Raw genomic sequence first — 69,393 nt, 5'->3', positions numbered from 1 at the left:
TTGACATGTGAGTGTATACATGTCATTCTTGGTTTCATATATCCAAGCTGGCTTTTTCTGTTGCCTGAATTCACAAGCAAGTACCTATTAATTTTCTACTTGTAATGCATGTATAACTCCATTTGAGCACAACGGAATCACTCTGGTGCTGATTTTTCATCATTAAACATGCACTATGAAGATATTAATTTAGATTCAAACTCAAAGCATTGTCTGAAAAACCCTCACCACGTTTTTCAGTTTCTGTCCTTCAGGGCATGTCAGTGGGTTTGCACAAGTTGAACTGACTCTGAGGCTGGCATTTATCAAGCACTTGTGGGAGCAGAGTGAGCTTAGCTGTCTGCTGCTTGCCTCCTGCCTGCACTGCTTAGTTCAAAAACTCAGGTGAGTAGCCCCATGACTTCAGGAAGACTACTCATCTGTATCAAATTAAGCAAGCCAGGAGCTGGATGAGACACAAGTGCCAGCTCCTGTGATTCTCCAGTCTCTCTCAGGCTGCTGGTAGCCCTGAGGAGGTGTCTGCTCAGAGCCCGTGCTCCCAGGACATGTGCACCTTGAGTTTGTTGCTCTCTCCCCAATTCAGTGTGAACACCCGACAGGCTTAAATGCAAGAGCGTGTGCATTATTCCAGCAAAGGAGGTGGTTGCATTCTTGGTGCTGAGTCACAAAAGAGGAAATTAAAATACAGTTTAGGGTGTGCCTGACGCCTGGTTAATACCTAGTTGTCATATGGGGCTTTTGAAGCCTATCTCAGTCACATAAATTAAAGAATGACTCAACTAATAGCAGCCTACTGCTGAACACTGCCTCTCAAGAGGGACCTCCCAGCCCACTGCCACGCTCTGGGAGCCCACCCGTACCCCTCGTCCCCGTCTCCCAGCCTAGTAGGAGCAAGTGTGCCCAACCCAGCCCTCTCTCCCTCTCCTTTGTTCAGGATGGGACTTTCTTCCTGCTCTCCCACCTGGTTTTATTCTTGCCATTCAATGCAAATGTGAAAAGCGGAGCTCTTGCCCCTCCAGGGAATTTCTCCGAGTATAAAATCCTATTGTGTCCTTTCATTAGCACATTCCTTGTGGGTGAAGTGGCCTCCCTTTGGCCACCACACATTCAGGACTGCTATCAATATTTTATGAATCACTGGAAGTATTAACAGTACAAAAGTTTTGTTCATTATGCTGTCTCTAGCATCTTGTCAGCTTCCCATGGTGCTTACATGTGACTTTAATAATGCAGATGGCAGACCTTCCCACTAGGCCTTTGTCTGTTATATGGAACCTCACCCCCCCAATTACCCAGTTTTTAAAGGAAAAATATGCGAAAAAAAACAACTGAGAAAATGTCATTGCAACACTCACGGCTGTTTTAGTAACACAAACTTCTTGTTAGTGATGGAGCACTTAGCAGTTTTTATTCACTTCTTACCCAGAGGATGCTTGTCTTGACCGCAGGCAGAGTTTTGATTTAACAAAAATGAAGTGAGAAAACTAAAGGCTGGGCTCATGCAGCACAGGACATTTACTGCCTTTGCCAGTACAATGTGAAGTGTGTGTGCCAAGTTGAGAAGCTGCTTGTTGAAGTTCTTTAGCCATCTGCAGTGACTACATAGGCTTACACTGTGTTATCTCATGGTAGTGAGAGCTCGAGATTGCTTCATGCAAACATGGGATGTACTATTTTTTTTTCCCCTTAGCTTTTCTTTCTTCCGCCTCCCCACAGTTCTTTTGTTTATGCCTTTCTCTAACATCTTTTTCTCTTCCTGCTACTTAATATGTGGCAGAGATCCCCCCAATTCTCCAGGACCCCACTCAGCATACTTTGACTGCCTGTGCTTTGACAGTTTTGCTAACCACCCCACCCCGTGTAGGGCAGGTCCATGGGTGCTGGCACCCTTACAGACCCCTGGGCAACTGGCACAGGCTGAGCTGGCAGGAGGTAGGAAGGAAGGGGCCTCCTTTCTGCTAGCTGCACCTGAGTAGCCACCAACCAGCACTCTTGATATCACACTGATTTAGATAATAAAACTCCACATAAAAAAAAAAAAAATCCCTTTTATTTCTGTAAGATAAAGTTACACTGGCCTAAGCACATCTGACCATGCAAGCCCACTCCTGGGCCTTCCCCATATCTGTGTGGGAGAGCACCTGGAAATCCTAAGAACTAGGGACACAACAACAAGCACCATGGCTATCTGCTTGGCTAAACCACAGAAACTGAACAGGTTAAAACCCTCCATTTAGACTGACTATAACTGTGGTGTTTACACCTGGAAAAAGCAGAGGAACCCCAGGAGTCCAGAAGTAACCCCAGATGTGGGTTTGTGGGGTGAGGGAGGCAGGGTGTTGCTGGGAGGAAAGCGCAGGAGGCACAGTTACATTATCTTTATCCATCTTCCGCTTCTGCCACAGCTTTCTCCTTGTTGATCCCCAAAACCTCACGTGCCTGCTGTGCCTCCCTTCCCATGCCGAGCCCAGCAGACTCGCTATCCCCACTCGATGCTTCACAGCCTCTCTGCCCCACGCAGGCACTCGGTGGGTTAAACTGCCACCTCTGCCCCACCAAGACAGACCCAGCTACCAGGAACAAGCGCAAAATATCTGGAGTGTAGGAAGAGCTATTTTTGCTACTCCCATTTCCCAGTCCAATGCTTCCTCCCAGGTGAGGAGCTGCACCTCTGCCCAAGCAGACAGTGTTACAAATCATAACTCTCACCTAAGAAGACCTAATGATGGGGTCTGTTTCCACTTTATAGGATGACACAAAACCCGTGAGCCTGGAATCCCAAGATTCCAGTTTTGGACAACAATTAAGGTGGTAAATAAGGAGACTAATTATCTTAATTTATTCTATAATTGTTTTAATTATTAATCACTTCCTTCTTTCTTGCCTATTATCAGGTCTAGAGGTGGGGGTGCTCCCAAGTCCCAAAGGCAGGCTCTGCCGCCGGCATGCTCCTACGACTCACCAGGTTCATCTTTATCTCTTCCCACACCTTTCAGAACAAGACTTCCTTGAAGCTGCATCATTGCTTCTGGGGATACAGTAAGTAGGCTACTACGCACACCTAAGTTGACTCACTTGGGAGAAGATGTCTTGTTCCTTCTGCATCAGTCCCTCTGCAGATGGTTTCGGAGAATGAGAGAGACGGAGCTGCTAAAACTGGTGGAAGGTATAGGGCATGGCTGCTGGGTTAGCAAATGAGTTTGTCTTTTCAGGTGAAGAGTTTTTCAGAGGTCTTATATGCATTTAATAAAGGCGACATAAGGCTTTTCATGTATTAGCTCTTTGCTGCTTCGGCCAAAGGTGACCATGTAAAACTGGGGCCTGGTTAAGGCAGCCCCTGCACAGGTGGCAGCGCTTGCCTTTACCCTGGCTCGGGCTGCGCCACAGGGCACGCACTGCACAGCGCTGTCAAGCTGCACCACGGCAAATGCTACAGCCCCACTGGCCACCCGTGGCAGCTCCTTGGCTGGGGCCAGTCCCGGCAATGCCGAGAGTCCCCGCCACAGTTTCTGTATGCGGCTAAGATGCATTCGCTAACAATTTTCCAGGGGAGGTGCGGCTGCCAAACTGTGTGACAGGTGGAGGGAAGGGAAATCAGTCAGGAGGAGAGGAGCAGGGCTGAATGCACAGAGGCAATGGGAGCCACATGGAAGCATCACAGGCACATGGGAAAGGGGGGCCGGAGAGGGAAGCGCTGGCTGAGGCACGAGCAGAGGAAAGGTGTGGCAAGAAGTAAAACAGGGCAGAAGACAGGCAAGGAAGCCGGTGCTCTTTCAGCAAGAATTTGCAGCAGTGACGCCTGTTTATGCATATTACTGGATAATATTGTGATGAGAAGCTCGGGGAGACTGTGACCTCCATTTTACGTCACACAGCCCTTGTCTGCCTCCTCCTGTCACCCGCAGGCAGGCAGGCAGGTATATCTCCCCAGTGCTGGTTTCAGCATCAATAACAGTCACCATTTTCTAAGACCAAAAGTATGTAGCAAATAATAATAATAATAATAAAGCCCCAAATCTCATGGAGGAAGGAGTTCAGGACTAGAGATTGTGTAAGTTAAGTGCTGACTGTGACAAAGGTAAGTGAGGAAGAAGCACGCTCTGGGTGGAGACAGGAATGACATGTGTCAGAGGGAGATGACTGCATATGGGACTCCTGTTTGGATACAAATCAGATCCTGGATCCCCAAAGCTCAGTTAGTGACATCTTCGCTAATTAAAAAATGAGACTGCAGTGCCAAACTGCAGAAACGGAAAATCATCTCACCTTGCTCTACGAACAGCAAGCAACTCTAAGTGCCGCAGCTAGAGCGGGCTGCTAGAAATACGAGGTTTACGGAGGTGATGGTATCCTCTGCCATGCGAGCCCCTGGCCTGCAGTCTCATGTTCTGCCCCTCTCACAGACAGGGCAGCGTACAGCAGAGAGGTGAAGCAGCCTCCCTTTCCTAGTAGCAAGACTAAGCACTGACCAAGAGGCTCTTCGCTGTGCCAAACAATAAATAGGACTTTTGCCCTTGAAAATGCATACAATCTCAAACTGTGATTCCCTCCCCATTCTACATCATCTAATTTTTTTTTTTTTTATCTGCTTCTATTTTCAGCTCAGAACATTAAACAGTGCTGGGTTTGGCTCCCTAAATAGGCACAGGGAAACTGCAGTGAGCTAGAAAGCTGAGTTTTATCTTTTGCTCTCCGAGGCTGAGCGCGCTTTAGCTTTGTGTATTGTGCTGTCACAGTACCTCACTGTTATCCTTTAACCTGACAACAAAAAACTTGCAAGCCTGTATCTGTTCCTGATGAAGGAAATGCAAGGAGAGAAGGAAATACAGAGTGATCTTTTTACTTCATAAGAGATCAACAAAGAAAATGTTTCCTTTTTTACTTCATTTTTACAAGGTTTTTAGCTATGCACATAAGCAGTGTATGCATATTATAAAAAAAAAAAATTACTAAAAGGGCAGCCCTGATGTTAATTATGAGCAAAATGATTGCAACTGAAGAGCTGTAGCATATCTTGTTGTTCTACATGAATTATTATGTATATTAACCTGGTTATTTACACACTGTAATAAAGTGGGACTGTTTTGGTGCTCTGAAATTGTGATTTGTTAGCACCTACACCCACTTACTGAGATATAAACATCTATAAAGTATGTTTATTAAGTAGTAAGTTTACTGAGGTCAAACTAATGTTTTGTTGAAAGTTCTCAATTTCCTGTCTCTAATGCAAGGGGCTTTTATATACACTAAATGTAAAATGGATTCAATTTAAAAGGCTGACAAAAAGCAGCTTACCAGATTTTTCTGTATATATTAGTCCTAATTTTTCTCATGCCTGAATGCATCATCATGATGACAGCAGTGAAGAGGCTTGTGCGATCTCCCAGTCTCAAATTCAAACTATGCAGAATAAAGGAAAAGGGATCTGCACAAACATATCTTTCACTGCTATTTTAATCACAGTACCTCCTTAACTTGCCCCACTAAAGTGGTCCTACTGGTCCTACAGCAGATTGAGAGCTGTAGCCACCTGCAAGCTCGCCTCTGCAAGGACAAGGTATATTACAGCATCATAAGCGTTTTTCAAGTGGCTTTGCTAATCCTTTAGTTGGTGTCACTTTCTACAGAAGATATTTTCTTTTAAAAAATTTATAATTGATCTACCTCAGCTGATCAGAGGCATTTGATTCTTTAAGATGTATTAATTGGAGCTGGAGGAGGTTGGGGCTTTGTCTTTTACTGCTCCAGTAATTTTCAAACAGTTGAAGAAATTTTGTCAAACAACTGTCACCACAGGAGAAAAGTGCATGCCTTGAAAAACAAATAATGGAAATGCTTATAACCCAGAGGTGATGAACAGAAATAGTGAGAGAGGAAAATGTACTCCCCAGCTGAAATCCTGGAAGAGACAACATTTGCAAAATGGTTACTTTAAGGTGTGGCTGTATCAAGTTTAAAGAGAGAGCCCCAGAAAATGGATGAGGTTGAAGCAGGATGAAATTACCAAAGGCTACTCTTGTAGTGTGGCTGTGGGATGTTACCGCTGCTAAACCACTGCTGTTTGCCCTGGTGGTGGATTAACAGCAGTAACAGTTTTAAACTGAAAGAGGGTACATTTAGAATCACAGAATCATAGAATTGTTTAGGTTGGAAAAGACCTTTAAGATCATCCAGTCCAACCATTAACCTAACGTTACCAAGTCCACCCCTAAACCAATTAAGGGTTGAGTGATAATTAATTTCATGCTCCTGGCTTGGTGGCTGGATCATTTTTTAATGAAAGTAAAACTAGGAATCATTAAGGTTGGAAAGAACCTCTAAGATCACCAGTCCAATCATCAACCCAACACCATCATGCCTACTAGACTATGTCCCAAAGTGCCACATCTACACGTTTTTTGAACTCTTCCAGGGATGGTGACTCTACCACCTCTCTGGACAGCCTGTTCCAGTGCTTGACCACTCCTTCTGTGAAGAAATTTTTCTTAATATCCAATCTAAACCTCCCCTGACACAGCCTGAGCCCATTTCCTCTTGTCCTATCACTTGTTACCTTGGAAAAGAGACTGATACCCACCTTGCTACAATCTCCTTTCAGGTAGTTATAGAGAATGATAAGGTCTCCCCTCAGCCCCCTCTTCTCCAGGCTAAACAACCCCAGTTCCCTCAGCCGCTCCTCATAAGACTTGTTCTCTAGACCCTTCACCAGCTTCATTGCCCTTCCCTGACACACTCCAGCACCTCAATGTCTTTCTTGTACTGAGGGGCCCAAAACTCCCTTGGCCTTGTTCAACCGCATATAATTGGCCTCGGCCCATCAGTCCAGCCTGTCCAGGTCCCTCTGCAGGGCCATCCTACCCTCCAGCAGATCGACACTCCCACCCAGTTTGGTGTCATCTGCAAACTTCCTGAGGGCACACTAAATCCCCTCATCCAGATCATTGATAAAGATGTTAAACAAGACTGGCCCCAAAATGGAGCCCTGGGGAACACCGCTTGTGGCTGGCCATCAACTGGATTTGACTCCATTCACCACAACTCTCTGGGCTTGGCCAGCCAGCCAGTTTTTTACCCAGTGAAGAGTACGCCTGTCTAGGCCATGTGCAGCCAGCTTCCTAAGAAGAACGCCGTGGGAGACTCTGTCAAAGGTTTTACTAAAGTCCAGGCAGATGACATCCACAGCCCTTCTCTCATCCACCAGGCGGGTCACCAGGTCATAGAAGGAGGTCAGGTTGGTCAAGCAGGACCTGCCTTTCATGAACCCATGCTGGCTGGGCCTGATCCCCTGGCTGAGCTGCACATGCCTGTTGAGTGTACTCAAGATGAACTGCTCCATAATCTTCCCTGGCACCAAGGTCAAGCTGACAGGCCTGTAGTTCCCCAGATCCTCCTTCCAGCCCTTCTTGTAGATTAGGTTAGATACTAGGAAGAAATTCCTTACTGTGAGGGTGGTGAGACACTGGAACAGGTTGCCCAGAGAAGTTGTGGATGCCCCATCCCTGGAAGTGTTCAAAGCCAGGTTCGATTGGGCTTTGAGCAACCTGATCTAGCAGAAGGTGTCCCTGCCCATGGCAGGGGGGCTGGAACTATATGAAGTTTAACATCCCTTCCAACCCAAATCATTCTGTGATTCTAACAAAGGTTAACTGAAAGTCAGATATCTCAGGAGAGAGAATATAAAATCTATAAACAAACGCATTTTTTCTCTGATGTCTCATCCATACACACATAAATACTAAACAAACCAAACACAACTAACTTAACAAATGTAAACACTATGTTTTCCTACTTAGTAGAGAGATGGTGTAGGGTGGTAAGGTGAGCTTCTCACGTGGTGTCAGGATTTTGTATGTTATTATGGTGTCTGTACATGCATGTTATATGCTGATCTAGGCGGAGGGGATGTTATGCAAACAGCTTTAAGACTTAGCTGCACATCACTTTACAGGACAGTAGCCATTTGATTAATTTCATCTATTGACTAAGCAACATCGATACTTACATAGTTTCTTACTAATTTCAAATTATATAAGATAATTACATAAATGTAATTTATCTTCTGTGTGCCTAAATACAATGGTATAAAATAATTTTTTTCCAGTTGACTCTTGAAGTCCTCACAACTAAAACTGATGGTAATGAGAGTGAGATTTGATTAAAGAGATACAGCAATGTTTCTAGCCCTGTTTCATATTTCCCATGCAAGATTGGTAGATTTTTTTTTTTTTTTTAATCTTAATCTTGAATATACCCTTCCCACCCCCACCCCCCCAAGTAGGAATTACAGTCCATTACCATGCCTGGAAAGTGATTAATAGATACAGAAAAGCTGATGAGGAACTACATCATATTTACAGTTCTAACAGTGTGAAGGCACAGGGCTATGCATTGAATCACAGGGAAGAAGCAACTGACTGAAACCTCACTAGGTACAAGAATAATATAAATTGTGTCTTGAACTCTGCATTTCCTAACTTTTCACTTCTTGAATTTGCTGTAATAGTGATTCTTAACATAGTTATTAGTTATTATTAATTTTTATATAATCTCACATGGGTTCCCAATTTTTTTGACCACGTATGCATTAGTACACAATGATGCAATTCAGACTTTATAAGAGAGTGAGAACAAAGTTTAGGTAAGTGTAGTGTTACCTAATATTAAAATATTAAATTATGAAAATACGAAAACTCTTTAACGTATTACACTCCTTTATAGAATGACATGGGAGGAAAAATCTCAGGACAAAACAAACCCACCTGATTTTGGACTTTCCAGAGATGAGGAAGATCACCTGGAGAAGGTCACAATTGCACCCGAGAACAATGATTCCAAGCACATTTCAATTTTTTGCTCTGCATGTCAACAAACAGTATACCCACACCACCTTCTTTATCATAAAAAAACCCACAAAGCCCTAACTTTGCTGGGCTTTGATAGCCCACAAACAAAGACTAACAACAAAACACTTTTGGCTCAGAGACAGAAACTAATTTCAAAATTGACTAAGATTCCTAAATATTCTGAGACACATAGGCAGAAGATTGATTATTCATTTGAATTCCTAATGTATAATCACACTCCTACATCACATAATTATCTTGCTAATATTAATCCTAGTACATTTAAGAAAGTAAATAATTCTTTAATAAAAGCATTATCAATTTGCCAAGATAAAAATTCCACATGGCAGGGAGACATGGAAGACAGGTTTATTGTGCTTGACAACTATGGAAATAGGTCAGATACATGTTTTCTGGGATTAGTGGATGGCTCTCACGGTGTGACAGCTGCAGAAACAGTTGCAGCAGAGCTTCCACTTTTATTTCTTGACCAGCTTGCTCAAATGGATTCTTCCTACAAAAAGAGTAAGGACGAACAGCAAATTCTAGATTCTTTTGCCACAGTAATCAAGGCAGATTACAGGGAAAAAGAGAAGATTTTCTCTGATAAACCAGACAATGATGAGACCAACAAAACCAATACTTACGAATGGATTCACAAAGCGTACACCAAATCCTTTTGGAGAATGGATAGACTTTTACGACTGGGAAGGAATGAGGTTTCCAAAGTTCGCTGGAGTGGCTGTTCAGCGGTTACCTGTTTGGTGGAAAGAATCCCCAGCGAAGAGACAGATGGCACTGAGGAAGAAGAAAGAAAACATTCTGAAAACACACACAGTCCATTAGCCAGGACAGCCAAAGGTGTTGCTGGGTTACTGCACGTTGCTAATATAGGTATGTACATTCCACACCACGATTTTTTTTTTTTTTCCTCAGCCCAATAAAAAGAGGAAAAAAAAAAAAGCTAATCTAGAGATTTGTTGGCAGTAGGGATCTGGAGATAAAAAACAGCAATTGCCTTAACTTGACAATGTGGAGACATGATAAATTCCCTTGCAGCTGATACTGGTATCAGACAATAAGCATTAAGCTTATTAGATAAGTAGCTTCAATATGGTATTTGAGTTAAAGCAGTAAAGTCAATTCACTAATTCACAGTTAGGAAGCATTCCATAAACACAAGTGACCTCTCTAAGAGTAGTAAGGACTTTTTTTTTTTTTTTTTTTTTTAAAATCAAGAGGAAGTTTATGGTGTCATCATTTTAGGGCAGGCAATCATAAATCTTCTGATCTTAGATGTCATAAATCCTTTGTGCCAATGAAACATGCTTAAGATATTCTTTTTATTTGTTTCATTGCGACTAAGTGCCACTACATTTTGCTACCAGCAAACTGAAAACATCATCTGCGGGTACAATCTGAACTATTAATTTCTAAAATAGGAACTGGTTGTTATTTACTGTTGTTACGGAAGATCTATTCAGACCTGTTTCTTTATGAAGTAAAACCCTGCTTTGCCTTTCTATAGTGTAGAAAATCAGTTATTAATTACAGTCAGAAACAGTGATACATTCCTAATGCTTCTCCACCCAGCCTTGCTGCAGGAAACACTAGACAAAGCTCTTGCAGTTCTTAGCAACACATTGTATCTTCCCACTCGGTGATTTTTGTTACCAGTTAAGTTCTTCTGTACATAAGACAGCTGTAAGATTACAAGCAAGATGCTTGCTTTCCTATAAAGGAGTACACAAGCAGAATTATATATAAAAAAAAAGCTATTGGGTGAATAGTTTCAAATGGATTTGTGTCTACAGTTACATTCTCTAGTGTCTTCCAGCCTCTGCTTGAAGCACATGCCCAGCACTATAATACTTTTCTAACACTCCCCCTAGCATTAGTAAGCAGTGTGCTAACACTGCAACTTCCCATCAGTGGGGGCACTCTTTCCTCCTCAGATGAGTGTATTCACAAAACTTGTGAGAATTATTCTTATTTCTTCATATGACATTTGATTGAAATTAATCAAGAGGGTGAAAGATCAGTAGGGAAAGGGAAAACCATTTGAGAGGCTTCATTTCTGCAGGAGGCCAAAAAAGAAAAACCCAACCCCAAACAAAAAACATATTCCACATTTGGAAAAACTGATCCCAGATCTAAAAAAAAAAAAAGAAATTGCTTAACAATATTATGCAATCCTCTGCTAGTCTGTGGAACACTATAAACCCACCTGAAAATGCACGGACAGTGAAATAAGCAACTGAGGTGTATCCCCTCCCTTTCCTCCGTTCTCTGTTGCTATAGCCATACTTTCTCTACCTCCAACAAGCATTTTTACAGCTACCAGAACTTCACTGTTACTGGTATCAAAATTGGTAGTTTAGCACTAGCTCAGATATTCTTGCAGGAGATGCAGTCACACCTTTAATGGAATACAGGAGTAACTCACATAAAGGTTGTAAAGTTTTCATGACACTAACAAATGCATTTGTCTTCACCTTACTGGGGAAGAAACCCAACTTTTTAAAAATTGTTTTTATTACAATGAGCTTGAGAGGTAAGATGAAGGTGAGAAAATTTGGTAGAGAATTCGCTCAACCTAAGTTTTCTGGTTCTAGTTACCTGCCTCCATCCTTCCCTCCCAGATGAGTTTTTATGCTGGCTGCAATTGAAGATACTGTAAACTCAAGCTCTGCTAATGAGTTAAGGCTTGAAGTTGATCAGAGATACTTTAAGCCTTCTATGATTAAAGTCCACATTTTTGAACCACTGCTAAATACATATTTATTTAATCTAATACACTTAATTTTCCACCAAATATATCACATCAAAGAAAAAGATCTGCACAACATCAAGCTTCATTTTCCCCCCAGGAATGTGTTCTTACAGAAGCATAGACATGTTCCTTCAGCACCAGGTAAGCAACTGAAGATGATGGTCAGATATGCGGAGCAGGAGATGGTGGCGCTGGCCAGCTTTGTCTTCTTCATTTAGTCCCAGGTTGATAAGTCAGCTAGTTCTTGACAAATCTTGTGCCCTGTCTCTAGTTTGCAGACAAGTGACTTGCATCCACAAGCGACTAGATTTTACTCTTTCTTGCAGTCAAATTGTTCCACACAGGTTATATCATACCCTTTGTTAGGCTTACAGCTGGTGGTCTTACTCCGAAGGTTCAAAGGAAGTTTTAGACAATCTTCTAGCTCTCCGCAGACAGCAGAGGAAGGAGGAAGGAGCAAGCACAAGGCAACACTCACACAGCATAACTTAAGGCATCTACATTATATAATCAATAAAAAAAGGTGCGTCCTTCAGTTTGATATTCAGAATCACCTTCTAAAGAAATCTGCCTTCACACAGACTACACTTAGCTGTCTCCTATACTAGACAATGCCAATACTGCCCAAGAAATACAACTACTGTATAAGCAGTGCCTACTTATAAACACTTTCAGAGATCTGTGCCCTAGTCTAGCCAGATTATATTAAAAATACAATAAATGAATACACTGCAGCCAGTTTAGTGTCTGGAAGCTACCATCCCACTCAAGTTCCTTCTGTGAGACATCACTTTTGCCCTTATGCCAACACATGGAAGCAGACCAATAACCTCCTCTAACACAAAAAATGGTCTTCTCCCAGCATAGCCATAGAGGATCTCAAACAATACATCACTTTGTTTCAGAGCTGCTTTCCTTTACGCTCTCCATTCAAGTCTGACAAGACTAGTCACCTGCAATGTTGCAACTTTAACACTTTTCATTCTCACTTCAAAAATGTTGAGGGAAAGGCAAAGTACGTATTCCTACTAAAGGAAAGGAGTTAGTCCTTGACTCTCATGATGACTGTGAGAACTCTTGGTCCCTTGGGTCCCTTAACCAAGGAAGAGATTTAAGGCATCATGTTAGTAAACTGTAAATTCTATACAATGTCCAAATTATTTTCAAGTACTAGAAATTTTATACTGCTAAAAATACTCTGAACCTGAAACTTCTTGATGAGTTCATTCAGCCATAATATTTTGAAAGCACATACTCTCCAGGGGGGCAGGGGGAGGAAGAGTATTTAAGAAAAATACGCACTCTTGCTTAAAAACCAGTCAAGGTGCAACATCTCTATCAAACTGCACTTCAAGCTGAATGAAATGTCACTTAAGACTCCTCATAAGAGTTTAGTTGCAGTCAGAAGAATAAGGTCCTGGAATAGTCTTCTGAATAATGGGAGGGAAAAACACACACAGAAAACTTTGCTGTAAAATAGAACCAGATTCACTGATGGACATATTGTTGCCTGTGGCAGTAGATAATTGAACTATGACCTCAGTTTTTTTTCCCCAGTCCTTAGCAGAAGGCTAACTGTTAATCTAACAGCAGTATCTTAAAAAAAAATCAGTATGCTATAATTCAAAATATTATTTCAATTTTAGGTAATGCACATGCAGTCTTATGCAAAAATGGAAAGAGTCACTGCCTCTCAAAAGAGCACAGCACTTCTAACGTAAGCGAGAGAAAACGCATACTTCAGAATGGTGGAAACATCAGCACTAATGAACCAGATGGATTAGTAGAGGGGTACCTGAGAACTACAAGGGGTCTTGGACATCATGGAGATCCAGTACTGAAAAGATCTGTTATACCTGTACCTCACACTATATCTGTCCCTATTGATGACACTTGTCAGTTTCTTATTTTAGCTTCTAATGGGCTTTGGGAGGTTTTGGATTACAATGAAGTACTTGCATTAACTCTAACAACATTCACTCATTATTTGAGAATGTACGAATGTGTTCAACCAAACGGGACTTCTCCGTATACGTGTCAGTATTTGATGCCCCTCACTGAAGACAACTTAAATGACTCAAAGGGTATTAATGATCTGCAAGATGGAATAGAGATACTGTATTCCAATATAGAAATTTCTCTCACTGAATCAAAAGGCAACCTGAAACAAAATAAGCCAGAATGTTCTAGGAGGAACTATTTGCAAAGTGAAGATGGAGTTCCTAAGGAAACTGATGACCACAAAAATCAAGCTGATCCAGAACTGTCTCTTTTTAGTAACAATGAAGCAAATTCACAGAACAGAGCGATAAAACAGTCCAATTCTAGCACACAAGGTGGCTCTGAAGAACTGAAACAGTTTGAGGACAGAAAAGTTTATCTATGTAACAGTTTTCAGCCACAGTCACAGACTGCAGAGCAAGAAGAAACGGACACTGACACTTTCTGTGCGGCAGCTCCAAGTTGCACTCCTGAACAGCTGCGAGAGAATGTACTGGCAACAGGATCTAGGGACATGAAACAACCCCCAGAGGATACAAAAGCATACCTATCTAATTACGACTCAGGTCCACAACTGGCAGAAAAAATGGACTCTAACATATTTTGTGACAGACCTGCAAGTTACACTGGTCAAGAACTGCTAAAGACTGTGTCACCAGTGGGTTCTAAACCACCACCACAGTTTGAAGAGGACACAAAAACACACCCATCCAATTGTGATTCACAAACTGCAGGAAGAGGCAGAGTCACCTCTGAGACACTCTATGACAACGCAGCAAGCTACATTAGTGAACAACTGGTAAAGACTGCATTAGCTGCAGGTTCAAGAGATAATATTACTGTTTTGATTGTACTTCTAAATGGGTGCAATAAGATACCCGATTACCTCAACATCTAATAATTTACCACAGGATAACTGGAGTGCCACAGTACATAGAGTAGAAGCTTACATTTAGCTGTGTCATGAATTTACTTGTAATCATCTTAAATGCTGACCCATATAGTAAATCAGACATCTTGTCTGGAACTGTGCAAATGCAATAAAACCTTCTGAAACTCTCAATAAGAAACAGTAATCAAAAAAACCCTTTTTTTAAACCACTTTATTCAAACCTGAGCACCTCAATATAAAACTAAGCACTGGTGAACTGTAATTTTCCTTGCTAAATCCAGAATATTGCAAATTTAAAATCTGCACAAGTTTCTGCTATCAGTTCAACACTTAAATAGACTAATTCATCACCTCTGACACACTTGGTAGATTTCATATAATGAAAATAACTAAAAGAATTAGTGCAATATACTGGACAGATCAAAATAAAATGTACTTTGGAAAACAAAGTTGCAAAGTTCATTACTGACAGACAGCAGTACTTATGTTACAGATACTGGAGCATCATTTATTACTGTTCTAGCCATAAAGGAAGAACTTAGAACCCCCTTTGATTAGAGAGGAAAAAAGTTAGCCTTAAGTAACTGTACATTCTGTATAGCTTTAAGCAATTCTTAAATATTACAGAAAGTATTAAACAAATGTAGACTACAATGCAGAGTACCTATTTACAGTACATTAATATCCAAATTTAAAATCAAGTTGGATGTACATAATTGTTAGTGCACTATTTTTTCCTTAGGGGAAAAACAAACTGTAATGGCCAGCAATGATCAAAACCAAGAAAGAAATCACAGACACCGAGTTTGTTGTGGTTTTACTTGAAGAGCTCTTACAGTTTGTAGAGGAAAAAAAAAAACAAACCTAAGTTGTAAAGTTGAATTTACTGGTCTGTACCCTCTGAACAGATTAGAAATGAAGTTAAACTTGATTTATCTTTAATTCCTTTACATAACTAACTGGGTTGATAGAATTTACATACAGTGTACCAACTAGAACTCCACTTTCCTGCAAGCATACGGTTCTTAAAATTGTTAATACAAGTATTATTTGTAATTAAATTATTAAACTATGGAATGTATAACTAAACAGTAGATACCTGCAGAAACAACTGGTTGCATCAATACTGTGAATAAGTTTAATTTTTAGACCCTGTTTCTAAAAAGGTTTTAAAGCACAATTGAGAATTATGGAAAGTTCCAATTCTATTTATTATAACAGTAATCAGTATTGAGGCTACAGGAACTGGCCAATTAGGTCCACGGAAGGTAGTTCTTCTACACCCCTAATGGTAAGTGATTTTTAAAACCTTTCAGCTGAAGGAAGTTTACTCCACTTCTGTCTCTCCTCTATTGCTGAAACATTACAGCCAGTGGTGGATACATGCATGTTAAAATTTTAGGTCAAAAAAACCCCTCTGTAACATGAACTTGACTATTATCATAAGTCTCTTCGCTGTTTGGAAGCTGTACTGAGCCAGGTTAAGCACTCCAATTCCATGGTTATTAACAGTTAGGAAGCAGAAGAATATTCAGAACAGTTTAAAGCAATTGATGTTTTAGTTACTACAACATTGACTCTTGGGTGGTTGTGTGGGTTCAGTAAGGTCTACTCCTCTTCCTCTGGCAGAGTTAGCTCCTGCATTCTGTGGTTCACTCTTGGGCAACTTTTTTGCTATAAAATCAACAAGAAATAAGAGTTAAAACTGAGATTGTACTAAGATTGTACTAAACCACCCAAGTACACAAACAGTCAACACTTTATTACTCTATAAGCATATCAATATAATCAGTATAAAATCTGATTTGATTCAGTGCATTGGTAATAAAAGAAATTAAGACACTTAACTTCTTAATCATTAACTGCCTTATTTATGATTTTCAAGAGTGAAATGCAGTAATAACTTGAGCAGTAAGACGTATCTGCACAGGTATGCTATGCCAGTAAATGATGGCTCTTGTGGGAAGCCACCTACACAGAACAGGCTTTAAGATTAGGATATTGGTGCTAAAAGATAAAGAAAGATTGAAAAGGCACAAAACAGACAGAAATGGGTCAAACTCCTACCAGCTACCTAGCCAGAATAAGTATTTGCATACAACATATAAAATGGCCCTTAGCATTAGATCAAGTCTCTCCTCTTTTTTTCAAGCTGTCTCTTCTCTCCAGCTCTTAGGAGTTAACAGACTGTGATAATTTCTTTGTTGTCCTTGTAGCTCCAGGGTACCTCCTTGGTCCTGACATGAAAAATAAGAGTGACAAATGCTACTCTTCTGAGCAGTAGCTCCTCCCAGCAATTTTCTGATGGAGAGAAAGCTTAATTTCTGCAAAAACGGTGCTGTCTTGCCCATGTTACCAGGACCCAACAGCCATCCCTGTTCTACAGTTTGGCTGCATGTTTTGACTTCATGGAAAGAAAGGGTAGTCAAGCATTGGAACAGGCTGCCCAGAGAGGTGGTGGAGTCACCGTCCCTGGAAGAGTTCAAAAAATGGGTAGACGTGGCACTTCGGGACATGATTTAGTGGGCTTGGTGTGTTGGGTTGATGATTGGAATGATGATCTTAGAGGTCCTTTCCAATCTTAATGATTCCCAGTTTTTACTTTCATTATAAGTGATCCAACCACCAAGCCAGGAGGCATGGGGTTGCTACTCTACCCTTAATTGGTTTATTGGTGGACTTGTTAGTGTTAGGTTAATGGTTGGACTGGATGATCTTGAAGGTCTTTTCCAACCTAAACGATTCTATGATTCTATGACTCCAAAGTAATTACTTTGGCCAGCTTTTTAAAGAACAACTTTTCCTAAAAGGAATGAAATACAAGTGTAACAGCCAGAAAACCAGCAGAGTACACATCAACAAGATGTGATGTGGTGCTAGGTAATCTTATCTATGCTCCCTTTCCCACAAAAGGTTCGACCAGATGATCTTTTGAGGTCCCTTCCAACTTGGGCTGTTCTACAGTTCTGTGATAGAATCCAAGAGTTCACATGGTACTAAGCTGCTGAGACAGAACAAAGGGACAAAACACCAGTGGAAAAATGCCTTCAGAGCACTGTCATTTTAGATTCTACATACATTCTAGAACTGTAAATTAACATGATTTTTTTTAACTGGAAGTTCTAAACGAACTCTAAAGCAATCAGTTTACAAGCAGCTGTAGCTTGCATCCCTCAATTCTGTCCACGTTCTCATTTTTCATTTTCTCCCATTTTTGAAGATAATATTTACACATGGTCCTGAAAACTGCATCCATGTTGTGCAAAAGACCACTCCAAGTTTCATGCGATACTTATATACTTGTCAAGATTTCCTTTAAGGGTCCACTGCTGCCAAGATCTTATTATGATGCACTGACAAAGCTGAATTTCACCCATTGATGTGAAAGAATACTCACATGGACAATAAACCTTGCAGACGAAATACCTAAAATACTAATTGGGCATTGTTTTCTCAAATTTACTTTGTACACATCATTAAAATACGGAGAGGCAAGAATTATTGTTGATACAACAAATTACCAAAAAATTATCTGATTTTGGGGATTAATTTTTCTTTTTTTTTTTTTAAAAAAAACAAGATGCAAACTGCACCTTCAAACAAAATAATTTTAAAATTTCACCAGAACAGCATAGTTGAGCATTTCTGTATCAGTAAATGCAGGCCTATCTTGACCATTTATGAGAAAAACATGCCTTCCACTCATACAGTTATGAGGTTTTTTTCCCCTCTAAGTATTTATAGTTAATATGAAGCAAGTACTTGTTATAAAGTGTTGCTATAGTGATAATTTAATTTGCATCTGCTGGAAGTTTGAACCACATCACAAATTACCTTCTGCTTTACTGACTTGGAAAGCAGAAGATAAGAGCTCTTTAGAAACATTTAATTTTGATAGCAATGCTGTTTTTCACAAAAAGTGGGATAGAGAGGTCACTGTAGTACAAAATATGAAACAGATTTAATAAGGTTATTTGATGCTATACATTACGACTCCCCAGTAGCAGAGCCACTACTGTGATTATGGTGATTACCAAATAGGTTGATGCCCAACCTAAAAATGCATGCTTTCTTTTTTCTCCACTTTCAAAATCTTATTAACAATGAAATACAATTCTGTGTCTATCAATGGAATTCACAAAATTTCTCAGTAATTTATACTTACTATTACATGTTAGCATCTTTACAGAAATCCCTAAGACTATGTCAGGGCTAAAAAATATTTGTATATCTACTTTTCACATGAAGCATCCTTTACTTATACTTGGACATTGAATTTATGCACACATTGCCATCTTTGGCACAACTTTTGGATTTCAGCAGCATTTGGAATTCAAAATGTTAACACAAAAGCATATTTAGCAAACATTTTGTTTAGACTAAAATGAATACTTGACTTTTTTTTCTTTTAAGCGAGTCCATTATCATTCTCCGATTTTGAAATGTTTCCAGCTTCAATTACCACTGTCTCATAAAAGGTACATTATTCCAGGTTCTGCACCTATCCAAGGCAGCAAGGAATCTGCTGCAAACAACATACCATCAAAAGGCACACATTTATACACTTTCACTTACATTCTTACACTAATTTGATTAACAAATGCCAAGTACATCTTACAATTCAGAAAAGACGTGTAAAGATTTTTATGTTACCTATACTATGGGAAAGGTGTTTTTTGTATATAACAACTAAAGCTTAGTTTTGCTTGAACATTAAGCAGTAGAAGTTTTCGTCATAGAATCAAAACAGGTACACAGAACTTGCTGACAGAATTCAAACGTAACCTAGCTTAGCTATTCCAAGTTAATCCAAGTGTTTTGATGCTTGACAGAAGACCTGTGCAACTGTGCTTCAAGTAAGTTTATCTGACTTCTGAAAATCAAAAAGGATCTGAAAGGGCCTAAGGAAACTTCAGTGCCAGAAATAATTTAGGTGAAAACCAAAGATCTTGGGTTAGGAAGATTATGATGGTATGGATCTCATGAAAACAATTCCCTTAAATTCTCAGTTTGTTCATAAACTCACCAATTGCCATGAATATTTCATTTACGTTCATAGATGTTTTGGCAGACGTCTCCATGAACAATAAGCTGTTGTCATCTGCATAAGCCTGTGCTTCCTGAAAGTTGAAATAAGAATGCATTACTTAATTAAAAAAAAATAAAAATCACACAATCATTACACATTGTACATTTATTGCTACTAAGGAACAATTTCTATACCTTTTTGAAAGAAAGTTTGTTGAAACACTCATGTGACATGTGACAATGTGTTATTCATCAGCTATGAAGAAGTTACAATTCCATCAAGCAGTTAAATATTTAGAAATGCAATCTTAAAAATCCTTACTCATCTTAAAAATATCCAGATGGAAAAATCTCAGGCAAAACAAATAAATCAAAATATTTATTAAAAAGACAACCCTGATCCAGAACACTAATTGTAATAGCAAGAACGAATAAGCTCCAGAAAGTGCCATCAAATGTCATAAAGTCTATTATTACCCTGGAAAAACGGCAGTTTGTGAACTATCTTTAATCTTTCAACTATTGAGGCAGATAGATCATAACAGTTTCACTATCCTGACAGAAATTCACAATTATAACACAAATAAGCAGTATTAAATATCTTGCCACATTATCTCCCTTTTCAGACTGCATTTTGATCTGAAATACACTGTTTATAAAAGTTTCCTATTTTTGCCAGTTCCTGTTAGCCAATTCAGCTGAGAATCCCCAGCTTCTTATGATTATGTAATTGCCTTTGCATTCAATAGCAAATCCGCAAAAAGCCAAACTACGGAATGCCTATGATGAAAATAATAATCTACAGCATTCTATAGTAATTTAAATGACATCTGCTCAGATTTATATAACTATATCTGAAAACACATTAACAAATACCTAGAAATCTAAAATGTGCTTTGCAATGAGAAAGGATTGTCAAGCCTGCAAGGAGCCCATAAATCCACATTAGCAGAACCCCAAACATTTGAAAAATATTAAGATTGTAATTGCACCAAAAAAAATAGTAAAGGTAGTTCTACTTTGGTAATTAAGTTTGATTAAGTTTTTGACTACACACATGTATGAAATTTTTGTTAAATACCACAATTTTTCACGAAACACAAAGGTCTTCTGTCACACAGCTTTATGTTACAACTGACATGGAAGTATAAAATTAGAAAAGAGAGTTGTTGAATTCTGGCAGAAAAATACTTAAAACACTGCTAACCTTCATAGTCTGACTCATATTTTCAAAAGGATCCATTACTACACACAGCACTGTCACACAGTGAACCAAATACAGGTTAAAAACATAGGAGAGTTAATGACTAATAAACATGATCTTAATTCAAATTCAATCAATCATGAATGGACCAGAACCATCTGCAGTAAGTTTTATTTGCTTTGGAAGCTATTTTCTGATGACTTCGTTAAACTTTCTGGAAGATAAAATATAGCAGCGAGAGCACAGATATATCCACTAAACCAAAAAGAATGCCATAAAAAGCACAATTAAAACTTGAACACTGCTTCAACAGCCTAAGCAAGTTAAGCACATCAATCAGCTTTGTATCATACATACAATAATCAAAGCTCTCCTGCTGACAAGTCAGAGAGAATGGTCTGCACTGAGTTACTGCTGTCTCATCCATTGAAACTCTAGTTACTGGTAATTTCGGGTAGAAGACAGGAAGAGGTCACAAAGAACAGAAATTCAATTAGCCTTAAAGATATGCAAGTAAATTAGTTACTCCTCAAAGTCAATCTTAATTATTAAAAAAAGTCTATTGTTACATATCACTTGTATAGAAATAGATTTTTCAGTAGCATGTATAATTTAATTAGTCTCAGCTGACACTTATATTTAATGGCATGACCTCTGTAACAACTAGCTAGGCTATGCATATAAACTCCTCATAGGTTTTATTTACTTTCTATTCCAACAAAATACTATTTCTATAAAGAGAAGTTATGTACATACCTGGAAATCCACAGCTCTCTTGTTAGCTAGATCAGCTTTGTTTCCTGCTAAAGCTATAACAATGTTAGGACTTGCTTGTCGCTGAAGTTCTTTGACCCAATTTTTCGCTCTGGCAAAGGACTCCTGTTAATGATTGCAAAATGATGCAACTGAGTTTTATCATCCTTTTGTACTCGCCTATTATCCCAATCTGTTATCTATACTTCAAGCAAAAGGCCAATGCAAGGCTGCTACCTTTGTCCAAAGGCACGCTCCAATTTGCCAACTGAGCTTTTAAAATGAAATATTCCTACTTTAGTTCTCAAATGTGCTTAGTAGGGATAATGCTGAAAAAGTAAGTAAAGATAGGAAGATCTTTATGTAGACAAAATAAAGAGAGGTGGTTAAGAGAGAAAATGGGAATTTTAATTTGAAAGGGTCTCAAAACACTTTCTAATTACTGAGCACTGTTCATTATGGTAGAGAGTTTCTGGGTTTTTTGAGGGTTTTGGTTTTTAAGTCTCATTTACCAAAATCCAGTGAAGCTTACCTGATCTAAGTTCAAATAAAAAGAAATCCAATAACCTTAGGTTTTGGTCTCAATGGCTTGTGGTACCTTTCCAATCCTTACCTATAACTTGCAATAATACAATTATTAAAATAATGTCTTTCACTATCAGAAATAAACTGCCACCAGCAATGTGGTGAGAGTAACAGCTCAATCCTGGTGACCTGATTTAAAGGTGGGTTTGAAACACTTCTACAATGGAATTTGCTTTCTTTCTCTCTCTTTTTTTTAATAAAATAAAAAACCCTAGAAATGGCCTTTTGGCAAGAGAAGTTTACAGACATAATTTAACATTACATAGTCCAATATGAAATGAGCAACCTGATCTGTGAAAGATGTCCCTGCCCAGGGCAAGGGGGGGAGGCGCTGGACTAGATGACCTTTAAAGGTCCCTTCCAAACAAAACCATTATATGATTCTATGAAATGATTAATTGATTCATACAAGTCAGAAAAATTAAGGAAAGATCAATGCAAGACTGCTAACTTCCAAATTCCCCCTTGTGCCTCCCTAATATAGTACTTACCTCATTTGTAATGTCATATACCACTATAGCTGCTTGCGCTCCTCTGTAGTACATGGGTGCTAAACTGTGGTACCGCTCTTGCCCAGCTGTATCCCAAATTTCAAACTTTACCGTTGTATCGTCGAGACATACAGTCTGGGTTAGAAAAGCAGCTACAAAAAAGACAGAGGTGCTGAAAACAGAAGTCTGAGTATATCTCTATATTCACACAAAATTATGTTCAGAGATGCAAATATGATTTCCTTAAACAATTCAAGCCTATTATTAAAATATAGCAGGTTTGAAGCAAGCATTAGCTGATAGACCATAACTCTGATCAACATAGAACAGTTATTTAAACAACTAGTCTTTCCTCAAGTTAAAGACATAAGAAAGCAATAATTGGAAAGAATTCCCCCTTTCCCCCCCCAATAGTGAATCTGCATAACCACAAGCCTTAAGCTTTCTAGATACATTTCATCCTGCTTCAACATACTATACAGAGTAGCAGTAACAGCTATAATCAGATACTTAGTTCTACACATTTACATTACTCGAATAGTATCTTAAAACCTTGATTTTCAGCTCCTGACAACTCTACCTTATATGTGGAAGAAAGAATCACTTCTCAAAAGTTCTTGTTCTAAAAGCAGCCATATTTCTGACTTTGCAAGTGACCTCAAGAATTAATTTCAGCGTAATATTGAAAGCCTGCAGTTTCAGGGAAACTTGCATCCATTGCCACTACAGACAAATGCGTTACCATAAACAATGGTCTTCTAATTACAGAAAACAGTCAGTAACTTATTCCAAGTCTTCAAACAGTTACTCCTAGTAAAGATTTGCTACGCAGATTAAGGTACATATTAGAAATATAGCAAGATTTCCTTCTATTGGGTTCTCTTAACCCTTTGAGTTTTAACTAAGCCATCTGTTCTACCTTAGCTTTTGAAGTTTAAAAGTAGGCACACAACTATTACAGCAGTCTGACAAGCTGTCTTGATTACCTGCTTTATAGTCACGTTGTCTGCCCAGTTATAGTACATACACAGCAGAAAATGCAACAATTCCAAGAATTTAAATGAAAGTTTGAGCAATCCAGTATAAATGCTTGGAGCTGTTTTTCCAGTTATGACAGACATTTAGTGAAATACTGTGGACTGGCTTGCCCTTGCTCCTTCCACAAACAAGCAACAACAACAAAAATTTAAGACCTTCTGCTTGATGAAACACTCAGGAAAGCCCCCTACTCAGCTGAACTGGGGACTCTGATCACTAAGGATACTGAAAGATTGTGGCCAATTTAAATCAAGTGTCTGAAGAGGCACTGACCTGTAACCCTGGCATACCTGGGATGTTACCCTGTCCCACATACTCCAAGACATCATAGCCTATGAATCATTCCAAAACTGCTGCAACTTTCAGCTCAACTTATTACAGTAAACCAAAAGCAAGTCAGTCTTGCTTTATAAAGGACACTGTAACTACCATACAGAAGCTGACTAGGTAAGTGGTCAGGTGTTCCAGCTTCAGGGGTATTAGCATCCATCACAGATGAGCAGGTAGGTTGGAGAAGGTAAAGGCTTTGATGTTCCAATGTTAAATCACCATAATTCTCTCTAAATGCTAAATATCCAAGCACTGGTAAAACAGGCTCCTCTTGGTAGCTCCCTGAGCAGCCCAGAACCAAAATAAAGAAAAAAAGCCCCCTACATCCCCTACTAAAGGCTTCCTCCTCAGAACCAGCTCGATATTATATTTCTCCAAGGCAGAGACAAGATGTTAAACAAGTGGAATTTGAAGTTCCTACAGACATTATTCTCTTTAACAGAAGACCATACCTACACTCCATAAATGAAGGGATGTACTCAGGAAGAGAATTAAAACAAGGGTTTGATTCTATGACATCCTCTTGGTTTTGCTGAAAGGAACATTTCAACCACTATAAAATGCCAGTTAATTTCTGCAAACAAGGTAACTTTGTTCTACCTTGCAAGGCCACAGTAAATGGACAATTATCCAGCTGTGTTAATTATCTGAAAGCCTATCATCATTAACAGCCATACTTTTGTCTTAAGCAACTAACAGGCACTGCTACACTAGTCTGAAGTGGCAAAGTCTAGTTATCAAACATACCACCACCACCCAACATGTCTGCCTTTAACTGCACTCTTTCAGATGTTTTTATTCAGATTGACAATGCACATAAGCCTCTCTTTGTTAAAAGGCCCTTCTGTATACAAAGAAAATTATGCCTTGGGCAACTACAAGCTACGGAGTTAGCCAGCTTTCTCTATAGAAAGCTTCTTCCGAATCCTGACATTGCTACATTTAATCGCTCAGCTGTATTATATGGCATTTCCTTGTTTATATTTCATATAGAAGAGGCAGAAGTTAATACAGAGATTACACTAAACACTATATATCTGAACTTGAACTTAAGCTCTTGTTTAACCTTTGCATACAGTTTAAACAGTGTAACAGGGTTTGGGTCATCCCTAGTTCTACCTAGACATTAAAACAAGAGAAAACAAAAAGGAGGTTAAATGAATTGGAGATCACTGAAATTGAACAATGAATTTCACTTAATTTTAACTGTTTTTAAACTAAAAACCATGTTGATATTGGGAAGTTAATTCACTACAGATTTTTAAAAATGCTCTCCGTATTACCACACAGCTGTACAAGATAACACAGAAACCTTTCACCCTAACACTTATCCTAAAGCCATCATAGAACGCATAAAGCCAGAAGTGAGCAACAGTAAGACTGCTAAAGGAGAAAAAAGTCATTCTCCATTTATGCTGACAGATATACAAAATAAATACATTTAACAGTTAGAAATAGGGTTAAAAAAAAATGATGCAATGAAATTCAGCTTGTATTTATTTTTGTAGGGTTTGTAGATTTTTTTTACATTTCAACAACTGTTCATGTATAAAGACACATACAGACCACTGAAAGGGCTTCACATAAATATTACAATGAAACAGACTGATTCACACAAACAGCAACAGGGACTACTAGAGAATATTTATCAATACATAAACTCCATATTTGGTTTAAATCTGTATGCTGTTAGGTAGTTTTAGGATAAGTTTAAATTTATCCAAGGAGCAATACAGCTCAAAGCACAAACAACTTCAACATACAATATAACAGAAGAAATCTGCCAGGGCAGTGGGGGTGGGATAAAATCCGTTCACAGTTAAACAGATTTTTTTTTTTTTTTAATTCTAGTAGCCAGCACCTGTTTTGTTTGAAGTCACAAGATGTAAAAACAGAACATTAAATTCCATGATTACTAACAAAGAAAGGTATATCCAGAAATGTAGCAAGTTCTCACAAATCAAAAGCAAAGCCAGGATGCTAAGTGACAACACAACCTTTTTGGATGATGCAGCACTTTGTTTTCATAGAAACTAAGTTCTTAATTCTTATTAAGCAGTTATTTCATGCATTAAGCATACAGCACAATTAAAATAGCCACACATCCACCCACAAACAAGATGCAACATCAAGCCCACTTTTCAAAACTATGCAGTTCAAGCACACATTTGCTTTCTCCACTTGACATGGATGTTTGCTACAGCCTTGTGCCAACTACAGCTTTTAGCTTAGAAAGTTATAGTTCTCAATTAGAGACATAGGGCTCAGATTTGGTCCTTGCTGTCAATGACCCATTCTAGAAGTGCAATCACATTCAAGGTTGTCAAGGGCAAGGACAATATAAACTCAACACGAAACAAATTAACAGGATAATTTTCTCACCTCCAATCGTACTTTCTTGAAACTCATGAAACTGTCCTTTTACAAAGCGAAGCACCAAACTTGATTTGCCAACTGCAGACTCTCCTAAAAGTACTAGTTTGAACTGGCAAATTTTATTTCCAGCATTTGGCCCATTGGGTCTTGTTGCTCCTCGATTAGCCATGCCCAAATTAGAAAGAAGTCCTTTGTTTCAAGCTCTTGAAAGCAAGTTCCAGGATTCAGATCTCAGTGGTGCTTCTGACAGTAACAACCTGTTTGTGAAAACACAGTGGGTGGTTATCAGATTTACAAACCAAGTAAGAAAAATCTAATTCACCAATGCAACATGGTTTACATATAACTTGTCCTAATATTTACCAAAGTCAATAGCCCAGAGTACAGCTACCACCACTGCTAAGATGTCAACTATAGACAAAATCTATGACAAACGAACCTGTTATCTTCAATGCCTAGTCTTCCCATTAAAGCTTCAATTAGGACATTAAAATCTAATTGTTTCTTCTTGCAAGACTTCTTATTTTTTGACATATCAAGACTGAATTATAACACAACAGATTCACTTTCATATTATTGTTAAAATATCAGATGACAAGAAACAATATTTTTTTCCATAATTTTGCTATTGCTAAGCAATATTCTGAAGTCTGCACTGCTACAGGATGCTAAAAAATTGTGCAAGTTGGGAAGACTCAACCACCACATCAAGTTCTTTGCAAGTATACTTCATCAATTCACTTCTATCACGTATATCAAATGTAATTTCCTTAAATAAAAGTACAGAAGATCTTGACATACAAATCATTAATACCTTCTGTAATTAACAACTGTACTTTGAGAAGCAGAAATACAAAGCCTTCCATATGTAGAAAAATGGAGCCTTGACCAGTAAGAATTCCAGATCACTTTGTGCAAGCCACCAGAGAACTATCACATGATGGTGTGGATGGTTGGACTGGATGATCTTAAAGGTCTTTTCCAACCTAAACGATTCTATGATGATAAATTGCGATTTCTAATACTACCATGTCCTAGCAGATCAATATTCAACAACAGATATCTTTGTTAAGAACAAGTATGAACGGTGTATTCCTTAGTCTACCTATTCATTCAAACTCCTTAAAAAAAAAATCACAATGTTTATTCATATGGACAGGGAAGCCTTTATACTCCACTGGTATCACTTCTGAGCCTAAGCTTTATGCTTTTACACACTTAACAGTATAGATTAAATCTTTTTGCAGGTAGGCATTGCTGTATGAAAGACTGGCATAATAATTTTCTGTATTCTCTTTCCTCCCAGTTCCCAGAACAAAATTCCAAGTGAGCCCACAGGAAATTTAGGTACCTAAGTGATGGTCACTTCACTCTCAGCGAGAGAAGTATCTGCTCCTGTATTTCTGCTAAAAAACACCCCAAAACCACCAAACCAAAAGCCAGCCTATAACTTTGTCCTGCTCCAGTTGATTATTTACTTGAATTGTGAACACTTTGTGAGGATATGGCTTTTCTAGAATGCAAGCAGGTTAGTTTAGAGCACATTCTCCTAATGCAGAAAATGGCTTTAATATGTATGTTGCAAACAGGTAAGCAAGCCTACTACTTTCAAATGACTTCTTGCTCTTTATTCCTTATGGTAAAGCAACTACATTTTAAACCAAGCAGTAGCCCTTAGCCATCTTCCCATTTCAAACCACTTAGCAAACTGCAATGCTCAAGCGCCCGATATATGTACTACACACCTAGCTCAGACACTAAGCCTTCATTCTCCTTCCTAACTCTCCCTTTTGTAAGTGCAACGTAAGTCCTGAAGAATCTTCTTTTCTGGGAAGTGCTTCTAGCACTCTAGCAGAACCCCATCCACCACTAAGGTACTCCCTTACAAATGAATTTCTATGCAATAAATGAGCAGGTGGATAAATAATGCTAAGATTTCTAACATAACAGTTGAAAAACTGGTATTTTATTTCTCACTGTAAACAGAACTTGAATATAGGTCTTAGAAAAAAATACTTTTCAACATCTTAAAGACACCCCTATTTGCTCACGTCACTCCTTTTCCCATACCCCTCAAAATAATTTAGCTTCTTCCAGGTAGGATATTCCCATCCTGTATTCATCCCTGTGTGTCCTGAGTTTGTGGCCTGTTTGACTATTATGATATACTTAAATCAACAGTTTTTTTTAAATTTTAGTTGCACAACATGATCTAATAAACATAAAATTTTAGATTTATGTTCTTACAAACATGTGAAAGTGTACCACAGTGAAAGAATGTTTCTGTAAAGCAAAAAAGCCCCCGCATATCCCTCCACCATTATTATTAAGTACCATGATAATTACATACTAAAATTCTTACTCATTAATTTAATTTTTGTTGAATATTTTAGAATACAGGAATAGATCCAGTTATTTTAAAAATACCAGACCTTTCATCCTTACAGCATAAAACAATTCATGCACAGCCGGTGTGTTGGTTCTCAAGCAAGACTCTTCCCCCCCTACACGTGCTGCTGAAATACACTTCAGAAGTGGTGGAGCAATTTGGATAAAAATGGATCAGTGACAACAGTTAATCTCTCACTAATTATACTACAAGGGAGAAAACAGCAAGGCATAGCCAAAATACAGGTAGCTCAGAATACTGTTAGCCATTTGTTTATCTTTTCCTTTGCAAAAGTAATGAAGGCAATTAAGTTATTTCTGGTTTAAAATTAAATACATCTGTTTGCTGTAGCATTCTAGCATGTTTGGAAAACCATGAAATAATTTAAAACCTTTTAATCTTAATTCATCCCATGTTTTTCTAGACTGTGCAGCATTAATAGACATAAAGACTACATCTAGTGACCATACCAGTTAGAACTCTTTGGAGCACGTGACTTCTAGATGACACACAGTGAGGAAATCAATCCACTACACTGGTTACTCACTATGACTACTTTTTTGCTTGCTGTTTCCCATATTGAGGGCAAAAGGAGGTATGAGAGAAAAAACATGCAAGTCTGATTTGACTCACATAATATCTATCTTTTCAATTGGCCATTTACAGCTTTTAGTTATTCAGATTTGTATCATTTACAAAACACTAATTCCTACACCTTGCAAAACTCCTTCAGAACCCAAAGATGAAACAGGTTGTCAATAAAAGTACCTAAATCAATTTTTATGGATGCCCAAGCTACAGAAGCTGTAGTTATCACAGAACTTCAAAGTTACACCCTTATGACATCCCCCTCCCTCACCAGAAATCATTCTGGACACTCAAGATACCATGCACAAAAATAACCAGGTGTCAAGCTGATAGAGATCACGCTACCCAAGAGGAAGGCCGCCGAGTCACAGAAACATACTGCAAACATAATTCATTCAATAGTCACATCAATATATCTAGCAACTTAATAATAAAGCCTACTACAGTCACACCACCCACTTTTTAACAGCTCAGGATAAAAAAAAAAATGCAAGACTGAAAACCCGATAGAGCACATCCAGATCATTCTGATATATTAAAAGTCACTAACATCTCCTATAAGTGCATCTGGAAATCATCATCTTTTGAAGTTTCAGATGATACTGAAATTGTTCGGTAAGTTCACAACATGGCACCATACAAACACGAAAAACAAGGAAAAGATTTTCTTAATGTGAAGAGAAGCAGTACTACAGTTTGACATCACCATTACAGAATGGTTTTGGCCTGTTCTTTTCACATTTGTGTGCTGAACATAGTGCCTCACAAGGATTTAAAAGCAGATTTCAATGCTACAGACCCTATGCACACTCCAAGCCTCAGGTCACATTCATTCTCCAGTTCCTTAAGTCATCTGTAAAATACTAGCCCTGAGAACCATAAAAAAAAGGACCACACAACAGAGGAATACTACATGCAGTACCCTGCACACACACACAGCAAATTCAAGTCTTTTTTGACAAATCACTTTCTAAATAATTCTGAACACTTACTTCAAGGACTTAGCAGCCATACCTATTTTTTACCTTTAGCTTTGTGAAAATTTCCAGGAAAAGACCCAGTAACATTCCTCCCTCCTCATTTTTGTACACTAAGCAAACTTTGTTATCAATATATTTGGACACGTGAAGAAAGAAAACCTTGCTAAGACATTTTCATTCATCTACAGTAAAGCAAGTACACAACTGTTTGACTTGAACCAAGCTCTTAAACTGGTATGTATTGAAGTTATGTAAAGGAATTATATAAAAATCTGCTGAGGAAAATACTATGAAAGTTTCTTAGATGGATGGCTTCACATGGATAGAAATGAGGGACATTTTCTTACTTTTACAGAGTTTAATGTGAGAACTCCATCATATATTAAAAAGCAAGGCCCATTTTGCAGTCTTGGGCACTACAAATACATAGGCCCTTCTGGTAAGTAGGAACTTTCACTCTTCTCATGAATACTGCCCAAAGGCACAGCAGGTCCATGCTGAAATGCCAGAACAACAAAAGTCTGGAGCAAATTATTAGGAAAGTACTCCAGTTAATCCTACTGAGTAATTTACTGGATGCTGGATATTCTCATCACTCTAGAAGAGAAATTTATATGCTGCTAGACAGTCTTTGTTAATGTGTTTTATTTATGACAATCATAGGTATTTTAATAGATCACCACACAAATTTTATTATATTAGAATCTCTGTACAAAATACCAGCAGTCCTAGCCAATGCCCACAAACTCAAGATTTAATTGCATAATTCAGTCATATAAGGGTTCAGATGAGTGCCTATTTCAAACTACAAGAAAGCTAATACAGAAGTATCAAAATAACACTAGTGACAAAGGCCAGCCTACTAAAGAGATTAAGACAGCTAGCACTGTTCCTACAATGAATCTGGTTAAGTGCATTATCAAATACAAAGACCACAACAAAAATTCATGATAAATTTAAAACTGGAACATTCCACCACTTCTATATTTCAGAGCAAATAACAGTGTTTCTTACTATGAACACACTTACTATTGTAGTAATTTCTAATAAACTTTTTCACACTTCATGAACAGAGATAAATCATACAATGCTGAGGTTCCAACCATTATCTACTTTAAATTTGTTTATACTGGACCATATTGAATATTTTAAAAAGCAGTATCTAAAAAGCCTTCTTTATTTGGCACTTCTACTAACCAAGTTTTTTGTTATTCCCTTCCAGGTTTAGCAGAATTAGTGTGGCATTTACTGCAGTGTTCAAGACAGTGATATGTACAACTATCAAAATGCTTGTTCACATGTAAGCCAGTTTATATTGAAACATAATGAGACAGTAAGTTAAACAAGTGAATCAACAGTCACTGCAAAAAAAGCACAGCCTTCCAATTAAAGGTAATAACCATCTCATAAGCTCATATGAATGATGCATAGTACCGATTGCTTTCAGATAAAACTGGTTATCATACAGGAAACGTAAGTAATGATTACTGTACTATCATTGTCTCTAGCCACCTCACTTCAGCCAACATCTACCTTTTCCCTGACATTTCTTATTACAGAGTAACACACACAAATGCAATCTAGCCTGCGTGCAGCTCTGAAAAGTTACTACCAAGCTTTTTACTTAGTCTGAACCTTATGTGGAAGAAGCTGATTAACTTCAGCTGTTTAATTAGCTGTTCAGCCTCTCTTTTCCATCCGCAGGCTCTGAGAGAGACATAAGGTAGAAAACACCCAAATCATCAAAACCACTGAGAGAACAGCCTTTCATGGCCCTATTGTCTGGACCATTTTGATAGCTCTTAAACAATTCAGCTCTCCTCTAAAACATAAGAGGACATAGGTTTGTTCCTCCACCATACTCCAGCTTTACAGCTAGTTCCAATTAAGTCTTATGTAGAGCATACCCAGTATACTAGGCCTGTCATGATCCCCCGGATGGCGACGTGTTGTCTGAGTATTCTACTTCCCACCTTATTCGCCGTCCCTCCTCCAGCCGCAAGTGAAAGGGAAAGCGAGGGGCCCATCACCCAACCTCCCCTACCATCTCTCACAAGCAACTCGAAGGGAACAACCCTGCCCTTGTAGCTGGGCCCAGACAGTGGTAACTCACTGCAGGAGAGCCCGCACGCAGGGAAGGATCCCCGCTCTCCCCTTCTCGCCGCGGTCCCGGGCCCAGCCCCTCCAGCCCGTCGCCACCACCTCCCCTCCCCCGCGGCTCCCTTCCAGGCACAGGAATAAGGGGAAGTGGGAAAACCGGGGGCGCCATTTTGAGACGGGAAGGGAGAGACCAGCTTCTCCTCCCGGCACGCCGGGCTGCCCACCTCGGCAGCCCGCACCACGGCCCAATGTCCCCGCAGGGCCCGGCGGCGGCGCTCGGGGAGGCGGCCGCCGGCAGGAGCCCGAACAACAGCCGCCCCCCTCTCCCTCCCCCTCCCCTCCCGCCGCCGAGGCCCCCCGCCCCGCCACCGCCTCCTCACCTGGCCGGGCCGCGTCGGCCGCGCGCGGGGGAGGGGGAGCCGTGGGGGCCGGGCGGCGGCGCAGCGACGTCTGTCTGTCTGCCTGTCTGTCCGGCGGGGCTGGCGGGTGGGTGGGTGGGTGGAGGAGGGGGAAGAGGGGAGGCGGCTCCTCGGCGGGGCGCAGGAGAGGGGTGGGGGCGAGGGGCGGGGGCGCAGCCGTGCCTCACCCAGCCCGCCGCCGACTTCCGCCGCCGCCTCTATCCCGACCAAAACACTCACACACACACACACGTACTTCCGCCGCCGCCGCCACGTCACAGCCCGCACGCGGCATGCGCTTCCGGTTCGCCCGCCCGTCACGTGACCTCATGTTTTTCCCACCTTTTCCCCCTTCCTCCTTTTGTTTCCTCTTCCCCTCTTCCCCCATCCCCACGGACCGGCCGTTACCATGGCAACGCGGGGGGGGGCTGGTACCCCTTCCATACCCCCCCTCCCCTCCTCCCCGCAACGGTCGCCACGTGCCAGCCGGCGCAAAGGCCTCTGGGAGAGGCGCGAGGCGGAGCGGGCGCCCCCGCCGTCCCGCGGCAGCCGGGCCCCGCTTCGCCGCCGCCGCCGCCGCCTGAGGGAGCACAGGCGCGACGCGGGGCCTGAGGGAGGGGCGGCCCGGCCCCGCCCCGCCCCGCTTCCCCGCCTGTGTGTTGCAGCCGGGCAAGTCCCGGGAAGCGGCTGGTCGCTGCGAAGGCGGCCCAGCAGCGGGGCGGCAGCTGCCGCCGGTTGATCCGCAGGGGGTCCCGTGCCTCCTGCTTCTCCTCAACGCCGAGGAGGAGTCTCTAGGAGCCACGTCTGGGGACGGCCGGTGCAGTACAGCCTGAGGGAGCCACTGAGGTGCCAGGGGTGGGAGCTGGGTATCATACAGGCCGAAGGGTCCTGGTTTAATGCTTTGAAAGAACCAGTTTTCAAAGCTATTAGTCAAGTGAGTTGAAAGAAGGAACTGCACAGGAGAATGTGAATTGCAGCTGGGAATGTACCTAACTTTTTAAAAATTGAACAACTACTGATAAAGCCTTAGAGATAGGCTCATTATTGGGAGAGTGCTAAAACTTAAGAAAACAGGTTGCTAACACCAAACAAGTCTTGATGGCTTAGTAGCTGGGTACAAACAATCTGACTTAATACATACAAATATTAAATAACATACCTTGCTCTAGACATTGTTGGACATACATTATTGATTTTCTGTATTACTGGTGTGTTTTGTGAAGCCTTTGTAATCCCATGTGCCTTTTTTACGTCTATAACTGAGGAATAATGCTGAAAAATGTGAGGCTAATTTAGGGATGGCCTTTGAGAATGGTTAAAAGACTGGAAAACTTGCCTCACAATGGAAGATGTGAAGACCTGCTGACCTTGTAAGAGAGAAAGATAAGGATCACTTGGCCACAGGCTATAAGTGGGCTGTATAGGAAACCAAACAGTGATGATAAGTGTTTCTAGCAAAGTTAACAAGGTCTAATGGTTGGCATTTGTAGGAAATAAAAACCAGAACCGGTAAGACATTAATAAGTTTATCAATAATGATATGTAATCATTGGTACAATTTAATGAAGATTGTTTAGATACTGCATCACTGTGAATATGGAATCAAGATTTGATGTTGCTGTCTTATCAAAATATGCTTTACTTCAACCACATGTATTCAATTGAAGCAAAAATTAAGTTAGAGAAAGTCTATGGCTAGTGTTATACTAGAGCTGAGGCTCCATCATGCCATTCCTCCATAAAATATATGACTTTAGTTGTCCAGTCAATCTGCTTGCCAATGCAGATACGCAGATTTTTCTTTTCCTGTTGTTGCTGCTACTTTAGACATATGCTGAGAACAGAACAAAAGGTATAATCAATCATGTCACAGACTTTTTTTTTTATCTCTGCTCTTTAGTGCTGCTTTAGAAATATCTCATTACTTGTAAAATATTATAGCCAATAGCTGTGTAGAATGAGAGGGAAATCAACAAATCTTGTGTCTTTCTGCTTTTGTGTTTTCCTTTGTCTTTTTTTCCTTTCCCTAGTATGGACATGTCAATACTTTAAAAATTACTGAAGTGAATGGAATAAAACCATACTGTTCTTTTTCTTTTTATGTTCTTCAGTTCTTGTTTTCCATGTACTTCTCCATTGTTAGCAGATTGGTCTCGGAGTAATAATTTCACCATTCTGCTTTACTAAGTAAAAGTTAATCCCTTACATAAATGCTTTTTGTAAGGCCAATATGTAACTAAAAAAAAGTGAAAAAGACTTTGAGTTCACCAGTGATGTAGAATGCCACACTAGCTCCTGAGAAATGTGTTTGAAAGTACACAAGTCTTCTGAGCTGTGAGTTTGCTGAAGCTTACAGTAAAGACTGCCTTTTAGAGTATTTGTAGGAGTTGCCCTTTAAATCAGGTAAACCTGCCCTAATGCACTGCTTATTTGCCATAACCCTCGGACTGGTTTCAGTATGTTCAACCAGACTGCAGGATTTGCTGAGCAAAACATTAGAATCCTGATAAACGGATTTTTTTTACTATATACATTATGAGCATATATCTAAGCACCAGCCAGCATCCAACCAACATGGCAGCTGCTCGCTTGCTCACTCACTCACCTCCCTGCAGCAGGACACGGAATAGAATAGGAAGATCAAAAGCAAGAAAACTTGTGGGTCAAGACAAAGACAGTTTAATAGATGAAGGAAAGAGGAGGCGGGGGAAAGGCAATACGAAGGAAATCACTCACTACCACCAACAAACAGACCAATGTCCAACAAGTCACTAAGCAGCAGCCATCTTGGAAGCCAGCTCCTTCGTCCTCTACTTCCAATTTTTATTGCTGAGCATGATGCTATCTGATATGGAATATCCCTTTGATCAGTTTGGGTCAGCTGTCCTGGCTGTGTTCCCCTCCCAGTTTCTTGCCCACCCCCAGCATACCCCCTGGGCAGGGACAATGACAAAGTAGGGAAAAACAGAAAGCAAGGACCGTTCAGCAGTAGCTGAAGTATTGCTATGTTATCAACACTGTTTTAGTCACAAATCCAAAACACAGCACCATATGGGCTGCAATGAAGAAAATTAACTCCATCCCAGCCAGACCCAGTACATACATGAGCAGTTTGGGATAAAAAAAAATGAAAATGTTACACTGTGAATCTTTAGAATTACTTGAGCTTAAACTCAATTTAGAGATTAAATGCTCATGTCATACATGGCATTTCATGTTTCACTTAATCCACTCAAATGAAGAGCCACTGGTGGAATGTATGATCCTAGTCCATTTCCATTTCCAGCTGCAAGCTTGCACCTCTTAAGTCGTGATACCCTACAGCTGCAGAGTGAGTTGGATCAACCACTGATGTCATGCAAAAATTAGTTGCCAAAAGGCATGGTTTTCTACTGGTTCAGCTGACTGAACCAGTTCATTGTGGCTGCAGGCTGACTAGATTCTGGTGCAGATGAGAGTAAAGGAGTATGAGTTCAGAAATGAAAAAGAGCCAAGAACCACCTGTTTGGCAGTAACTTTTGGTTAGGTGTAATGTGAAACCATGTGCTCAGTTTACATGGGAAAAATGAGAGAAAATACAATACATAATGCAGCAATGTTCCGAAAAGAACTGTGACATCCCATATGATGGGCTCAGATATTCTATACTTGTAATATAAATAAATAAATAAATTTTAAATCCAGAATAATCTTTCAGATTAGCAAATGTATCTGGAATTCAAGGCTGACTAGAATTTTTGATGCTGGAATTATGTGATATAATTGCACTAATACAAGGGGGGCAAAGTGAGCCCCCACTGAATTTTTCTCTTTAAAATCCTTTGAGCAAACTTACAACATGTAGGCCATTTTGCTGCAACTGCTAGCATGAATGCAAATCTCACATGCTTTTTGTCTGTTAAGTATATAGGCAGTCCATGTTTTGGAGTATGTGATAGATACACTCTGAGACTCAGATCCCACAACAGAGCTACAACACTGGTGTGCTGCTAGAAAGCGTGTGTTACATGCATGAGGTTCCTACTGTCTAACTCACTCCCTGACAGCAACACAGAACTATAGTGTGTCTGTTTTGCTTTGTGAAACTCCCAAATTGTTTGTAGCTGGTTGTCACTGACATACGGGGTCAGCAAACAGCAAAGATTCACTGTGAATGTATGAAATAGAGGCAGGAGAACAGGCAGCTGAGTTCCAGTTACTGTATTTTGGGCTTGACAGGTCTGTGAATGTTAGTGGTGAAGAATAGTTTCTTCTGTTGCAGTCTGGGCAAATAGCTGTTTAAGAAAAGCTCTGAATCACCCAGACAGCCCTACCAGTGATCACATTTTCATATTTTATGTCATCTTGGGTCATATGTCAAATACCAAAAGTGAAACTGTGGGATGTGTTAACAAAAAAATTTATATTAGTCGGCCATGATTTCACCAGATGAATTTCTATCTATTTCCGGCTTTCTCTGCAGAGTCTAATGATATGCTCTGTTCAGTCTTTTTGTGTTTAAATCTGACTCTAAATGTGTAATAATAAATGGAAGTTGACTTCAGCGGATGTGCAGAATCTCTTTATTCTGTTTGAACTTCCCAAACTTTTTTTCATGTGTCCATCTGCTGTAATACTCTTTCTTCTGTCTTCTATCTCTGCTTGGGTGCATTGTATCTGTGCATCCATTGGTTTGGTCATATCATAGCATATAGAATGTGTGCAGCACATAGAAAGCAGTAATATTCTCTACGTGAATGAGTTGAATAAAAACTATGAAAGTAACCAGGCAATAACAACAGCTAAGTGTATCAGCATGGCTGATGTCCTTCACGAGTTTCACAAAATTTGCAACATCTTATATCAGGTTCTCCGGCCTGCAGAGACCTTAAGGAATTTACAACCTTAGTGCTTTGACTGCCCTCTATGCCAGCATCATAGTCAGAATGAGAACTGTGTTGCAGAGTGTGGGGGCTTTGTGAAGAAAGTAAAACGCAGGGTTTTAGGCAGTTTCCATTCCTCAGTTTTAGCCTGAACAAGACAGGTGAAAGAATTATATAGGTGAAAGAATTGTATTCTTCTCTACCTTTTTACTAGCCAGTTTTCTACACTACCACCCTGCTATAGTAATTGACAATAGAAGCAGCTCCTGCAGTTAAAAATTTTACTGCTCTCTCCAGCACCGGGATGCATCTCTCATGGAAAGCAGCCAGTGAAGCATTTCCCTTTTCCACAAAGAGGCTAGCAAATGAGACCTATTCTAAGAGCAGGTTTTTGGTCTGAGGGGGTTTAGGGTCTGCTTCCAAGAGATGTGTGAAAGGTAGCTAAAAGCAGCATGTATATTGTTAGTAGGTTTCAAGTTGATTCATAGGGACCTGTATCTCTGCTGAAAAAAAAATGGAAGGGCAGAATAGAGAAGGCTGAGGACTTCTGCTCTACTTGTTTCTGCAATACGCATTCTTTCTACATTGCCAGGTCCTATTTTTCTGCCTTTGACATGACCTGCTCTGTTGGGCCGACTAGATTCTTTCAATTAGCAAGTGTGGCCACCTACTGGGGAAAAAAAACAATGTAAAAATAAAATAAATCAGAAATAACAATGTACAAAACTGCTAGTACCTTGAGCACAGGTAGATAGCCAGCTAGAAATACAACAAACACAAGAATAAAAATTCAACTCCCAGTTTCCTGTGCCATACTATTACCATGTAATTTTTGTGATGCTACACTTTGCTCTTCCTTTGTATAAATACTTCCCTCTTCTGACAGCTTTATCCTTACACAGCTACTCTTCTCAATCAGATCAAATTCATCCCTGATTTGTAACACCTGCGGTTTTGTTCAAATCACAATGTAGCCTTTACTAGATAGACATTGTACCTGATGGAAGAACCGATCGCAAGGCAAGATGCAACCGATCATTTTATTTATTAAACTACCAACAATTATTGCTTTATTTGGCAGGAGTACTCTAAATAACAATTATGATTGAAGGAAGTATAAATGAACTGAACATGTTAAGAGTTTGCAAGAGCTTCTTTAGTTCCCAAGTGGTAATGGATGTTCTGCATTAGCGGTGTTGTACAGCCATGTCTACAGCAGAAAAACACACCCACTTTTGAAAAAGGGCACCAGCAATGGCCACAGCTAGATAATAGCTGAAGATAATATATGTTACCTGGAGAAGATGAAGCTATGTTCATATGTGCTATAAGGTAGCTGATCATAGTACTGACATGTACTGTGGATGCCTCTGACAGCCGGAGCAGGTAGTCAGGCACCCCTACCGCCCGGTAGCCTGGTCATCAGAGAGCAATTGCTGCCTGAGCCTCTCATCTTCCATTTGTAGGAAAGGATCCTGAGAATTCAGTTTTAATTTAGCTTCCTTCATTTTAAATCCTTATCAAACAAATGTTAGAGCCGAGAATAAAATGGCAACAGCTGGTAATGTTTGTTAATTAATTACGGTTAAGGTCTGTATGTTTATCTAAAATTGGTTTTGCCGTCATAGGACTATAGAGAATAGAGCAGAATGTGATTAAATTTAGATGTTTTTGCTGGGAAGAAGGGGAGAGTTTACTAAATGTCACCTGAGAGTAAAAGTCTTTGTAAGAGCTGAGGGGCTTTTAAACAGCAGTGAAACTTGTTCAGTCTTACCCACGCTGCTTTTCTGAAATATTCTGCATCTGTTTCTAAAAGGCAAATACAGTGGTTTAGATATACGGTGTTGACTCGTTTAAGACAAACAGTAAGAGCATTCACATGTCCTGATATATGGGTAGTTCTAACAGGCTTCTCTCACCCACCCCTGTGCCATTGCATAGATGGGAGTTGCAGTTTTCTCTAGAGGAACAGTCTTAGTATAAAATATTTTATTAATATCTTTATACATGTGATGACATTTGTGAAAGGGACTGTATTTTTTATTAGAATAATTAATAAAGTTTTAAAGTTTGATCAGACTTTTGACCATGTAAGACCTTCTTTCAACCCAAAGAAGGCTCAACCCGCCTGTCTGAAAGCTGGTAGATTTTCAAGGACTTTAATAATTGGTCTAAGAAACATACTACCTCTGCGGTTGGACCTTAATTATTCTCTTAGATGATGACGGTTACAAAATAGCCTAGAGTGCAATTTGCTTCCTGGCTTTCTCCAGGAGGTGTGAGCGGGGAAGACGGTGGGTGCTGGGTGTGAGGGAGATGGCGGATGTGTGGTGGGTGCTGGGTGTGAGGGAGGTGGTGGGAGGGCGGTGCGTGCTGGGTGCGAGGGTGTCTTGGCTTTGAGTGGCAAGGTTTTGGTAGCAGGGCAGCTACAGGGGTGGCTTCTGTGAGAAGCTGCTAGATGCTTCCCCTATGTCCAATAAAGCCAATGCCACCCAGCTCCAAGATGGACCTGCCGCTGGCCAAGGCTGAGCCCATCAGCAACAGTGGTAGCACCTCTGGGATAACATATTTAAGAAGGGGAAACGAAAAAAAATAGGTCTGGGACACAAGCTGCAGCTGGAGTGAGAATATGTGAGAGGAACGACTCTGCAGACACCAAGGTCAGTGAAGAAGGAGGGGGAGGAGGTGCTCCAGGCACCAGAGCAGAGATTCCCCTGCAGCCCATGGTGAAGACCATGGTGAGGCAGGCTGTGCCCCTGCAGCCCATGGAGGTCCACGGTGGAGCAGATATCACCTGCAGCCCAGGGAGGACCCTATGCTGGAGCAGGTGGATGTGCCCAAAGGAGTCTGTGACCCCGTGGGAAGCCCACGCTGGAGCAGGCTCCTGGCAGGACCTGTGGACCCATGGAGAGAGGAGCCCAGGCTGGAGCAGGTTTGCTGGCAGGACTTGTGACCCCATGGGGGACCCACACTGGAGCAGCCTGCTCCTGAAGGACTGCAGCCCGTGGAAAGGGCCCACACTGGAGCAGTTCATGGAGAACTGCAGCCCGTGGGAAGGACCCACGTTGGAGAAGTTGGTGGAGGACTGCTTCCTGTGGGAGGGACCCACGCTGGAGCAGGGGAAGAGTGTGAGGAGTCCTCCCCTGAGGAGGAAGGAGCGGCAGAGACAAGTAATGAACTGACCACAACCCCCATTCCCCGTCCCCCTGCGATGCTCAGCCCAGGAAGAAGGGAGGGGTGGGGGGAAGGTGTTTTAAGATTTGGTTTTATTTCTCATTACCTTGCACATGTTCGCACTCCTCTCTCCTACTGAGTTTTGCTTGGTAATAAATTAAACTGGTTTTCCCCAAGTCGAATCTCTTTTGCCCGTGACGGTAATTGCTGAGTGATCTCTCCCTGTCCTTACCTCGACCCACGAGCTTTTTCGTCATGGTTTCTGTCCCCTGCCCGGCTGAGAAGGGGGGCGATAGAGCGGCTTCGGTGGGCACCTGGCGTCCGGCCGGGGTCCCCCCACCACGGAGGGCGATGGCGGGAGGGCTGCGAGGGGCGGGCACGAGCGCTCGCGTCGCTGCCTCCAGGGGGCGCGCTGGCGCCCCCGCCGCCCGTTGCCGAGCGCGAGCGGGGTAAACGGCCGCCGCGGCCCCGTGCCGCCATGGCCGGGCGGCTGCGGCCCGTCTACGAGGGGAGGTTCACCGACAGGTTCCCCGAGCTGTCGGCCGTGAGTGCCTTCGCCGAGAGGTTTCCCCGTTGCCGCGGAGCTGCCTGCCCGCTCCCTGCGCCTTTCTGGGGCCGGGGTCTCGCCGTGGGCTGAGGGGAAAGGCTGGAGGAGGGGCAGCGTGTCGGGCAGGCAGGCGCACCTCGCGCGGTCCCTCCTCCCCCCCCCCCCCGCCCAAAAAAATAAAAAGCGTGTGGCTCCTTTTTCCCTCCCTTTTATCAAAGCGGGGACAGTTAGATAACATCTTGTGCAAGGTGTCAGGTCCCAATTTGACTGGTTGTGCTTATTAGTTCAGTGGGTTCGGTTATGCCTTATTTTATGATTGTGTTGTTTAGGCTGGAAAGTTGCTTCCCACTGGTGATACGGCTGCGAGTTGCCTCACTGAGGTTTTACCCAGGGTGAGTTGGTTTTTCAGTCGCTCCTTGTGAACTTTTTGTAATAATTTCCCATTAGTGATTGTGCTTTGAGACAGGCCCTAAAAAAAAAAAAAAAGAAAATCAGTGAAACCTTGGTCATTTTTTCTACATCCCATCTCATTAGAAACTTCTTTTTTTTTCTTCGATGTTAGTTTTTGTCGCATGGGATCACAGAGAATAGCTGTTAGGACTGTAAAACACTTCTGGCTGTTCTTTTTCACTCTGAATGTTTTACAAAATTCACCGTGCCTGGTTAGATGGGACTATATGGACAGTTCTTCTCTGGTAATACAATCATAGTGATTATTATTAGGAATTATTACTTTTGATGGAGGTCCTTCTTTATCAAGGATGCCCCTCAGAATTGTGCTTCCCACTGGCACTTCCCCATGCCCCTGAAGAATCAGAGGGTACCGAGACACGAACGGATCCCTTAAATAGCAGCTCTCCCTTTAAATGGGTAATTAAAAAAAGCCCCAGACTGTGGTTAAAATAATTTCTGAAATTGTTTCATTGATGGTGGAATTGTTGTGAATCAGGTTAAAGGTTTCTGAAGTTGATAAATGTGACATCTGCTTTTCATGATGTACACATGAAGAAGCTTTTATCCATCTTAAAGATGGAACCAGATAGCTGAAACTTACCAACTCTATCCTTACTTCTGTTGCTGGTTTGATGAAATTCAGACTGGGCTATGTTGACCTTATGCTCAGAGTATCAGCATCTGCAGGAGCATATGCATGTGTTACAGCCTTAAAACATCCTCATGTTTTGCTCTTACCTCTGTGGAATCACACCGAAATGGCTGCAGTACATTTTCTTTTCATTAATATTTTGTGACTATCTTGTGTAAAATTGGTTTTGCTTATAGCCCATTACTCCAGCTACTGTGCGAAAGTTTCGAAATACAACAAATCCAGCTCCTGGTGTTGAAAGAATATTCTACGGCAGAGCAGATGATCCTGATATTGCAGCTCACTTGACACATGGCATAGAGTCACGTTCTTCAGTCAGTGTAAGAATTTGACTTGTTTACTTTTGTTTGAGAATGGACCGCTTAAGAATGTTGCTAAGAAGAGCAACTGATTGCTTCATAGTCAGGGATAAAGGTACATAGCTGAGTGATTTACACTGCAGCATTTCACCGCTGTTGTGGATTATCTGAATTCTGAGGTCAATTCATATGATTTAATTAGCATGATTGAAATAGGAAAACATTTGAAGTTCAGTGACTTTTATCTTATTAGTGGCTTAACTGTTGCAATGACTACTGAATTACTAATTTCATTTCAACATTTAAGTTAACGAACAGTCTTCTACTCACAAATTTTGCTGCTTTCTTCTTTACTGATTACAGAGGCAAAACCTGTTGAGCTCTTAGCAAGAGAACTGCTATATGAGAACGTGCTTATAGTTCAGTGTGATTATTATGTATTCATTCTTACCTTTGGATTGAACTGATTTTGTTAGCTAAAAAGTGATGTTTTGGATGTGTCAGACTATTTTGTGTGTATACTTTACTTCAGAAGTTATTTTTGTAATCTGTAATCAAACAACTGAAGAGATCATTAGTGATTTGATCACATAATTATTGTTCAAATCTCTAAAAATAACAGTTGTATTAGTAAAATACACTTTTATGATGTGTTTCATCAGCTGGGCTTGTAAATTAGTAGTTTTCAATTTTACAAATGAAGTTGAGGCAAAGCGGAGTTCAGGTCTCAAAAATAAGTCTTCAGGTTGAAACGCATAAGTCCTAATATTAGAGGATGTTGAGTAGGACATTTATTAGGCATATCCAAAATGAAAAAAAAAAAATCAGGTTCTTGGTGTCCCTCCTCAGAAGTTTTACATTGAATGGATTGATTTGTTTAGCCTCTACTGTGTGTTGAAGACTGTTTGACTTTGCATTATTAATTAAATATTAACTGGAGAAAGAGTTGGAATCTTAGTGAGTTCCCCAAGCTGGGTTTGGATCAATTGTACTTGCTACTGCTTTTTTTTAGTATTTCTTTATATAACATTCCAACAAGAGTCTAATTACTTTGATGGGTAGCCTGAAAAATCAAATTATTTCGGAAGATCAAAATACCCTGTTTTGACATTTTTTTAAACCTTTTTTTATTGAGATTTTTTTTTTTCCCCTTGAAGTTGACTCAATTTTACACGTAACTTCTGTTGACCCAAGCCCGGTGTGTACACTAAGAAAAAAATTTTGTCCAACCTAGTGCTAAGCTTTGAAAACCCCGCTGAAGTAATTTCTGTCGGTACGTCATTTTAGGATGCAGTATTAGTGTTTATCTTGAAATATTATCTTTAAATTCTGCATTGGCAGAATTGGGAGTAGCTGTTTAGAGAATAGATAGTCTTAACCGCTAGACAATAGGTGTTTTTAACCAGGAGACTTTGTTCCAAAGATGTTATAACTACAATCATTTCCGCACTTAAGTTTTGGTCATATTATAATTTGACTGTAGTTTCTAATATACACTAAGAACAGGAAGGCCGCGGTCTGAAATTTTATAAATTAACAAGTGGAAAAACTCGCATAAAAATAAGAAGTTCTGTCTCACAATATGTATTTTATTTAGCTGGAGATTTAGTATAGCAGTGTTTATTAGTTGTCTTCTCTCAAAATACAGTTTTGTTTTACAGCTTGGTAGATAAAATTATGTCAGTGTAATCATATGAGATCTCATTAGAACACTTATGATTAAACTTTTGTTCATGTGTGTGTGTGTGAGGGGGTAGGCATATTGATGTATGACCGATTAAAATTTGCTGGTTTTCCTGCCTCTTGTGTTGTTTGTGATGTGTTTAGGCAGCTTCATTGATAAATCCACTGCCTAAAACTAATTTTCAACAAAAAATACAAGACAAAAAAGAAGCAATCTACTTGAGTAATCGTCAAGCATCCTTGGGCAGAACACATGATAATTCTCCTATGTTACCTAAGGGCTTGGATATAATTAACACTACATTTGGAACAAAAGTCATCCAAGGTAGGAAAATTTAGTGTTAAGGCATATTTCTTCTAAATACAAGGTAATATGCAATTTAGTATGTAGCATGTATTCTATGCTTCCAACAATTTTGTCTTAATAGAAAAGTTACTATTATAACAGTTACTGAAAGGCATAAAAATATACGAGTATTTTTCAGTTACAATGAAGAAACAAGCAACTGAGAACATTTGGTAACCTGTAGGGCTTTTGGCTCTGTTCCAGATCTGTCTTTGTAGATTTTCCTGGAGAACTGCTCAGGTAGCTGACAACTTAACTTCTTTTTCCCAACTATTCTAATAGGTCTAATGAAAGATATTACCTCGACCTGTGACTCTTTCCTCCATAGATTGGAGCAGATCACATATGTGTTGACCATGTAGCTCTCTTGCAACAGTTGTGTTCATCTCGGTTTCTGTGGGTTTTTTCCCCTAGCCCCATGTCATTATGCTGTAAGATTCCTGTAGATTGACTAGAAACGTGGTAAGAAGTATGATTTGTCCACAGTATTAGCATCTTCTCTAAGAAGATACTGTTTGAAATTAAGAATCAACCAAACAAAACACCCATCCTCCTTACCTCCCCCAACCGTATATTTATTCCTTACTTTCTAGATGTATCAGCTGGAGAGCTTATAAATCCACCAAAAACTTTTGAGGAAGTGGATAAAGAATCCAGAGAAGGACATGATCTGTACATTGTGTCACACAATGATTATTATGCAGGTAAGTTCAAAGGCTGATAAGAAAATGCATAAGAAGGTAACGGTAATTGTTCCTCTTTATGTCTTCAACACATTGTACACTGTTTTTTGAAATGTAAACTATTACTTTTTACTACTGTATTAATATAATATAAATTCTTTTTAAAAGTAATGATGTGAAAAAAATACATGCAACTAAGAAAGCATGTCACGTTTCTAGAACTGTAGATCACTTCATGGTGGCTGTATTAGTGTAAGAACTTAATGAAGCAGTTGGAAGCCTGATTTCTGTTGGGTGCTGTTTGAAAAGGAAAGTATTTCCAGGAAACTAGAAACTCATAGGTGCCCTGGTTGCTTGTCGAGTTTGGCATTGTTTATGCCATTGAGAGCAATCTTAGGCTTAAAGCCACAGACTGTGAGCTCAACCCATTCCAGTACTTTCCCCTCTGGTTCCTCTCTTTTATCAGGATCCAAACAGAATTTCAGGGCAGCTAGACTTTCTGATGGTGGGCTCAGCATCAAGCTCTAGTTGCAAGGAGTGTCAGGCTCCTGACTGGCTCTCTGGAATGCAGGTTCCTCAGCCTACAGCATTCTGCCTGTGAGTCTGTCCCAAAACCTCTGTCTCTGCCCTTCCAGTGGGCTGTGCCTCCACTACTTAAGCCTCTGGGGCTGTACTTGTGTGAAGTGGTCTGCTCAGGGATGGTTATCCTTTATCTTATAGGTCTGCATAGGAACAGAGTGGCAAATAACACTGTGAAATGCAGTACATGTATTACTTTCGCAGCCACTTCTATTTTTCCCAGTTCCATCATTTTCACAGGCTGAGACTTACATTGCTGCTCTATAAAATTAGTAGTATAATAAAATTGCCCCTCGCGCTAGCACCAGCAGTTTTGTAGGTGTAGGTCAAATGTGTAAGAAACTGCAACACAGATATTTCACTCGTAATAATGTAAATTTTACATTAAGGCAGTTACGTAAAAGTGAAATTGTAGTACTGTGTTCTCTCACGGAGGAATTCTATTACAAGTACTATTGATATAGATTGGCCAAACCTGTAATTTTATTTCCCCTCTTCCCCACCTTTATTAGGTGTAGTGGAATTATTCATTATCTGTTTCTGCCTCCTTTGTAACTTCCATCCACAAGATCATTGAGAGGCCAAGCCAAAACCAGACAGCCAGCAAAAAAAAAAAAAGAAAAGTTAACTATGTGCCCCAGTTTTGAACAATAACATAACAATTCCATGCTGCCATAGAGCCAGAGGAAGCCCTTATGAGAAAGCATGCAGTGAGTAATATTTTTTGAAAGTTCTAATTCCCATTCTTTTCAAAAGGTGATTGAAAAGAGCTTGAAGAAACAGAATGGCTTTTTTATCTGTCACAAGAAACGTGTGCTTGCAGCTCACTTACATAGAGTACTTATGTGATATTCTTGTATGTGAAACTTCATTTTACAGGCAAGACTGGATTAATAGACTCATGAACAAGTAGGGTAATATCTTGTTTACAGTGAAGTCAGTGGCACAGTTCCCATTGAAGTCAACATAGCCAGAGTATATCTGAAATGCAGCACCTCAAAACCATTTTTTTCCTTTTACCTTTTTTTTTTTTTTTAACAAATAGTAAATTAAATGGCACATATCTCTTCTCAGGTACGGACATTATAAAGTGACTTGTTTGCATGACCCTCACTACTTAGGCTACCTGGTATTTTCCCATTAATTCTGTTGGGTTTGTCTTTAGTCAGACATAAAAGGACTTCCAGCTATTTTATCACTGAAACAGTTTTTGCTTTTTGTTTTGCCTTTTATCTTCACTTTTGACAATGAGATTATTTCTAACTATTTAATAAACATGGAGAATGCAAATTAGTTATCTTTAATTGAACAGAATTGTTTATTAGTTATTTGCTTTCGTTTCTTCATTATTTTGTCTTAAGAATGAAGATACTTAGTACATTTTTCTTCCTGAGGTGTTTTATACAGGTTGAAACACTTTTTCCACAGGGGAAGCAATAAATAGGAAGTATGACTCGCCAAACTTCAGCAAGTCTTTTGTTTATGGAATAGAAACCCCTCACTTTAAAGATGGACGAAGTGTATCCAAATCCTTAAATTGGCTCTATGATCTGCAATTGTAAGTTGCAATGATTTAACTAGTTAATTAATGGTCTGAGTTCTCAAGAAGAGTCTTCATATTTTAAGATGATTTTACATCTCGCAATCCCATCCTTAGCTATATTGAACTGAATAGAAAATGCAAGGAGTCATTTTCAGAATAATTTATCCGAATCAGTTCTACTATAGTATATACTATAAGAGCACTTGGCATGTCTTTAGCACTATGAAAAGACATCTTTGATTTTAAATAGCAAGATTTTTCAATACTAAATTTGTGTTTGTCTTGCAGAGGAGTTGCTGTTTCCTTCTAACATGTAATAATATTTTTTAATATTATTGAAAAATTGTTGAATATTGTTAAACAATTATGTGTGAGAGCTATTTTCATAATTTGTAGGAAGAGAGCAGCAAAAATCGTATCAAAACGAAGTGATGATTTCAAGGAAAAATTTCAGCCTCAGCTTGGAAAAGTCCTTGATCCGTAAGTAAGCAAAGATACCTTCTAAGAACAAAATTTACTCACATTTGCCAAGCCTCCAATATCTTTTTCTGTCTTGGGTAAAAATTACAACTGTGCGCTCAGTGCTTCCACTGGAGCACTCAATTACAGAAAGGGACTTTCCGCTTGCCCTAGTGAGGCTGATAAGCACACAAGTTACTAATGAGGGCTGTATTGTGTCAATGTGGTGAAGTCAAGTCTTGCTCTTAAATAGTCTGTATCTGAATTGATCAGATTTGCACCAAGCAAGTTACAAACACACTATAATGCTTAATTTTTTTTCCTGTCTTTTGCGCTTAGGAAGGTTTGAAAGAACTGAAATGTCTCACCTATTGTTTGGGGATTTGACCATTTTACTTCGACACTATTTTTGGTCATTTTTGTTACATGACTTGTATTCTCACTTTATTACTTCCTTGGAAAAGGACATGGAACTAAACTGTGTTATTAACTAGCAGCATGTATCAATCTCAGTCGAATCATTGCAATGATTCATAAACCTCAGGTGGTCTGGAACAGCTTTTTAATTTTACAAAACAGTGCTTATGAAGAGCTACAGTAGTCCTAAGGTAGGTACAATGTGGTCAGGATCCAGCTGTGCTACAAATCTAGGATTCCTGAATGTATACAAAGACTGTCTTTGCAGATGCTCAAGATTTCTGCAAAATTGTGTCTGAAGACTCACAAACAACGTTACTGACTTTGGTAGCAAAATTTAATTTTAAGTTCAAGATCACAGACTCTGGAGAACTACACCCATAGTACCTGTAGGGAGTTACTGTAGGGAGTGAACAAAAATGTGAGCCAGTTTCTCCTCTCCACTGTGTCCTAGCTTACTATGAAGTAGACCTGGAGTGTGAGCAACATGAGGCAGTATGATCAGTCACGGAATATGGGTTGCAGTGCAAGCTCAACCCAGCACTAATATTAGAAGACAGATACAAGCTAACCTAATTTTTTTTAGTGAATTTTATACCATTGACATCCTATGTGTGATATGAAAATGATAAACGAAAAATGCACATATTTTTTAGTAGTTTTTAGATTACAGTGCTTCCATTTCTGTGTGGGTTGGTTTGTTTGTTTGTTTTGTATTTTAGAACAAAGCATTGATTCTTTCTTCAATTGATGAAAATTTCTGATTCATGTAATAGTTTTAATTATTAAACATAGAGATAAAATGAACATTGCATCTTCTTCAAATTAAGAAATAAACAAACAGTTCTCTAATGTCACCAACAGCATCTTAAGTTTCTGGTAAATAAAGCTGGGCCAATTTTTCCTGGTGGATACTGGCTTGGTTGCTGGTTTTGGTAGACACAAAATTGCATATGAAAAAACATGTGAGATGTGATTCAATTTTTCCACTTTAGCCAAAAGTAGTTTATTTGGAGACATTATTTCAGCTGGAGATCTGGTTTGTCCTAAACATTCCTATTACTTGACTGGTATGTTATAAGGACTTTTCTCACCCATTTCTGTCATTGTCTTAGAAAAAAAATACTTTAGCATAGAATGTTTTTCCTTTTAATGAGTATAAATATTCAAAAAGTTAATATTTACATTTGGTTGTGTTATATTTTGAACAGAAAATGTTCTGAGCAGGTTTATAAAGGGATGCTTTTCTGGAATGGCAACTTTGAAGCAAAGTACTGATAAACAAATTTCAGGTGAACTATGTTTATCATCCCTAATTATATAACAGATGATCACTTTTTTTTTTTTTTTAATAATAGTATAGGGTTTATTTTGGCTATTAAACTATTTGACAATTAACAAAGAAATATGCTTATTGACAGTATAGCAGAAACTTTGAATGTTCCCCCAGGCCATACATTTGGAATGTTACTCCGTCCAGATGAATATGGTAAGTTCAGGGGCAGAATGAAATCTTATCTTGTTGATGAAACTTGGCTGAAGCAATTACTGTTGGTTGTGTAGTATATAGTTTTCCTAAAATCTTAGAGGCAAGGTACAAAAATTTAACACTGACACTAAATTTTTGGAGGGAAAATTTGAGAATAATTGAAATTGCTAGTGGAAAAAAAATGAATGTCAGAAATAAAGAAACGTTAGGTTTTTTAGATGTTCATGGGGTTTTTTTGGTTTGGTTTTTTTTTTAAAGCCTCTGCATCTGAATGTAAACAAAATGGGAAACAGCAGAAAACTCATACTGACATCTAAGCGACAAAGTTAAAATGGCTACTTAAAAGAATTATGTGTCTTTTCTCTCAATGATTTTTCCAGCACTTCTATAAAAAGAGTAAAAATAACAAGCAATAAATAAGAATAATGAGAAGTTTTTGAAGGTAACAGAGAGACAGAAAACAGATGGAAAATAAAAAATTATTAATTTTCATTATGACAGAATTTTGAAAACTAGTCAACTCAGATATTAAAACATGATCAATCCCAGCATTGACTATTAGGTTTAATGACTAGGGACTACAGTGAATAGTTAGGCAGCAAAAAATGTAGGTGGATCAAAGTTATTTAATTAGTCAACACCAGAGAAGCCTTGTTCAAATTCTGCATAAGGTTTTATACATGCTTTACTATGTAGGGTAATAAAGTTAAATATTTTAAATGTGTAGGTATACTTGTCCAATAAGGAACAGCAGAAGGAATTGAACAAAAAAAATCATTGTTAACAAGTAGAAAATAATGCACGTACATTGCTGTTAGAAGGGGATTAGGTGAGCTACTCCTGTTTGTGATTGGACTCTGAAAGAACTTCTTGCACTCTAGAAAGTGACCTTGGTGTCTTGGGGACTTGGGTGAAGACTGTAGCTCGGTGTGCCAAGGTGTTTAAAAATACTAAGAAAGTTAGGATACATAGAAAATGGGAACACAAAAAGAGTACATTGTCTTTCTAGAAATCAGTGGTATACAATTATCTGAAATATTACATTGACTTTTCCATTGTTTTTTGTAAGTATCCTGAAATACAACAGACTGGAAGTGATAGATTAATAATATGTTCTTTTGCTCTCAACTATCTGGACATCAAGTAACTCTTACTGCTGTCAGAAACTTTTGTAATTTTTGTGAAGCTTTTTTTTTTGTGTGTAATTTGTGAAGCTATATTAAGATGTTTCAAAATTTTTGATATTAACTGCATGTGTGTAGAGAAATCATCATATGGACCATTTGATCTTTTAATGAAATGGCTGTATCAGATGTTCAGCAGTGCTGAAAATCAGCATCTCAAAACTGAAATTCTCCTTTTCCTTAAGACTGTAAGCCATTTTTTAAAATGTCTGTTTTCTGTATATGTGCAACTAATTGAGGGAGTGTTTATTTTTATAGGAGTTGGTCATCTTCTTCACTGCTGCGTTCCATGTGAGTTCCTCCATGGTAAAGACAGAGAGAGAGCTCTCTTGACTGCAGTTCGGCAAGGTTTGAAGAAAGCTCACTATGAAAATTTTGACATGTTACTAGAAGCATTCAGGCATTATGATAAGGTTAGTGCTTTGAAAAAATATAAATGTAAAGGAGTGTATGACATTAGCACTCCTGTGCTATGGAGATACAGACATGAAGAAACAGAAGCACAACAAAGCAAATATAGATGAAGACTGTAAAGACAACGTAACTTCATAGTTATTGTATGTTTAATATACTGTGATACGCTATGGAATTAAACACAACTGTATTTGGAGTATCCAAGTTCACAGCAAGCAAGGGACTTGTGAGCAGTAATAATCTTACAAAATTTTTAAGAGCAAAAAATGCTATTTCTTCTTAAAAGAAATACGGTTGAAGGGATTATGTTCATATTTCCTTCCAAGCTGTACTTTTTGACTGAGTCACCAAGCATCAGAATTTCATATCTTTTTGGTTTTTTCTCTCTGGAAAAAGATTTATAATTGACATTTCGTATGTAACATTAATTGTAATGTATACAGAATGATTGATGCCTTACTTTCAAAGGAAATCTTGGCTTTGCCTCAACATTTATGATTAGATTGTTATCTTGTCACAATACCCTGTCACACTGACTTTCTTTTAATCTCAAATCCCTGTATTACTTAAGTTGAAAATTATTTATTGACACTTCTATATTCAGATTTTTAATTTCTAAATTACTTAGAGTTTCTTTTTGTACTCAGCAATGTTACTCTTCTGAAGTGGTGTGCTTGGCTCTATATATATCTATCTACATATAAACACATGTGTATGTGTTCCTTTTGGTGGAGCCTTTTTATAATGGCTGTTATAACAACTCTTTATTTTATTATAACAGAGTGGTGATGGAATGATAGACAAGGACAACCTGCGAAAGTCCTGTTTTCAGCTTAATCTGAATCTAGATGATGAGCTCCTGGATTCCTTGTTTGACTGTTGTGATTTGGATAAAGATGGTCTGATTAATTATGTGGAGTTTGCAAACTTTCTGAATTGGAAAAACAAAACAGCTGTTAAAGAGTTTGAAGAAAAAATAATTACAAAAGGTAGATGACTTCATACTGGGAACTGTGGAGATGATCTTGTTCTTACAACAGCTACTGAAAGCACATTGCTGGTGTCAACTAGGTGCTCTTTTAGAAGGGTAGGATTTAGAGAATGCATTTTGTCCTTGCCTGCCACCAGCAAAGCCTCAGATACAAATGTATTTCAGAACTCTGGAGTTCTGTGTTGCATTTTGAGAATGTCCCATATATCGGGAGAAAGTAAAAAATCTTGTAGAACCATTATCAGATATGCAGATTAATTGTCTTATGTTATCTACTTCATAGTTTTTCAAGGGTTCAATGTTTTTTACCTCTTAGTCTATAATGTGCTGATAATAAATCCTGGGTGTACCATAACTTTCGTTTATAGGGAAAAAACTAGATGCTCCTGTTCTGCCTGAAGACACAAAGACAAATGATGAGCCGCTGCTGAAGCAGGAAGATCTTGTGTTAGAAGAACCAGGAAGCTCAGAAAGCACGCCAAAAATGCTTGCAAGATCAGCAGATCGTGTATTTGCAAATTATCGAACAACTTCTTCTCAGTATAATGCTGTAGTGGGTGGTCTCCCAACAACCTGTAAGTACAGTGGACTGTATGTCTCATTTCTGAGCATTGTTACAAAATCAGGAACAAGTTTAAAAAGTATTGCTACAGGTTCTACTAATGTACAATAGTGAATTAATTTAGCTAAACTAAATTTGTTTAGGATTGTGGCTTGGATGTTTGGCATGGTTAATCTATTCAAAACATGAAAGTTAATTTAGATGTCTTTCAGAAATTATGCTAGTAATATTAGGAGAACAATATCTTCTTGGAATCACCTAAAAATGTTTTTAGCTGGAAGTACTGGATAAGTACTAGAATATTACTGCAAGATTCCCTGTTGTCATGCTTCATGATGTAGCTGAAGCTAGGAATTCTAAAAAGTGTGAAAAAAGAGATGAGGAATAAAATTACATAATTTCTATTGAACCTATGTGAGACAAAGTATCAGATTTGTTCTCGTTTCACACAAAATGTTTTACCCTCCCTAGCACTATCTTTACATACAGGCTTTTCCATGCTACCTGGTGATTGATTTCCACAGGTTATCCAGTGTGTGGTGTTCCAACTATTCGTTCAGATATTCCTGCTCCTCGACTTCGCCGTATCAGTGACAGAACTAATTATGGTGATGAGGCCAATGCTTATGTAGTATTGTTCCCTTCTGTCTTCAGTCAAAAAGGAGTGTATGAAAGTGACTTTTTTAAAACAAGACCAAAGGCAGAGGTATAGTGCATTTCTTCAGAATATTCTTCCAAGATAAATGTACCTGTACCCATGTGGGAGTGGAAAGTCATATTATCAAATAAACAAGTTGTAAAATTCATTGTTGCAACATTACCATCTTTCTTTACATCCATTCAACTATCTGAAAAATACATACTCTTCACATTCAAAATCATTCATAAAGGTGGTAGATATTAATTTTATTGAGATCCAACTTCAATAAGTAATATAAGGAAGTATGTCAAATTGTTGCTACTCACATGCTCAAATGTGTTGAACGAGGGTTGGTAATTAATCTAGGGCTTAAGAGGCTATGACTCATCATTTCTGCCATGTGAGAAGAGAAGCTGTGAAATTTCCATCTTTGGACATGTTCAAATTTCTGAGCAAGGTCCCAGGGAACATGGTTTAATGGTAAAGTTAGCCCTGCTTTGATTTTCTGGTTGGATGGATGATCTCCAGAGATCTGTTCCAAACTAAGTTATTCTATGAGTAGGTGTCTTAAAAAGCCCCACAAGAAGATTTTTACAGGTGTGTAAAACTAGTTTCTATCACAGAAGGATGTTCAGTGGAAAATTTTACTCAAGGTGTCTCTCCTCAGGCAAACTTGCAGGTTTTGCTAATGGCAAATTCAGCAACCTGCTTTAATATCCCTTTTAAGTGCTCTGCTGCGTCAGGGTCACGGGCTCAGATCTACAAAGGACTTGTACAGTGATAGAGGATATAGGGAGTCACACACCGATGCTGTGCCATTTCATATTTCTGAAGAGAAAGATAAGACATGATACTGTAGGGACTTACTTGCGGACTCTTAAGATTTTTCCATCTGATATCTCTGGGCGCTGCTACCACTCTGTTATCTCACAGCCCAGAGTTCCTCCCACATAAATACTGAAACAACTTTGCTCCTTCTTTAGTATTGTTTATACTCTTGCTTCTACATTTGTATGCATTTTCTAGTGAAAAAATATTAAGAGATAACTTCATTACCTGAAATACAATTTATGAGACAATTGTAACAAAATGTGAAATTCCAATCTAAAATGATAAAAGAAGGCTTGACAATGTCTCCCTTTCTACTAGTCATTATATTAAATATTCAGTCACATTTGAAAGTGGATCTGGAACTTGAGTATATATTTTACAGAAAAGAATGTTTCTAATTAGTGGCTGGGGATGTAAAAAGTGTGGTGTCATGTTCTATACATATCCATAAAATGGCTTGTCAGAATGTCATGTACACGAGCATTTACCATTTTATAATCTATCTCTGAAGCAGGAAATCCATGCATGCAGAATATAGCTAACAGTAAATAGAATTCATGCTTCATTGAGAAGCCCATTATACCTGTCAAGCACTAGATAGAACTCTTCAGTCTGAAGCTGTTATGTGGTCTGAGATGTCATACTTCATTGTAGACTATGCAGGCTATACAGAGTTCAGTACAGAACTACCTCTGAGTGTGTTAAATCACCCTATACTCGTGAAATGGACTGTTTCAATGTTTTAGTGGTGGTCTTTGATTTATTTTGATATGGAGCATTAATATTTTCAAACATGTAATAGCTAATGAAATTATTACATGAAAGCCCAGAGTAATTTAATACTACCAGGTTTTGTATAGGCCTGTAGAAATAAATGCAAATTCTAACCATAAAGCAGTTTCATGAGGTGACTCTTCATGTTATAAAAGAACAACATAGTTCTAGGGCCTGCTGTTTCCTTCACTGGAATTCATCCTAGTCTATTGAAGAGAATAGAAGTTATGTAACTGAGTAGTAGTGTGTAATTTATATTCGACATGATCATGTTGATAATAGGTAAGGGTCAGTTTAACCCTGTCTGCACACTTGATAGTCTGTGGTTTAGGCAGTGATTGTTTTATGGCTGTTGATGAGCCAAGACAGAGTTGTATTTTAATACAGTGAAACCGAGTTATGAGAGCATGTAGTCCTTTATGGTCCCTGCAGTGGTATCCTGTAATGGAATATTGCTTTTAGCTTAACTTTTAAATTTCACTAGCTTGTTGAAGACACTAGATCAAATCTGGTTTGTTTTCCTCATGTGTAATACTATTGATTTAACGGAAACAACACCTATGCTTAAAGAAACAAAATTTAGTCCATGTTTTCCTCCTGTAATTTCAGCTGACATAAACTGTCATAGATTTATTGGCTAAGATGAAGCTGCAGATTTGCTGTATTGTGGATCAGGCCTATATTTGCACAAAAGGCGGTTTTAGAGAAAGATGACAAACAAGGTAGATTTCACTGTATTAAAGGTCTTACTTTATCTAAGCATGCATAAAATCTCCAGAGCATAAATATAACGCATGTGCACACACACACAATACAATTGAAGAAGCCAAACATTTGCTAATACTAACAAAATGACAAGTCATGTCAATATTCTCCTAAAGCTACCTTCCTCTAATGAGTCAACAGGTCAGGGTAATGAGGCATGCAGCAGAAAGCATCCAAGTGAGAAAATATGGGAAAAAGATATTTCTTCTGAATTACTTTGGTGTAAAACTATAGCGAGACCCAAAGTTTATGTGAACCATTTCATTTTAGTCACTTCAGCCATTTATCTATACCAGTTGAAGATCTTGCGTATAGTATTCTTGCTGTGAAATGCAGACAATAATAGAATCTGATTTATGTCGATTACTGCAAACAGTAAAAATACAATGGATAAACAGGACTTGACTTAGGGCTTTTAAAAAATGTTTACTTTTCCCTGAATCTCCTGTGTTTGATTTTTCCAGTGTTGAAATTGCGTCAATGTTATTAACTAAAGACAATTTTGTGTGTACCACAGCTTTCATCCCAGTAAGATTCAGATTTACTTAAGTAGGAACTTCTTTGGTTAAGGATGCAGGATGTGGTCTGTAGATTTTATTTAAGAGTGGGAAAATATTATTTGGCAAATAGAGATTGCTAATATATGTAAAAGCCAGACTCTTTATAGTTTAAATAAAATACTGACCAGAATGACATGAATTGTATTATTTTGTAGATTGCACAAATTCTCCGCAACATTGGCGTGAACATTTCAGATGAAAGGTTTGAAGAGATATGGAAGCAAGCCTGTATGAAACACCAGAAAGAAGAGGTTTGTGTAGAAAGCATCAGGAATGTACTGGATGAAATACATGTATCACATACAAAAAACAGTTGCTAATTCTAGTCTTTGGGCATTGCATTTGTCATAAGTCTGATGCTGGTTACAATAAATATTTTAAATAAGATGTGTTTACAGAACTGGAATTCACTGTTTATTGTCTTTCTGAATAGTGGGTTCACCACATATATATGAATCTTTCTGTTATCATTGCAGTTAGTAGGAACTGATATCCATAGGAACAGAAGAGGATACAGCAAGTTTGTGAATGGAATTCAAATATTTATCTTATATTCTTTATTTTCTCTTTTTTTACAGTGTGTCTAAGTCTAAATAATAATACTTTGAGCATGGACACATTTTGCATTTTTTAATTTTATAAATGGAAGGACACTTTTGAAAGTACTTAAGAGAAATGTTTCAGATATGCAAGTCCTCTCAAATATTATTATCACAGAATGGCATCTTGCCTTGCTTCTAATGTTCCATAATTTCTTGTCAACAAAATGGTAGCTGACAGATATCTGGTTGTGGTAAGTTATTTGATATGTTAAAAATTCATGTGAGAACGTGCTTTACAGTAAGATACTAAGGAAACTACATAGTCATGGGTGTGAGATCTAAACTGTTATCATGAAATAGACTCCATAAGCACCAATCGATTAAGAAGTGCAAAAATAAATGCCCAGTTGTGTGGCAGAGGGCTTATATTCTTTATGCAAGCTTATGGCTATTAGGTAGTAGTGTTCAGCTTTCACAAGCAACGAAAAAGAACGGATATTTAGAGGTGTATGTGCACATTACATAAAAATACAGGCTAGGTAGTCAGAAAAGTTTGGGAGGGCATTTGGAGACCTAACTTCACCTGTGACCAATGCAATTTCTTGGGAAGAGGGGTCTTCATAAATGAAAAGTACTTGAGGATCTTTCTGGAAATGTCAATGAATATATATGAAGTCCAATAAGAATAAATGATGGAAAGCAAGTAGTACTAAAATCTGCAACTGTGAACTGGAATGTTCAGTCTTCACCTACAGTACTGACCTTGGTATAAAACAAGTGGAAATCGTTTGGTATTGGTGGTGAGAGTGATTACTTTTAGACTTTTTCAAATTAATTGGAAAGAAAAATCCTTGCCCAATGTAATCTTAACATACAGGATTTCAGGAAGGATATCACTTTGACACCTATCAGTACTTTAAAACCTTAGTAAGATTTGGAGGATTAGATAATGTTGCCAGCCAAAACTTTTACTGAGTTCTACAATGTAAGTAAAGGTTCTATATATCTTAAATACTAGGAATTATGTGTAATGACACCTTAAAATTTCATTGTAACTGTTTTCTCACTTGGCACTTGTGATTGCTGAGATTCCTCTTTTGCCAGTGTTCTAGGAGCTTGTAATTTACTAGCTTGTTATGTGAGATCCACAAGCCAGACCCTTTTGTACATTATTATTGTAGCATTAATAGTAGCTGTCTTACATCAAGTAGAAAGAATTTGCTTTCTGGTATCTCCAGGGAGCAGGTGGTGGAAATGCTGCATTATGAAGGCAACTTCTTTCCTGCTGTGGAAGTAAGTTGTTCTATGCTGTTGTTTCCTTGCCTTCCCATACTTCTGGGGCTCTGTGCATGCACTGGGAAGCACACAGGAAGCACACTGTGACTGTCCCAAGTGAAGTCATGATAGAAAGATGAATGTACTGTTAATTTCAATTGAATTTGTTATGTCAGGATTTTTCTACCTCCAGTGAAATTCTCTAAAGCTCCTTTTCTGTTCATATAGGGTGGGAGGGAAGAATCCTTTACCTTTGTTGCAGTATGTCCAAAAGCATTGGACAGAATTACTTTAAAAAAACCCAAACCCGTTTTTCTCCTTCAATACAAAATTTTAGATGAAAGATTTAGGCTCACTGCAGGGAAAAATTAAAAAACACCCAACAGATCTGTGTGTGTGTGTGTGTGTGTATATAAAAAAAAGAGATCTGTTGTGTTTGTGCAGCAGCTGAAAATTCTGTGTACCCTATTTTTTGAACCTACTGTAAAGGTACCTACTTTCATTCCTCTACTTTCAGTGGAATCTTTTCCTTTGTCAGTGAAATGGAATTAACATTGTTCTTGGGCAGTCTGCTAAATAAGTCCAGAATAAAGACGACTGTTAAATCATGGTTTAATTTTTTGCCAGTATGTTTCTAAACACAGACTATAGGTTTCCTTCTGAGCTTGGGTTTGAAATGAACTGGAAGTGTTGTTCACCTAAACTTAACCTCTTCTGAAGCTTTAAAGGATTAATCACTGAACAGAGCTGTAAATTCTACTTGTAGGTGCTTTTTTTTTCATCACAATATACATATGAGGCCTCTGAAAGATTTAATTGCTGTGACACTGTCCTGGTTTCAGCTGGGATGGAGTTAATTTTCTTCCTAGTAGTAGGCATAGTGCTGTGTTTTGGATTTAGTATGAGAATAATGCTGATAACACACCGATGTTTTAGTTGTTGCTAAGTACTGCTTATGCTAGTCGAGGACTTTTTCAGCTTCCCATGCTCTGCCAGGTGCACAAGAAGCTGGGAGGGGGCACAGCCAAGACAACTGATCCAAACTGGCCAAAAGGATATTCCATACCGTATGATGTCATGCTCAGTATATAAACTGGGGGGAGTTGGCCAGGGGCTAGCGACTGCTGCTCAGGGAGTGGTCGAGCATTGGTTGGCAGATGTTGAGCGGTTGCATCACTTGTTTTTCCAGGGTTTTGTTTCTCTCTCTTTTTTTGTTTTCCTTTTCATTACAATTATTATTACTATATTTCAATTATTAAACTGTTCTTATCTCAGCCCACAAGTTTCCTTACTTTTGCTCTTCCGATTCTCTTCCCCATCCCACCTTGGGGAGGGTAAGCGAGTGGCTGTGTGGTGATTGGTTGCCCACAGGGGCTAAACCACAACACGCCGACAGTTACTCCGTGGAGTTTCCCAATCCCTTTGTTTTCTTTTGTTAAATGCTTTACGCACACAGAGTCTTGGTGCAGATTTTTGTATTTCGTTTCTGTTTGACTTCCCAACAGGTATGAATTCAATGAGATATTAATAGGCTTTAGAGCTGCAAGTGTGTTCTGTGATTTTTATGTTTCAATTAATATATTCCAGTTGACAGAAAATAAAAAAGTTTGCTTTCTTCTATATTGCAGCGTGATTGCCTTCATCTAAGTACAGAGCTGATTTAACTAGGACAGCACACTACCTTTCACTAACCTGTGGGCTGTATCCAAGGCAAAGTTTTCCAGAAAGGGTTAGCAAAACAACCTTCACTATGGCTCAAAAGCCATGCATTCTAAGAATAAACATACAGATTTAGCTCCTGAGTGAATTTATTCTGTTAACGGTTATATTGCAAAGTCACAAAGATTGTAAATATGTTGACCGAGACTTTGTGGATAAAACTAGTAAATGGCAAATCCTGACAAAGGTAAGTATTTTGGTAAAAATCAGTGAGTTCTAGACGTTTTAGGCCAAATTTTCTTCATAGAATTCTCATAAAAATAGACACTGGATAAAAGACACAGCGCATTCAGATATTTGTGCACTATTTCTCCATTAACCTCTGTTTCACTACAATGATTATTCCAAAGAATAGCATATTTAATAATTATGCATGTTTAATTGGTTCTATCAAATCAATTGAACTTCTTTCAAGTTCGTCTTAGAGCAGATATATTGGTTTCCAGGGACAGAGTGGGGAGGTCTTCCTTTCTACAGAGGTAGAGGCCGGGGTTTTCTTCTCCCCAAAAGCCATGCCAGGGGTACTGACTTTCCATACCTGAAAACACTTATCTGTAAAAGACAAGGCTGAAGATTTGAATGTGCAAAATTATTTGTTATTCATTCTGTATTTATGGCTTTTAATCTTTAGAATGTGAATATTAGCACAAATATGCGTACAGCTAATATCACCTTTTTGGCAGTGACTTGTGCTATGTAAAGCAGATGTTGGACTCAATTATTCTTTTTACTGTTGTCTAATGGAAAAATTCGTCTGTGCAATGACTTATGTTTGAGATGCTGGAAGATCCAGCCCACTGTCTTCCATAGAAATGTACACACAAGTAAATGTAGACCTTGCCTTGATATTATTACTACATAACTTTAATATATGTCTTTAAAAGATTTTTTTTCCCCCAGTAGATTAAAATTACTAAGAATTGCTGGTTTTCAGTGATTTACCTGACTCAAGTAAATTTCCTGGTCCTGGAACTCATTCTGAGACGTGAATGGCCAGTTTTGTTTGTTTGGTTGTTTTGGTTTTTAAACAACTGTGTGTAATTATTTGGGTACTAAATAGAATGCTAATAATCCTTATGCTAAGAAGAATACTTCAAGTGGACGTCTAAGCAGAAAAAGAGGTGCTGGGGCAAAGTGCCCAGAAATATGATTTAAGTCTTCATCGTGCCAACAGATAAGAATAGGTAGGATGTTTTTGGAATGGCTTATATAGCCTAGTTAGTTTGTGTTTGCCATTAGGAGGTATTTCTTTGGAAACTGGTTATTTGCATTTGACAGTCTGTCATTGGGTACCATCTGCCTGTGTGGTTTCACCTTGCTGAATGGCCAGAATGCTTTTCTAGCAGATGGGTATGAGTTTAGGTGTGCCAAAGATCCACTAAATGCTACATGGTTGAGTAGTTGGGATAGAATCTATATTTCTTTATTACTCTTTAAAACAATATTAATTTTGAAAATGCCAACATATATTGTGCACACCTGTAGGAAAGATTTTGGCGTCTTTGATCAGGAGTAATCTGCAAAGGGAAAGGTGATTAAAAATCTTCACTGTTTTCTGATTTGCTAAGATAGGTGCTTGTTGATTTCTGCCAAATGTGTGTGACCTCTCTGAGCAGACTGGAGTAGATGGAGAACTTGTGCATCCTGGGTCCACATTCCCAACTTCCAAATGTCATAACCATGGAAAATTTATATTCCTCAGGACACAAGTATGCGCAGCTGTGTTCTGAAATTATACTTTAGGAGATTAGGTAGTAAATTCTATAATACCTAAATAGTAAATCTTTGGTGGATTCTGCATATTTTCAAAGCTCACTCCTCATTCCGGTGCCTAGATGTAAATGAAAATGGCAAAATGAAGACCTAGTCTGAAAAAAAGAGAAGGGCCTGAGTATCACTGACAGATTTTATTCATGTGGCTTTTGTGAAGTATATCTTCCTCTAGTAATAGGGATCATACGTTCTGCATCTTAAAAAAAAAAAAAAACAACCAACCAACCTTGTGTGTTGTATATACTTACCAGATAAGGTTCTACCACACATTCAGATTAAAAGCAGACAGAGTAGCTTAAGAACACGTACTAATAGAAATAGCTTTTCTATAAGCCTGTCCCAGTTTCAGCTGGGATAGACTTAATTTTCTTCCTAGTAGCTGGCATGGTGCTGTGTTTTGGATTTAGTATGAGAATAATGCTGATAACACACTGATGTTTTAGATGTTGCTAAGTACTGCTTATGCTAGTCAAGGACTTTTTCAGCTTCCCATGCTCTGCCAGGTGCACAAGAAGCTGGGAGGGGGCACAGCCAAGACAGCTGACCCAAATTGACCAAAGCGGTTTGCAGTTCTGCAGTTCCAGAAAGTGTCAAGTATTTCTGTGAATCTGAGGTGGAAAAAAGGACTGAAATGAGAGCAGAAGGGTTTCCTATTGGTACCCGTTAATCATGACATGATTTTGCTTTCCCAGCAGTTTTCAACAGATAATGCAGACAGACATATGCAATCCCATAGGATTACTTTACTAAAAGTGTGTCCCCCACAGTGAGCAAAAAGGCTGAATGCATAAGAAAATTTAGGGCTATTTTTTGCTAGTGAACAATTGTAATGTAAGCAGTACCTGTACAGGGCAGCCCAAAGGTTCTGTCTAGCTCAGCGTCCCGTCTGACAGAGGTCAAAAACATGATTAGGGAGAAGTAGCAGATCAGGGCAAACATCATAATGTTTCTTCCTAGCAGTCTCCCAGTGCTTGAACTTCAAGTGGTTGAAAGGAAGGAAGGACCTTTCTGAAAAGCTTATATTTTCCTTATATTCAATGATCTTAAACACATTTCTCTTCATGAGCTTACCCAGTCTGCACTTGAAACTTTGTGATACTCCAGCCTCTGCAACATCTTTTGGTAAGGAGTTCCACAGCTTTAGCAATACACTGAACAGAAAAACTAGCTCCTTTGCTCATTTTAAACCTTCTTTCTGATGGCTTAATATGATGTAAGATAATTAATCTATTTGAAGAAACAACAAACAAATCAATTTCTAGACACTGTTAGTGATACAGATATTTATAGACTTTTGCCACATCCCTCTTAGTCCTGGCCAGGGACTGCTTGCCTAGCTATTGCCTGTATAGAAATTATTCTGAAGTGTTTTTTCAGCGTGTTACTTTTTTTCTGAAGTTTTTCTGATTCTGCAGCACATTTTTTGAGATACAGTGAACGTTGATTTAAAAGTGGCAGATGGGAGCTTTCTCTGTGTTGTCAGTTTATTTCCTGTAATAACAGCACTAGGAATGATTACTATATTTCAAACATGGTAGCAGGGGTAGTTTCAAAGGTGTTTTGTACAATTACAGGGCAGCTAGCACAGACTGAGTCAGTAAGGCACTGCTGAGTGCAGCAACCTTATGATACGTAGTTGTACGCTTAATGCAAACGTAGTCCCCCATGACCTGCTTTGCTGCTATAAACACACTGAGTCAAGTGGATTTTATTCCAGTTTGCATGTTGCTGTGAGAATAGAATTTGGTTCAGTTTATACACCTAGACAGTTTATGTGTTTTCTCTCATAAAATGCTTTGGAGGTGTTGGATGGAAGATGAAGCCTGAGATTAAACTGGTTTTGCTTTAATAAATACTGTTTCAATGCCACCATGGTACATATAGCAAGGTAAATTGTTAAGCTGCTAGTGAGAGATGTTTGTTATACTGAGATGTAATTCTTCCTCTGCATAAATTCAGCAAAGGGATCTAGCTACCTCTTACATCTGTAATAGGCCTAGATTAGTGCACAAGCTTGTACTAACCCTGTGAAAATAAAGATCAGGTTCAGTCTGTTAGCTTTCTTAAATGCCAGGCGTCTTGATCTAGGGCCAAAGCTAATGCTATCTGCCAGTGGTGTTCTTGTTGTTCAGTCACAGTGGGAGTGTAGAATAATGCTGTCTCTGTACTTACTGGTCGTCTTATTCCAGTGGATTTCTATGGGTAACAAAGCAGCACTCGTAGAATGATTCACTCAAAGGACAGTACTGCTGAAAGCCAAATGTGAATGGATTCCAGACTTCTGATCTTTCAATAAGAATCTCTTTTGAAGTCCTTATTTGCACCTCCTTTATAATGGAAAGCAGTACAAAGAATTTCTAAGGAAAAAACAAGCTAATGCTTACTTACCTCATTTGAACTGGACTTAAATTACAGTTAAAATAGTAACATGATGCATACAGCCTTTTTTTTTTTTTGCCTTTTTTTTTTTTTAAAGTCTGCTTTTGTCCTTATTCTACAGGCAGGGAAACAAAGACTCATATTGCCATTTTTTAGGACAAGCGTTAAATGCACTTGTAGCTGCGCAGCCATCTACTGAAGACAGTAAGCAACTGTCCCTGCGTACATGCAGACATATAATTGTCTGTCACAGACCTCATTTTCTTTTCTAATTTAGTCACACAGGTGGTTAAGTAAACCAGTTAACCCTTGTTAAACTGTCAGTTAACGCTTGTTAAACCATCATCAATGTTTAATACATCCTTGCTTAAGAGAGTACACAGTTCACCTCTGAAGTTGCTTAGACGTGAAACCTAATACTGGTAACAGAGGGATAAGATTGGGACCAAAAGCTTAGATATCATAACAAGTATTTCTCACTTGAATAATAGCTATTATTTCTTAAAAGTTGGGTTTTTTTTTATTGCTGGAAACAATAGCAGTAGCCTGAGAATGCTGTCACAGAAAGCGCTAGTACTTTGTTACTGACTCATTTTTTGCTTCAAGCCATTTCCCACCATTTATTGTGTTTGTCAGCTTTTCAGTTCAGATGATTTACTTAGGGATAATATTGAGGATAGTAGGAACATGCAGCCTTACAGTGCTTGCAGGTGGTCAGAGATGTGCTAACAATGCTCCGGTGTCATGATTATTGGTCTTATTATTTGAGAACAAGAAGTGAGAGATTATTGAATAAAATGCTGCATGACAAACATTTGTTCATAAAACCAGGCATGGCTCAGATGAGTGGTGATTGTTTCTCTTTCTACTGGTTCTTCACTGGAGAATTAGGCAAGCAGAGTGCTATTGCCTGAATTGAAGAGCTTTGGGCCCTGGGGCTTGACAGATGTCAAATGTCACGTCTAGTTCTCCCTCTGGTTAACCAGTTAACAGAATTGGTGGGGAAAAAAGATACTATTCGGAATGAAAGGAGAAGAAACTAATGTTTTGTATGCTGTTACACATTTTTTGTGGATTATTCCCTTCTTCAGTGAAAAAAAAAGGAGGTAGGGCAAGTGTCTCCTCCTTTTCTTTATTCCACTGAAGAAAGTAGAACAAACACAGTAAGAAGAAAATAGGAGAAAGTGGGGAAATTAGAAATAAGTAATGTATGAAAAGACACATTTTTTCTTTTCAAAGAGAAGAAAAACTTCCATCAAAATTACTTGTTTGTTTTTCTTTGATAAGAAGAACAAAAGTCCAGAGGGACTTTGCAGTCAGCTCCATCCATTTCTGCCAAAGAGCCTACATGGGAGAAAGTTGTGATTCTCTAAAGGCAAATGCCTGAAAGTACATTGACCCTTTCTTGAAATATAGCAGAGGGTTTGTGAGAAAAGAGGTATTGTACCTGTCTGTAGAGTAGTAGTCATTCTTCAATATTAAAAGATTATTTGAAACGTTGAGGGAAATGTTGCGTATTGGATTGTACGACAGCAGTGTGCCAGTACAATGTGTGCCTGGCTCCCCAGAGTGTGCAGTATGCAGCACCTTTTACGGAAAGACTTTTATGCAGGATGGTTATACCATATATCATATTTGTTTCATGCCTAGCTACATTTCTTAGGACTGTGAGTCCAAGTATAAATTCCTGTAGTGAAACAGAAAGCAAACATCAGAGTTTAGACATATCTAGAGGTTATGGATGGGTGATTGCATATATAATGATGAAATAATTTTAACAAATAACTTCAGTTACCCAGCAGCTCTTAAACTGAAAAGCAAGTCCTGATTTTCTGCATAGCCCGTTTCAAATACAAAGTGCTCATTTCTAATGCAGAGGGCACATGAGATATTCAGACAGTATTTTATTATCCCAAGAGGTGTGGGAGGAAACATTCCCTGTTAGGCAAATAATTATTTTATGGAGAAAGGTGGAGGAAATGAGGGAAGGAGTAAGAAGAGTAGGGGCAAAGAAATTTCTACAGAATGTGTTTTTCTTTCCACCTCTTATTAAATCATATAAGAATTTTCCATACAGGGGATTTCTTTCTGTCAGTCACCTAATCAGTTAGAAAAGGGCAAGTAAAGGCAATAAAATTACAACTGTCTCCTTATTCCATTCTTACTCTTTTTCTTGTTATGTTGAAGAAACACTGACAAGACCCGCAATACTACTTTTATATGTATCACTCATTATAAACTAGAATAATTGATTCTGCTGATTCTTTATTATGAATGACTATAGAAATATGATCATAAATCACTGTTCTTCCCCAAGTTGTTAGCTGTGCAATAGAAATATGGTATTCTATTATTCTCTTTAATTTCACCAGAAACTGTAGGAATATCAATAATTACCACTTTATTGAGTGACGGCTGGTGGGGTGATGTGGAAAATATACTTGCCTTAAATTTTTGTAGTGTTTCATACAAGTGGGAGGATATGTTGTAGTGCTTCAACTCCATTTTCCTGGCAGAAATGAGAGCTGCAACAGCTCTCTTTGCAATTCTGACAAGCAACCCATTTGTTTGAATTTCTAGGTGTCATTCACATCCTTAGTTCCAGGATTCCAAGTCAGTACTGTTATGCTGGAATTGTGCGTCGTCCAAAATGTTTTCATCCAGCATTTAAGAATATATTTCATTTTAACTATAAATATGATGATTGAGAGGTGTATTTATGAAATAGGATAGCTGGTGATACTAAGCACAAAATCTCTATCCCTGTCACTTAACTCTAGGCAATTTATTGAAGCACCAGCTTGCTTAAGGGTTCCTTCATATTAAACGGAAGAAATGATGTGCACTTGTATGGCAGTTCAGCTTTTCAAACATTTTTCTCGCTTTTCAAAGCCTAAGGGAAGGTTTAGAACCACTTTGGTACATCAGTTAAGTGCATGAGCTTGGTGGGATGTGCGCTTAATTTACCTTCTCCTGTCCCTGGCCTTCATTTCTGCCTTCCACGTCTACATACATTAGATTACCATGTGGAAGACAATAGTTCTCCTCGAGATTAAGTTACTTGTGAGTCTGATTTACTACCTTTTTTTTTTTTTTTTTTAAACCGGAGGCCTTGCTTTGTAGCACCATGTTGGCTTGACGTTTGCTCCTCAATGGTTCGTGTGATTCAAAGCTATTTGGTTTTACTAGGTGGTAGTAGAAAGGCTGGGAAGAAATCCTTGTCCCTGAGATGTAAATCTAAAAGTTTAAATTCAACCTCTAATCATCCGCTGCTGCGGCTTTTTTAGGTGAATACGGCTGGGGGGGGGGGGGGGGGGGAAGAAAAAAAAATTTAAAAAAGGAAGATTTCTTTTTCCCGCCGAGCGGTTTCCCCGCGGCCGCCGGGGCGCGGGCTGGGCGGAGCGGGCGTTCCAACGGCAGGGGGCGCTCTGGCATTGCCGCGCTGGCCGACGCCTCAGCAGCGGAGCGGCAGCCGTTAACCGGCGGCTCGCGTGGCTCGGCGCCGTTTGCCGCGCAGAATAACGCCAGGTGACGTAGTGCACTTCCACTGAAGCATAAATTTAGGCCCCTTTCTCTGTGTTGCACTCTAAAGGGGAGCATTAGTTTGGGGAGGTCTAATCTTGTGCGTTCATCCTGGCCCGTATAACCTTGTTCTCCGAGAGACACGAAATTCAATAATTCCGGAGCATTGTAATGTGTAAATATATACCTTATCATACTTTCTCCCCTGCTATCCATCCGTGTTATTCATCATGATTTTTGTAGCGTTTCTATGACTTGATTTCAGCATACAAATTTAAGCAGGTAACAGATTTTTCCAGTCAAGTTCAATGAGTATTAAACCAACATGCAAATGCTTACGCAGATGAACCTAGGAATACTTTTGTCTGTGAGGGTTAGCATGTTTGTATCTATGGTAGCCTTACTTTATAGCTCACAGATCTTCAGGAAACATCACATTTTATCATTGATGCAAACAATAATGGAACGTTATATGAAAAATTCTGATCCCTTTAATGGTAAGTTTGTGATTTGACATATGTAGCAGCCATGGTGAATGGCAATTAAAGTGGGGGGAAAAGGAACAATCCTTAAAGGATCTCCAAAAGCCACAGGATGGTGGCAGTGCAATAACAATTTACAATAAACTAATGTTTACCGGAAAAGTTTCATTAGTGAGTGCACATATTAGAGAAATAGTCACGTCCTGGGTGTTAACGCACAGGTTTTCATCAATCAAAAGGCCAAAAAGTTTTTTGGGTTTTCTTTTTGTTTGATTTTTTTTTTTTAAGCATCGATAATATAAAATACTCTTGGACTAAAAGGGTGGAAAAATTACTTTTAAAAATTTTAAATGGCTATTCATACTTTACTACTGATACCCCTGGTAACAAATATGTTTTGAATTAAGCATTTGGCCGTGTAATGGTTAAGTATGGGGTTCTCAGTAGTCGCTTAGTTACTCTGTTGCTCGAACACATACTGGTAATGCATTTTCTGTTTGATTATCATATCCTCTCAATGCTAAACTTACTTTATGGTAAAATATACTCCAATTCACCCTTAATAGATTCACTCTAAATATCTGCCCCCAGGAACTGTTGTAGAGCAGGGGAGCAGAGCTGGGGAATGTCACATTTGCAGCTCTTGAGTTTGAGCTATATTAAAACCTATCAGTCTTTCTCTATAGAAATCAAAATGAAACCAAAACAAATTGAGCTGAAAATCAATGAAATTGTTCCTGTATTAAGCAAAACCTGAGAGTATATAATTTTTTTCTCTTAAATCCTTATCTGACAAATTTATTTTTCAAATAAAAACCTAGACTCTAAACCAAAAGGCATCTTTCTGTAAGGTCATAGAGATGGGGGAAGGAAATATAAAAACTCTTCTGTGTTCAGAAGGACTTTTCTTTTTTTTTAAGTACCGGAGATTTAACCTGCTTTCAATTTTTTTCCTGGGACCACTTGAATTAGTTTTAAGAGGTCTGGTATTTCAAAGGATAGGCTATCAGCATTTTCTAAAGGAA

General features: G+C 38.9%; 3 protein-coding genes across 4 annotated transcripts; 2 read left to right on the top strand and 1 right to left on the bottom strand.

Moving 5' to 3' along the window:
- Positions 1–8,719: 8,719 nt before the first annotated feature.
- On the top strand, positions 8,720–14,518 carry PP2D1 (protein phosphatase 2C like domain containing 1). The gene is given in 3 exon segments (XM_075705251.1): positions 8,720–9,737; positions 13,263–14,063; positions 14,121–14,518. Coding segments are annotated over 3 exon segments (2,214 nt in total). The 3' UTR covers positions 14,516–14,518.
- A 22-nt stretch (positions 14,519–14,540) lies between these two features.
- On the bottom strand, positions 14,541–33,187 carry RAB5A (RAB5A, member RAS oncogene family). 2 transcript variants are annotated; one of them, XM_075705253.1, is made up of 6 exons: positions 33,178–33,187; positions 26,321–26,571; positions 22,571–22,722; positions 21,498–21,620; positions 19,536–19,629; positions 14,541–16,183 (listed from the first exon to the last, which is right to left on the bottom strand). In XM_075705253.1, exons 2-6 carry the CDS (start codon positions 26,481–26,483, stop codon positions 16,068–16,070), a joined length of 648 nt encoding a protein of 215 aa, XP_075561368.1. In that variant the 5' UTR covers positions 26,484–26,571; positions 33,178–33,187; the 3' UTR covers positions 14,541–16,067. The 2 variants fall into 2 exon arrangements, with proteins under 2 accessions (XP_075561368.1, XP_075561369.1); XM_075705254.1 differs by lacking the exon at positions 33,178–33,187 and adding an exon at positions 32,752–32,765.
- An 8,096-nt stretch (positions 33,188–41,283) lies between these two features.
- On the top strand, positions 41,284–56,996 carry EFHB (EF-hand domain family member B). Its single transcript, XM_075705252.1, has 13 exons — positions 41,284–41,349; positions 41,682–41,744; positions 42,634–42,777; positions 44,584–44,764; positions 45,379–45,489; positions 47,476–47,605; positions 47,987–48,070; positions 49,888–49,955; positions 51,398–51,552; positions 52,335–52,542; positions 52,913–53,119; positions 53,631–53,812; positions 56,832–56,996. Exons 1-13 carry the CDS (start codon positions 41,284–41,286, stop codon positions 56,994–56,996), a joined length of 1,764 nt encoding a protein of 587 aa, XP_075561367.1.
- The last annotated feature ends 12,397 nt before the right edge of the window (positions 56,997–69,393 follow it).

Source organism: Pelecanus crispus, chromosome 2 (genome assembly GCF_030463565.1).
Source record: "Pelecanus crispus isolate bPelCri1 chromosome 2, bPelCri1.pri, whole genome shotgun sequence".
Lineage (NCBI taxonomy): Eukaryota > Metazoa > Chordata > Aves > Pelecaniformes > Pelecanidae > Pelecanus > Pelecanus crispus.
Note: the sequence above shows the minus strand (reverse complement) of the source record. Positions and strands in the feature narration are given on the sequence as shown.

What these genes read in the sequence shown, in the direction of transcription:
- RAB5A (XM_075705253.1), bottom strand. Translation starts at nt 26,483, where the DNA reads ATGGCTAATCGAGGAGCAACAAGACCCAATGGGCCAAATGCTGGAAAT. An exon ending in TATATGACATTACAAATGAG is followed by an intron (nt 21,621 to 22,570) that starts GTAAGTACTATA and finishes AATCATTAACAG; the next exon opens with GAGTCCTTTGCCAGAGCGAA. An exon ending in TGAAATATTCATGGCAATTG is followed by an intron (nt 16,184 to 19,535) that starts GTGAGTTTATGA and finishes TTGATTTTATAG; the next exon opens with CAAAAAAGTTGCCCAAGAGT.
- EFHB (XM_075705252.1), top strand. Translation starts at nt 41,284, where the DNA reads ATGGCCGGGCGGCTGCGGCCCGTCTACGAGGGGAGGTTCACCGACAGG. An exon ending in GGTTCCCCGAGCTGTCGGCC is followed by an intron (nt 41,350 to 41,681) that starts GTGAGTGCCTTC and finishes TGTGTTGTTTAG; the next exon opens with GCTGGAAAGTTGCTTCCCAC. An exon ending in ACACAATGATTATTATGCAG is followed by an intron (nt 45,490 to 47,475) that starts GTAAGTTCAAAG and finishes CTTTTTCCACAG; the next exon opens with GGGAAGCAATAAATAGGAAG.